The sequence below is a fragment of the Nicotiana tabacum genome, chromosome 8, assembly GCF_000715075.1.
Source record: "Nicotiana tabacum cultivar K326 chromosome 8, ASM71507v2, whole genome shotgun sequence".
Classification (NCBI taxonomy): Eukaryota; Viridiplantae; Streptophyta; class Magnoliopsida; order Solanales; family Solanaceae; genus Nicotiana; species Nicotiana tabacum.
The window spans coordinates 135,792,154-135,864,242 of record NC_134087.1 but is presented as its reverse complement, the minus strand read 5'-3'; the positions used below and the strand labels follow the sequence as shown (position 1 = coordinate 135,864,242).

The window sequence follows — 72,089 nt, the reverse complement described above, 5'->3', positions numbered from 1 at the left end:
ACCAGTGTCTCAAACCTAGTGGACAATGTATCGGCTGCTGATGCATCCACTACTTTTAGCTCGACTTATATATACATTTACAATTTTCAATGTTTGTGTGTGTGTATATATATGCCAAGCTCAAAACCTTTGCCAGAAAGATATACAATGGTACATTCTACACCTACAACCCCCACCACCATCCTAAATCCCACCAAATTTTGATTCCAAAGTGTGTATCTCTTCTTTACTTTTAAGTGACAAAGTTGGTTCGGGAAATCTTGTCGCTGAACCCATAACTCGTTTTAGTTGCAATTAAGTATTTATACATATTTAATGGATTTCCTAAGACTAGGTTCATCCAAATCGATTCCGCTATATTAACATGAGTAGGTAAGCATTACTTACCCCCAAGAGGGCTTGGAGATTTGCAGCAGGATTATTCCCAGTACTCTTCTCATAGCCCAAGAATGCAAGCACAAAGAAGCAAGTGTATGTGACACCATCAAACAGACCATAAGCCAGAACAGCTGCAAGCCCCAGCTTTGCTAACTTTGCGCTCATCTCCGCTGAGTTTTCCTGATGAACAAGCACCCAGTCAATTAACCAAATGCCAAAGTGATTTTCACCAAAATAGGAGATGGGTGTTCTTTACCTTCCATTTCTTCCAAAACCCTTTGCTCTCTTGGTTCTTATCCCACAAAAAGAAAAAAAATAAATCAGAATATTGATCAGGAACATGGGATGTCTCTCTGTGTGTGTGTGTGTGTGTGTGAGAGAGAGAGAGAGAGAGAGAGAGAGAGAGAGAGTTACATTTAATTCTTTGTTTTCTTGGAAAAAGCTATCGTCTGCAGTAGATCCCTGAGTCGGGGATGAACATTTGATTGAGTAATGCGATAAAGGGCAAGTCTTGAAATTGCTCCTTTTTCCTTCAAGTTGTTGAAGTGATGGGAGGAAATAAGTGAAATGTGCAGTGCTGCGAGGAGAAAGCAAGAAGCTAATTGGGAATGGAGGAGCACTTGCCATTCCTGGAAAGACACAAGACCACATCTCTTCGACCACACTTTGCTTAATCCCATGCTCTGTACCCTTTTTTTAGCACCCATGTTCACATTAATTTATATGGCTTAATTATGAAATGTGATAAAAAATGTAAAAAATTATATGGCTTAATTATGAAATGTGATAAAAAAAATTAAGCAAATATTTGTTAATAAATTTTCTCCGCGATAAGCCACCATATTTCCCAAAAACACTTCGTACATTGTCATGACCGGGAATTTCGCACCCTCGAAACCGTGATGGAATCTAACATTTCACTTGCTAGGCAACCCAACGTTAGATGCAGTTATTAACCATTTTTAACAATTCAAATCAAATGAAAACCAATAAGTTGAATAAACTGAAATAGAGTAATTAAACTGATAAACAGCGATATCCAACTACAAATCCCAGAACTGGTGTCACGAATACACGAGCGTCTAGAGTACTACAAATAATAGTCTAAATGAAATCATGACTGTCTGAATCGAAATAAAAAGCTAAGGTAATGTAGAAGGCGACTTCAGGACTACGAACTCTGTGCAGTTGTACCTCAAGTCTCCGTCAAGAACTGGATCCGAGTGAATCTACTGGACGCCGCTGGAACCCACTCTGAAATCTGCATAAGAAGTGCAGAGTGTAGTGTGAGTACAACCTACCACATATATTCTGTAAGTGCGGAGCCTAACCTCAACGAAGTAGTGACGAGGCTAAGGCGGGCACTTATAATAACTTGTACGCAGTATATAATAATAACAAGGAAGGAAAACAGGAATTGAAAGTAAGGCAGTTAATTTATGAAAAAGAACTCAATCCTCACAGTCAGAGAACCCAGAATAACCGATCTCATAGTTTCATGTAAAAATGCTGGAAAGCAACATAATAACATCAACGAAAACAACATACACAATTCGTTGTTGCTCGCAACCCGATCCCACTGTAAACACACAATCCTCCTGTTGCTCCCAAACGCACACGCAAGTATACGTGGTCGACAAGTAATATAGGATTGTAAGTCCAGATATCGTACCCACAGGGACTTGTGATTAACTATCAACTAAATTAAACCAAACAATTAATCTATTCAAGCAAATCCTAAAGTATGAATATTTAGCTAAAACTAATCTAAAGTAACAAACTAAGAGATTAGAGAAAACAACGACAAGTTTAAACACGAATTCAATGGGAGAGAATATTCTAGAGCTATGGGTTAGCTAACAATCTCGTTGAGTTTTTCATGTAAATCGTCTAATTAATTTATCTGGTTTATTGGTTGACAGGTTTAATATTGCTCGTAGCCTTCTCCTGAAGTACAACTCGCCTATTCAAGCTAATCTAACACCTATATTCCTATGGAATTAGAATTAACAAGAACACATTGATAATTCCTGTATAGTAACCAAGCAAGGCGATTAGGTATATTCTTATCCTAACCGCAAATCCGCCCTCCCTAAGAGTTAAGATCTTGCTCTACTCAATCTTATATGCAATCTAGAATTCCCTCTCCCGAGTTCAATCCTAGATTCGTTGATAGTATTCAATTGGTGATCAAGCAATCAAATAATTAAGCGCAAGATTGAATAAATAAACCAATATGATAAAATAATAAGAATAATTCAAGCTTCAAACTACAACGTTCATGTAGCACCCAAAACTCTAGAACTAATGAACTATGAAATTAAAGGAAGAAAAAAGAAGAAAAACTAGTTAGAAGCCTCCTCCAAGCATGATGTGTGTTCCCCCCTTGAAGTCCCCTTTAAAGTATGTTAGATATCCTCCAAATTAGGTTTAGGACTCCTTTTATACGAGTTGGGATTGTATAAGGCCGAAATAACATTGTCTCGAACGAAGTAGGAAAACCCCCGCACCCAGCGTCCAGGGCGCTGAAGGCAGTGAACGTTTTTCACAATTTCAATTCTTGTGTTGCCTGGTCTTCTTTACTTGTTTGATTTCAATTGCAAGTCTTTGTCTTCCACTTGGGGGGACAAAACTCAAAGGGTGCCCCCCCCCCCTTTTTTTATTCATTTAATTTTTTATTTATTTTTTGTATTTTATCCAATTTTACTCCAAATATCTTCATCTTTACACCAATTTATTTCTACACAGTTAAAATATAATATTAAGTATAATGTAATATAATTAATACTCAAAAGACGATTGGAAAGTACTATAATGTGAGGCAACAATGTAAGTAAATATATGCATTTTTGGTCGAACATCAACACCCCACACTCAGACTCTTGCTCGTCCTCGAGTAAGCATTAAAATCACTATCAATAAATCAAGCCTAGAAACACCACCACTTTGGTTGATACTAACAATTAGGCCCTATAGCAACTCAAACCATCAAATATACACTTCATCATCATTGTGCAAGATATACAAGTCACAAACAAACAACAAACTTCTAACCTCCTAACCTCAGAGACGGACTCTAACTTACCAAATTTAATCTCGCTTACCTACTCTATCAAAGAAGCTAATAACATCACCTATCTATCATGAAACAAGTGCCCTCACAACAAAAAATAGTCCATACACTCAAATCAAAGAATGAATATAATTTAAGGACTTAGCATCAAAGAACAACTCTCGCACTCACAAATGAATTCACATGTATGCACAAAGAACCATAGCCTTGCCCATTATGTACATCTCTACTAATGAATCATGCTCGAATAGAATCAAATAGGACTTTAACGGGTTGTAATGTTGGCTAGGGGGCGGGTAGGAGAATTATATAATAGTGACTTACACTTCCCTAAGCACTTTGCATTTTAAGACTTCATCACCCATTATTTTCATCTCTTCACTTTATTTTTCAGCCCTCTCTTCATCTATTGTTTCACAAGTATTTCCCTCATATCAAGAACATTTCAAAATTAATTTTTTTCAAAGCAATTTTTTTTCATTCACCTTTTTTCTTTTCTTTTTCATGTCACATTCTTTTCAAAAAGTCTTTTTCATCACTTTTCAACCATCATTGGTCACCATTTTTTACTTAACCATCCCATTCTTCAAATTTATCAATTAATATCACGGTCTAAGCAACAGTGCTCAAGGAAGCAAGGTGCAAAAACTAGGAATTCAACAAACGGATCAAAGCAAATATACGGCTTCCAAACAAAAGGGTACAGGCTCAAAGGGCTAACTAGTGGTACATATCTGAAAAGGCTAAAATTCACAAGACATTTCAAAGAAAGCCTATTATCATCTTCTAACCAGAGCAACACTTGTATTGCGCTTCAATAACATGCAGGGCAAGTTCTAGACTAAGATGCAAAATATGGAATATATGTAAGAAATCCTCACCACACATGGCACAAGTATCAGTCAAGATGAATCAATTTTACTCTAAGACAGACAGGATCATAGCGAACAACAAAATAAGAATAAGCTATATACAGAGTCACAACCCTGAGCTTAAGTGTCAGAAAGTCTGTTATTTTATTCATTACTCAAGTACCCTGAGGAAAGTACTACTCAAGGCCTAAATATGCTAGTATCAAACAAGTCACAAAGGTTTTTCTTCTCCATCTTTTTCTCCTAAAATAAAATAAAAATAATCTAATCCTAAAAAATAAAAATAAAAAACTTACCCGATTTAAGTTACATACCTTGGAAAAGAACCGATGCACAAAGAAAAACCAAGAGAGATTATTATCTAATTAAAACTAACTAGAAACAAAAATAGAATATATTTTTGGATTTTTTTATTTTATTGGACCTTAATCCCTCAAGAAAGCTGTCCACAAAATCCATCATTAGAAAAAGTCTCAATTTTCTGATTTTTATTTTTTTTTATTTTAATAAAAACTACTACACTAAAAATGAGTACTACAACTAAGCTAAGATAGCATAGAAAATCGCCTAGACAATCTCCTCACCCCACACTTAAAATTGTACATTGTACTCAATTCACACTGAAAATAACAATAGGGTAATAGAGACTTTCTGGTAGGCTAAAGGCCGAAAAATTAGCAGCTCACGGGATACTCAAACTTCTTCCAGGTATGATCCCTTGTGCGAGTACCTCATACTTATTTTCAACCACCTGCTTGATTTTTCACAAGACTATTGGCTTTGACTCCATGCGCCTACTCCTACAAAATACAAAAATAGCACTACAAATACTAACACAATAAAAAAAAAAGCAAGAGTAAAAAAGAAAAAGAAAATTGGGTTGCCTCCCAACAAGCGTTTGATTTAACGTCGCGACACGACGCTATCACTTGCACCACTTTTCCTTCCACTTTGAAGATATAAATTGCACCCCAATTTTGATCAATTTTTCTGTCACGTTCCTGGGGCGGTGGTATAAAAAATAAAGGAACCAAGTAAATAATATCGCATCTTGCACTTCTTGGCTTTTAAGTGAGGAATGTCGTTTTGTCTCCTTGTTGTGACAAATTTCAGAATATAAATACTTTGTTCCTCATCTATTGACTCCTCCATATGCTAGAATGGATCAATTTCCATGTCACTAGCCAAACACAATGTTGAAAAGTATTTAGAATGAGGTCCAATATGCTCCAACTCCAAAATTGCATTATTTTTGACATCCTCAATTTTGTACTCTTCGTCAACCTTGGCATCATTAATAAATATTTTGGTCTAATAATTGGTATTCTCGTTTTAGCTCCTCAATTTGGTATAGAATATCTTTTTCAGCTTCACACAACTTATCACTAAATTGTTGGGTGTTACATGCATCAACCTTGTCACACCTCCTTTTTACCTACACCCGCAAGGGCATAAGGAAGTTTTTCCAATTAAAGGACAATCGAAAACGGGATTTATTATTAAAGATTTAGAGTCTCCACTTGGGAGATTTATGGTGTCTCAAGTCACCGGTCGAATCCCGAATCGAGGAAAATATTGACTCTGTTTAACAGTCCGCGCACCAGAAATTCGAGTAAGGAATTCTGTTAACCCGAGAGAAGGTGTTAGGCATTCCCGAGTTCCGTGGTTCTAGCACGGTCGCTCAACTATCATATTCGGCTTATTTATCTGATTTTAATACATGTTGAACCTATGTGCAAATTTAAACTCTTTACCGCTTTTATTATTATTATTATTATTTTTTAACAAGAATTGCGATGTCGTAAAAATACGTCTCAAACCACGTCACATCAATGCACCCGTGGTTATCGACACATTTCGACTCCGTCGAGATTTGGATTTGGGTCACATAAATGTGCACCCAAGTTTAAGAAAGTAAATTATTAAAAGCGCGCCTAAAGTGACGAGCGCGTTATTATCTTTGGGGAGGGTCATGAAATTCACTAAACGACCATCCCGAATTCTAAATGTTTTATTTTTTAACCAATTATCGAGGGCCCCGCAATTTATGCGTTTTATCTGGCGAGGTTCGTCTCCTGTTTTATTTAAAGGTCCATCCTAAACTGACTACGATTTTCTATATATTTTGTCTCTAAAGAAAAGGGAAAAAGTCCTAATTTTATCATTAGTTCTACTACCACTACTACATTTGGGGTTGTTCAAGTCACTACCAGAAATATGATTTTTTACCAAGAATGCGAAGCGACTGATTAAACCAATTGATTCAAGTTAGCCTTACTAGATCAATATTCAAAACACTCATGATTTTGAAGCTATGATATTGAAAATGTTATTAGCAAACAAATGTCAGAAGGATGTCTTTAAATTAATGCATATATCCTAAATGACAACCAGTTTCTACTTATCACTACACGTGAAAGATGTAAATCTCACATTTTTGTCTCATGCTTCAAACTATTCTGATTTTTTTCAACATTTAAACTACATGGATAAATCATCTTATATCAAGATTGGTGATTAGCACCAATATGCAGGCTAATTAGCATAAACATACACGTCTCACTTCAGTCCACTTTATACAATCATATACAAATCAAATCTAAACTACACTAAACTATTGCGTCTACATTAATTAGGTATCAACATATAACAGTCCAAATAGGTAGAGTTCCATAAGTGCAAGGTAAACATTTCTCCTTTGCATTTCCACTTCAAATTCAGTATCAGTGCATCAGGAGAGAAACAAATACCTGGATTTGAACAATACAAGAAGAAGGAAAAGAGGTCAGCTACAGCAAACGTAACAGCAGTAACCCAGCAATAGTTCACTAGCCGCAAAATACCACAACAAATAACAGTAACAGCACAGCTATTCCTCAACCCCAGGAATGATTCAAACGACCCAAGAAAACAGCAGAAACCAAAGGATTGACCCACATCAAAACCAAAAAAAAACAACCAGAATGAACTCCAGAAATACCAACAGCAACACCAAACAAAACCAGTAGCTAATTGAACCCCAAACCCTTTAAAATCAAATCGGAAAACAACCTGAGTTTCAATGAAACAGTAACAACACTCAAAATCAATCCTCTCCCAAGCTTACTCTCAAACTCTTAAAGTTTCAAAGTATGGAAGAATTCAACTTTTAAGCTTTCAAGGAAACTGATCCTTAAACTCTCAAAAAGAAACTGAAAGGAAACTGATCTCTGTTGCTTTCCCAATCAGCCTGAATGGCTATTTTTTCTTTTTCGTTTTTCTAACCTCTCTTTCTCTAGCCTTTTTATCTTAGTGTGTTTTTTTCTCCCCCAGCTTAAGACTTTCTTCTCCCTTTTTATTCCGCTCTCCAATTTTCAATCACCCTTTCTTTTTCGGATTCTTTTTTTTTAGGCCTTAGTGGGTAGTTAATCATTCTTAAATTGGTCCTTTTAAAATAAAAAGTAGTCTTCCACTAATAGTTGTCTATTAACTATTCAATCCCACTTAGAATGTCTCTCTTTTGACTAATCCATTAGTGTATTACTCATAACCTAGTGGCCCCCTTAATCCCATTATTATTAAACTAAAGCATTAGTTTAATTTAAAGGCACATCAAGACCCTACTGGACAGACCACTCAATTAAAGCATTTTTCAAGTTTTGACACCCCAAATTACCCTTGAAACCCCATGTGATTTACTGCCTTAATCCAATCAGTTATAGTGTAGTGAACTGAACCAGTTCTCTAAAAATCAATAGCTAAACAAGACCAACAAATTAACTACTACCATTAAGACAAACTGTTACAATCAGTATTCAAAAAACAGAAGCTCTAAAACACAATGAACTTAAACTAATTAACATAGTAAGACTAAATTCAATATCAAATTCCAACTTGCATTCAAATTGGACAAAACATTATCCAAATTAGAATTAATACAAAAATGCATCAGTCCTATGCAAAATGCAGGATTATTAACAGTGCTAAAGGCCTAAGGATCAAAATATAACATATTCGGCATCAAACCATGAGAATAAACGAACTACAAATAAAACTAAATTAATCGACGATAACTAATTAATCGATTGCATATAACTATTGACAACAAACAATCAGAAATAGATAAACATGCAATTTACGGGGCATTGACAAAAACAGGGATTTATAATAAAAACTTAATTAATCGACGAAACTATTCGAATCGATTATACAGCCTATAATATATACTTAGCAACGAACAGAAGTAAATTTGATCAAATAAAAAGGTCTGAGTGAGAAGAGTAGAACAATTGACAAAAATGAAAAAATTAATATAACAACTCTAAACAAATAAACAGACATTTAAAACATCAAAAATAGAATAAAAGGAAAGAAAGAAAAATACCTTAAATGGAACAGAGAACAGACAGACTTGAATTGACTCGGACTTGAACTTTTTGAGGTCAAACGGACCTTAATCGAGTGTTCTCAACTGAGAACACTTCGACTAAGGTCAGTTAAACACCCATATTCCCTTCAATTTCGGACAGAAACTAGTTTTGGTTTTCTAGGGTTCTTACGTTTCGATTTGGGGTTCGAGTGTTTCTAGCCAGATTCGACCCAAACCAAAGGTGGTTTGGGCACGAGGGAGGTCAGGGGGTGCCAGGGTATGAATTTGGGCTTGGTTGGGGTAGGTTCGAGTTCTGCTCGAATCTTCAAATGGAGATTCGAGAAGTTCCAAGTTGATTCGAGGCAAGTGGTTCATGGATTTGGATCGGGGGTGGTTAAATGCTTAAGGGGTGTCAATTTGGTGACCGTCGGCGTTGTTGCCGCCGGGTTTCAGGCGAAGGAGTGTCATGGCGGCTAGGGTTTGGTGAAGGAGGCTTCGTCTCTGAGAGAGACGATAATGAACAGGGGTTTGGATTGGGGGGGCTAGGTACGAGATTGAACTTATATAGTGGGGGGTGGTTTGATCTTGGCCGTTCGATCAAGAGAGATCGAGGGCCCGGATCAATTCACTTAAATAAAATGGTGTCGTTTGGTCTCATTAAGAGACTGGGTCGATCCGGGTTGAAATGGACCGGGTTATGAGGGAAGGCTGGGACCATTAGATCACTGGGAACGGACGGCTCGAATCAACTCGCCTAAAACGGCATCGTTTCGAATAATGTTGGGTTGAACTGAGCCGCCTAATGGAAACAAATCAACGGCTTAGATCTGAGGCGCCGAAACGGCGTCGTTTGGACTGTCTAAGAGACCAGGCTTATTGGATTGGATCGTTTGATATGATTTGGGCCTGATTTTGCATTGAAATTGGCCCAGTTCCGATTTGGTCCAATTTTTCACTCCTTTCTTCTTCTTTTTTTTTCTTTCATTTTCTTTTAATTCCTAAAAACCAAAATTCCTAAATTAAATTGTAAAACCAAGATTATTTTAAAAAGATATTAATTAACCCTGAACAATAATTAACACACAAGATCAAATATTGATTAAAATAAAATCACACAATTAAACAATAAAAATGATAAAGCTACAAAAATTCATATTTTTGTGATTTTCATTCTTTTAAAATAGGACATGGTTTAATTAATTCAAAAATGCACAATTAAATCCTAAATATGCATGCAACATGTATTTTGGTATTTTTTTCAATTAATTAAAACAAGATAAACATTCACAGACAAAAAATAATTATCCAAAATGTTACGCAAAAATTCTCAAAATTGTACCCAAAGGCAATTTGTTTTATTTTTTGATTTCTTTTGAAGTAGTTTTCGTGAAGCAAAAATCACGTGCTCACAGCTGCCCCTCTTTGTCCGAAAATACAATGAGTTTTCGTGCAAAGATAAAGTGAGCGGATACGAGCGATTTTTGTCCGTTGGAATACTCCGTGTGAAGCATTTTTTAAAAGATTTAACTGAACTTTTGCTTCAAAGGTTTTCTACATATCCCTGGCTAAAAGGGAATCAGGTTAATGTAGTTCGGGAAGTTTTGATATCTGGGACTACCATGGGACTGCATTTTTGTTGTTACTGTTGTTGCATGCTGTTGCTACTGCTTTTTGATCTCCTTATTACACTGTGCCAAAAGAAAACAAGAAGCTAGACTTAAACTAGGAATTACAAAATCTTATCTATCTCCAACTTGTTCTTGTAGTCTTCTTTCTGATTTCTGTGATGGGATTCATGCTGGGGTATTTTGTTGTAACCCTCCGCATTACTGACCTCTGATTTGATCTTGAAATATATTCCTCTGTTCTGCAGGCGGGCTCCTGACTTTAACAACTTAAAAAGTAACGCCTACGTTCTACGGGTGGGCTCCCGAATGCAACAACCTAGAAGTAACACCTCCATTCTACGGGCGGGCTCCCGACTGCAACAACTTTTTTTTTAAAAAAAAAAAATAACGCCTCCGTTCTATGAGCGGGCTCCCGACTTCATCAACTTAAAATTAACAACCTCCATTCTACAGGCGGGCTCCTGACTTCATCAACTTAAAATTTAACAACCTCCATTCTATAGGCGGGTTCCTGACTTCTTCAACTTTTAAAATAAACAACCTCCGTTCTATAGGCGGGCTCCTGACTTCATCAACTTAAAATTATAACAACCTCTATTCTCCAGGCGGGCTCCTGACTCCAACTTAAAACATAACAACCTCCGTTCTACAGGCGGGCTCCTGATTCCTCCAACTTAAAATATAACAACCTCCGTTCTACAGGCGGGCTCCTGACTCCTTCAACTTTTAAACATAACAACCTCCGTTCTACAGGCAGGCTCCTGACTTCAACTTAAAATTTAACAACCTCCATTCTCCAGGCGGCTCCTGACTCCAACTTAAAATTTAACAACCTCCATTCTACAGGCGGACTCCTGACGTCTTCAACTTTTAAACATAACAACCTCCGTTCTACAGGCGGGCTCCTGACTTTATCAACTTAAAATTATAACAACCTCCGTTCTATAGGCGGGCTCCTGACTCCAACATAAAACATAACAATCTCCATTCTACAGGCGTGCTCCTGACTTCTTCAACTTTTAAAATAAACAACCTCCATTCTACAGGCGGGCTCCTGACTTCATCAACTTAAAATTTAACAACCTCCATTCTACAGGCGGGCTCCTGACTTCTTCGCAATTACTTCCCTCAAACTGGTGTTTTCACTACTCTGAAACCTGTCGGGGATAACACTGCTGGGGAATTATCTTCTTTCTTTAAGACTAGTTACTTTCCTCCTTTTAACAATGGTGGGGATGATACTGATTCAAAGACCACTACCCTTAAAAACTCGGGTTATCTTGCTTCTTCCAATATTGCTTTCTTTAAAACTTGTATTGCCTTCTCCCGTAAACTGTTGGGGATTCCACTTCCTTCAAAACTTGAGTTATCTTCCATCCTCCCCAAGTGGGTATCTGATTTCAAGAAAATATTTGCAATGAGAGAAAATTTTCTGCCCCAGTTTGATAATCTTCTTTGTGGCCATGTCTTCCCGCTGTCAATAACATTTCCTTTCCCCTATTTCAAATCAAAGAAAAATTTGTTAGTTTAAAACGTGGTGAGTGGTCGTGCCACTCCTACTGGGGATGGTTTTTCCCTTTTTTCTTTCCCTGCTTTGCGTTTTATTACAAAACTTGTTGGGGATGATATGCCTGCTGGGGATGGTTTTTCTTTTCTCTTCCTTCCCCGCTCTGTGTTGTCCGACCATCGCGGAACTTGGTCGATAATCTGTCGGAGTTGTTCCTGCATCTCGCAAATCTGCTGGGGATCCTCTTGGAATTTGATCCATAACTTTTCAACTTCCTAATTCTGTTTTTCTCCAACTTCCCCTGGAAATTTGGTCCCCTTGGAATCTAGACCCATTCATCATTTGGTCTTGCGACAAACTTCTTTTCGCTTTGTCGCCTTATCTTTGGCCTGTCCTATTCGCATTTTGCTTTGCACCGTTTTGGTAACTGGTAGTAAGCTCTGAAAAATCTTTCTCAAAACAAACTACTGGAGGAAAAATTCTTAAAACAAAAGAAATGAAAAGTGATGATTTCAAAAGATGGAAAAAGAAGAAGTCTTTCCGAACGAATGTTGGGGAGAAGAAAAGGTAAATGACTTATCTGAATGATATAACCGATCCCAACGATCATGTCGTGCATTCCAGATTAATCAACTTAGTCTATTTGTATCAATCAATCTTTCCGGTGGCCTCATTTCGCTGGGGGATATGCAGGCGCCCAACTCTTTTTGCCAAATCAACACTTTTGCATTGTTTGATGCCTCGACGGATCCTTTCCGCCAATCTTATCTTGTCGCCTCATAGTGCCCTTCGAGGGGTTTTCACTAATAAGACTCTCTCATTTCTCTCAACTCCCGTCGCCTTCTGGTGCCTATGAAGGTTTTCACCATAAGACTCTCTCATTTTGTTTCTCTCAGCTTTCGTCGCCTTACGGTGCCTATGAAGGTTTTCACCATAAGACTCTCTCATTTTATTTTCTCTTTCTCAGCTGAGGATTGGAGTGTTACCGATAAGACTTTATCTGCTGGGGATTCTTTTGGCTATCAATTCTTTCCAGCTTATGATCCTCTTTCTGCTGAGGATCAGAGTGTTATTCTCGACTTCCATTTGCATGACTTGGCACTTCTCGGATACTGATCGGGAGGTCTTTTTTGGACATCAATATGGGTTTTTGTGTATGGCAAAAATAAAAGGGGTATAAAAAAAGGTTCAAAATAATTTTGATGGGTAAAACATTACAACTCTTGGAATCAAACTTCCTTCCCGCAACTTCTGCCCCAGTTTCTTACTTGGGGATTTTTATTTTTATTTGTTTGTTACACTATGACCGAGCCGTGAGACGCCTACGTATCCTCTTTGAGGAATCAGGTCGAATGTAGTTCACTTAATTCCTTTGTTTTTCTTGTGACTTTCTTTTGTTTTGTTGTTATTTTTTCTTTTCTCTTTTTTTTTTATTTTTTTTCAATTTCATTATCGATTCCAAAAGAGGGGTATGAAGGAATAAATAAGGCTCAAAAGGGGAGACAAAGGTTAAAGTATTTGGATAGAAGAACAAATTGCCTCCGTCATTTCATTCTCCGATAAATGCCCAATACAAACAAACAAACAAACAAACAAACAACAATTGCAATCAAAGAAATCATACATAATGTCTCTTGACTGCATCAGAATTGATAGCCATGTCGATACATCTTCCCTCGACATCTGTCAAACATAAAGCGCCATTGGATAACACCCGGGTCACAATGAATGGCCCTTGCCAATTCGGGGCGAACTTGCCTTTGCTTCGGCCTGATGTGGAAGAATTCTTTTCAACACTTGTTCCCCAATTCAAATTTCCTGGGACGCACTTTCTTATTATATGCTCTTGCCATCCTCTTTTGATATAATTGGCCATGACATACTGTTGTCAATCTTTTCTCATCAATCAAGTTCAACTGCTCCAAACGGGTTTTGACCCACTCGTCATCATCAATCTCAGCCTCATCGACAATCCAAAGGGACGGGATTTCAACTTCCGCAGGTATTACGGCTTCAGTTCCATATACCAACAAAAAAGGAGTTGTCTCTACTAAAGTACGGACAATAGTGCGATAACCCAGCAAAGCAAATGGTAATTTTTTATGCCATTGCCTAGAACCTTCTACCATTTTCCGAAGTATCTTCTTTATGTTTTTGTTGGCTGCCTCAACTGCTCCATTCGCCTTGGGACGATATGGGGTAGAATTGCGGTGTGTAATCTTAAACTGTTGACATACCTCTCTTATCAAATTGCTTTTAAGATTAGCACCATTATCCGTGATGATCACCTTTGGGATTCCAAATCGACATATGATATTTGAGTGAACAAAATCGACCACTGCTTTCTTAGTCACAGACTTGAAAGTTTTGGCCTCAACCCATTTTGTGAAATAATCAATGGCTACCAGAATGAACCTATGCCCATTGGATACGGCCGGTTCAATTGGTCCAATGATATCCATGCCCCAAGCGACAAAGGGACATGGCACTGACATTGTGTGCAATTCCGATGGTGGAGAATGAATCAAATCTCCGTGTATCTGGCATTGATGACATTTGCGCACAAAACTAATACAATCTCGCTCCATAGTGAGCCAATAATAACCTGCTCGGAGAATTTTCTTTGCCAGCACATATCCGCTCATATGTGGTCCGCAGACTCCTGAATGCACTTTGGACATGACAACCATAGCTTGTCTAGCGTCTATGCATCTTAACAATCCAAGGTCTGGTGTTCTTTTATACAAAATTCCTCCACTCAAGAAAACTCCGCTTGCCAACCGTCGAATTGTTCTCTTTTGATCCCCCGTGGCTTGCACTGGGTATATCCCCATTCTGATGTACTCCTTGATATCATGGACCACGGTTCGCCATCAAGTGCTTCTTCAATCATGTTGCAGTAAGCATGCTGATCTCGTACTTGAATATGCAAAGGATCGACATAGGCTTTGTCCGGATGGTGCAACATTGACGCTAAGGTAGCCAAAGCATCAGCGACCTCGTTATGGACCCTAGGAATATGCCTAAACTCCACTGATCGAAACCGTTGACAAAGATCATGCAAACATTGTCAGTATGGTATGAGCTTCAAATCTCGTGTTTCCCATTCTCCTTGAATTTGGTGTACCAGAAGATCCGAGTCTCCCAAGACCAAGACTTCTTGGACATCCATGTCCGCATCTAGCCTTAAACCCAAAATGCATGCTTCGTATTCAGCCATATTGTTGGTACAATAGAAATGAAGTTGTGCCGTAACAGGATAGTGATGCCCTGTTTCAGAAATAAGCACAGCTCTTATTCCGACTCCGTTCATGTTAGCTGCCCCATCAAAGAAAAGTTTCCAACCTGGTTTTTCGGCATGTTCTAGTTCATCAATATGCATCACCTCTTCATCAGGAAAATAGGTCCTTAATGGCTCATACTCTTCATCGACCGGGTTCTCAGCCAAATGATCGGCCAATGTTTGGGCTTTCATCGCAGTCCGAGTCACATAGATTATGTCAAACTCTGTGAGCAAAATCTACCATTTTGCAAGTCTTCCTGTCGGCATAGGCTTTTGAAAGATATACTTCAATGGATCCAAGCGTCAAATGAGGTAAGTAGTGTAGGATGACAAATAATATTTCAATTTCTGTGTCACCCAAGTTAGGGCACAACATGTCCTTTCCAAGTGAGTGTACTTAACCTCCTAAGCCATGAACTTCTTTCTAAGATAGTAGATGGCCTGTTCTTTCCTGCCGGTGGCGTCATGCTGCCCCAGTACACAACCAAATGAATTTTCTAGGACAGCCAAGTAAAGAATCAAAGGTCTCCCTGGTTCTGGAGGTACCAGCACAGGCGGGTTAGATAAGTACCCCTTGATTTGGTCAAATGCTTCCTGACATTCTACCGTCCATTCTACCGCAGCATCCTTCTTCAGCAGCCGAAAAATGGGTTCACAAGTCGCTGTGAGCTGAGCGATGAACCTGCTGATATAATTCAACCTTCCCAACAGACTCATTACCTCTGTTTTGCTCTTTGGCGGTGTCAATTCTTGGATGGATTTGATCTTTGACGGGTCCAACTCAATGCCTCGCCTACTGACGATGAATCCCAATAGCTTTCCAGACGGAACACCGAATGCACATTTGGCCGGGTTGAGCTTAATATTGTACCTTAGAAGCCTTTGGAAAAACTTCCTTAGGTCTGCTACGTGATCTTCCTGATGCTTGGATTTTATGATCACATCATCCACGTACACCTCGATCTCTTTGTGTATCATGTCATGAAACATAGTAGTCATTGCTCTCATATACGTTGCCCCAACATTCTTTAAACCAAATGGCATTACCCGGTAACAATAAGTTCCCCACGGCGTAATGAAAGCCGTCTTTTCCGCATCTTCTTCATCCATCAGAATCTGATGATACCCAGCATAGCAATCCACAAAAGACCCGATCTCACGTCCGACACAATTATCGATCAAAATATGGATGTTGGGTAATGGAAAGTTATCCTTTGGACTTTCCCTGTTTAGATTGTGATAATCGACACATACCCTGATCTTACCATCTTTCTTCGGCATTAGCACCACATTAGCCAACCAATCTGGATATTGAGTGACCCGAATAACCTTTGCCTGCAGTTGCTTGGTTACTTCTTCTTAAATCTTCACACTCATGTCTGTTTTAAACTTCCTCAATTTCCGCTTGACGGGAGGGCATGCTGGGTCAGTGGGCAATTTATGAACCACTAAATCAGTGCTTAATCCCGGCATGTCATCGTACGACCATGCAAAAACGTCTTTGAATTCAATGAGTGTTTTGACTAGTTCTTCCCTGATATTTGGTTCAATGTGGATGCTTATTTTAGTTTCCCTGATATCGTTTGCATCCCCTAAATTGATGGCTTCTGTGTCATTTAAGTTGGGCTTAGGTTTCTCTTCGAACTGGCTTAATTCTCTGTTTATCTCTTCAAAGGCTTCATCCTCATCGTATTCCGATTCATCATCATAATCGACCTCTTGTACAATTAGTTCGGAATCAGATTGATTTCTTAGACTAGGTTGAAGTTCCGTTGTACATGCCATGTCATTAGAACCAGTATGAAGAGAACTGTTCATAAAGAGAAAAGAAGAAAACAGAATTAAAACAAAATAAAGAGAGAAAACTTTCACTTTATTAAACTGCGGGATAACAGAGTTTCACACTTTTTTCGAATACAAAAATAAAACAAAAACTGGATTACAACTCTGGAATAATCCGGAAAACAAGAAAGAAAAATCCAGAGCCTACTACCAAGACTCCCTCTGGGTAGGAAGAGGAGTAGCCGTCCAATTGTTAATATTGGTCATAGGCCCCACAAACTGTATATCCGCCCTACTGGACCCTTCTCCAGCTTCTATCATGTTGACGTCGGCGAACAACCTTTCAAAACCCTGATTCAAATCTCCATCTGACCCAATTAGTGGTCCGAGAACTTTGGGGACTGACAACCTTTTGATACCTGCTCTACCAAAGGATCTAGAGAGACGCGGAACCGGTTTGGGAAGAACCCAAACTCTCTTCTTCAATTTTCGAGCCCGTCTTACATCTGCTGTGGTAGGCTTGAATCCCAGCCCAAAAGTATCCAGGTTATTGTGCAAAGAAACTGGCTGGACAATACCCTGCAGATCAACCCCCAAACCTTTTCCTGGTACAAACCCATTGTTTAACATTTTCGAGGCTATCATGAAGGTCGCAACTGCGATTCTGGGAAGTGGAAGGCCCCCGCCCTCAGGAATTTTGTCCACTGAGACTGCGTCAAAAACCTGATAAACCCATGGGCCCTTGTTATCGTCGGTTTCTATGAAGGGCACAATGGCATCACTAACGGTGCATGTACCGTCATCCCCGTGTACCACAATATCTTGTCTATCCCATTCAAATTTGACCATCTGATGCAGTGTAGAAGGCACTACTTTGGCTGCGTGGATCCAGGGTCGCCCCAACGGAAGATTATACGACACTGCCACATCTATCACTTGAAATTCCATGGTGAACTCGACCGGACCAATTGTAAATTCCAGTATGATATCACCCACTGTGTCAGTACCACCCCCATCAAAACCTCGGATGCAGACATTGTTCTTGTGAATCCTATCATCATCAACTTTCAGTTTGTTCAGAGTGGCCAAAGGACATATATTGGCACTGGACCCATTATCAATCAGTACTCGAGTGACCACCGAGTCTTCGCATTTCCCAGTCAAATATAGTGCTTTATTGTGTTCTGTGCCCTCTACTGGCAACTCATCGTCAGAAAATGTCACTCGGTTTACCTCGAAGATTTTGTGCATTATTTTCTCCAAATGGTTCACTGAGAGCTTGTCTGGAACATGGGCTTCGTTCAGAATCTTCATTAATGCCCGGCAATGATCGCTTGAATGGATCAACAAGGATAGCAAGGAAATCTGGGCTGGGGTCTTCCTCAACTGCTCTACAATGGAGTAGTATTGTGCCTTCATCTTCTTCAAAAACTCCTCTGCTTCTTCCTATGTCACTGGCTTCTTTATTGTTATAGGATTGGCCCTTCTCAATTCTGCGGGAGCAAAACACCTTCCCGAATAAGTTAACCCCTGGATCTCACATACTTCTTCCACAACCTCCTTCCCCTTATGCATCACCGTCACTTGATTGTAGCTTCATGGCACAGCTTTCTCACTTGTTATCGGCAACTGCATTACTGGCCTGATAACAACTGGTTCTACGCGGGCCCCCTTCACAACTAACACTGGTGTGCTTGATACTCTCTGCAGCACTACCTTGACTGGCTTTGGCTTCTTCGCAACAACAGACGAACCTTTCCCCATTACCATAACTAGCTTGTCATCTACCCTTCCCAACTGTACCACTGCCTTTCCACTGGTTGGCTTTTCTTTTGGACTGGCACGAATCATCATTACCGTTTGTGAGGGTTTATTGAGCTCCCCTCCTTCGTGCACTAGTTCGATCATGTGGGCCTCATGGTGCGCCGGCAACGGGTTCTCATTGATGTGGGGTGCCTCTGGTGCCTGAACCTCGATCCTATTTGTGTCAATAAGATCTTGTACGGCAGTCTTCAACTTCCAACACTTTTCAGTATCATACTCGGGAGCCCCCGAACAATATTCACAGCTTACCGAGTGGTCCAAATTTTTGGGAAGGGGATTTGGAAATTTGGGCTCAACAGGACTCAATAGGCCTAATTGCCTCAATTTGTGGAACAGAGTAGTATAGGTTTCTCCCAGCGGAGTGAATGTTCTCTGCCTCTGCACCCTTTCATTCCTGAAAGCCTGATTTCCGTGGAAGCCTGGCCTTGAAGGATTCGTGTTGGCCCTTGGTGGTGGATATGTGCTTTGCGGAGGTGGGTATGTGTTTTGTGGAGGTGGATATGTATTTTGGGGAAACGGCACACGCCATTGTGGGCTAGCCGGAGGCTGGGTGTAAGTTTGGGCGTGATGGACAGAGAAATGTGGCTCTTGTGGTGGGTAGTAGGGCTGTGGAGGGTCGTATGGAGTGTGTGGGTAATTTGGGTGATGGGGTCTGGGTTGGTAGTGAGGGGAAGGACCTCTGGATCTGGACCAAGTACCTGCTTTGACTGTTGCGACCTCCTCTCTCTTCTTTTTCCCGAGCGCACCTCCCGTGCCGCTTTGGATAGCCTGAGTTGTGGCCTTGATTGCCGAATAGCTCATTATCTTGTTGGACATGAGTCCCTCTTCAATCATACCGCCCATTTTTACTACTTCGTCGAAAGATTTACCAACTGACATCACCAGGTGACAAAAGTAAGTTGGCTCCAAAGTTTGTAAGAAGTAGTCCACCATTTCACCTTCCCTCATTGGTGGATCGACTCTTGCTGCTTGCTCTCTCCAACGGAATCCGAAATTCCCTGAAGCTCTCTCCAGGCTTTTTCTCAAGTTTCAACAGTGTGAGACGGTCAGGGACGATCTCAAGGTTATACTGGAAGTGACCTGCAAATGCTTGTGTTAGATCGTCCCAGGTATACCACCTACTAGGATCCTGCCTCGTGTACCATTCCAGTGCGGACCCGTTTAAACTTTGACCAAAATAAGCTATCAGCAGCTCATCCTTTCCACCTGCCCCTCTCATCTTACTACAAAAACCTCGTAGATGTGCCATGGGATCACCATGTCCCTCATATAGATCAAACTTTGGCATCTTAAAACCTGCCGGCAATTGAACATCGGGGAAGGGACACAGATCTTTGTAGGCCACACTAACTTGGCTGCCCAATCCATACATATTCCTGAAGGATTGTTCCAGGCTTTTCACTTTGCGAAGCACTTCGTCCTACTCTGGATTCTTAGCCGGCCTCTCAGTTTCCGCCGGGAGCTGAAGGTGAGGGGTGTAAGTGTATGGCTCGGGTGCTTTGAAGGTGAGTTCGGGAGGATAGTATTGGTTGTCGTGAACCTGAAACACTGGTTCATCGGATGATTTTTGTAATGTGGAGGGTGGAGGTGCCACGAAAACAGGAACAGTTGGCGGAGGAGGGTTTTGTTTGGGTGGTGGAGCTTGGGGATTATAGGAAGTTTCCCCCTGATAGTATTGGGCAATGAGGAAGCTCGTTGATGGACCAGTGGAAGGGTGTTCCGGAGTTCGAGCCGGTGAGAGGGTAGGAGTAGGAGGAGGGATTGGTGATGTTTGTGCCCTAGCCCAGGCTAGGTACATCCCAGCTATCTCTTGTCTCAACCTGTCTACTTCCTCCTTCATCATTTGCATCTCCTTTTTTTCCTCCTCAACACTTTTGTCCGAACCAGACATGTTTTTCGGAATGGTCCCTTTAGATCTTGTGTGGTAATGGTAATCTGCCAGAACGTTCTAACGAGCTAACTGTTTCAAAATCTGGATTCAACAAACTTTGTTAGCGTTAGAGTTTAACAAATATTGCAATTGCACGTTGGGGATGCAATGTTCCTAAGAAGTTTAACCATTTCTATCATGTCTTTGTTCTGACTGCATGCGTCATTCCGGCTTCTTTTAAGTGCCTCCAAACTTTCCTTTATTTGTTTTTTTCTACTCTTCTCCCTTTCCTTTTTTAGTGGTGGTAGAATCTTATGTGGATTGCGTACGTATCATGTCCCCGTGTGAATCAGACCGTGCGTAGTTCTGACTCATAAATGTGAAAGCAAATTTTGGGAATTTTCCATTTTCCTTACTGAAACATTATAATACAAACTAAACATTTTTTGGAAAGGAGAACAAACCTGAAGTAAAACCAAGTACGGACTAAAACAAACTACTGACACATTTTGATGCAAAAGAGAACATACAAACAGACAACATACTCTAAAAACAAGAACACTGAGTTGAACTATGAATGCATTAAATCTCCAAAAGTTGGTGCCCACGAGGCATCGTTCGGCCTTGCCGCGGACTTAGGTGCGAGATCCCTTTCAAGTTGCTCCATTTCGTACATTGTCCGCTTGGCAAAAATCATTACCGCTGACAAGAAGGTAGTGCGGGTCATGTCTTCACACATTCGACATCTCCTAATGATGGCATGGGCAATAGTTCAAATCTTGTTCCTGGTTCGACCTTTTTCTATGAGCAGGCGCCTTATCTAATCACTACGGCGCCCCAAAACCTGAGAATCCTGGAGATGCTGCCTTTGTAGCTGCCGTATTTCATCTTCCATTCAAGCCAGTAAATCGTAACAGTGTCCACTTTCGATTTCATAAGCTTTAGCTTGCTTAGCTGCCTTGTCCTCAAGGGTGGTCATTTTTCTCTTTAGTTTGGCAATGGTTTTTTCATATTCCTTCTTCACCTGCTTCAAGTACTGTGTGCGCTCTTTTTTATTTTTGCCCATTGTGCCCGAAGCTGTGCTACGGCACCCTCGGATTTCTTCAGGTCATCCTGGCACTCAATGATTTCCTTCTTTAGTCCATTAATCAATCTTTCATCCAACCGACTCCTTTGCTGGTTGTCAGCATCTATCCTCATTTGTCGGATCTGAGCCTTGAGAGCCTCATTTTCTTGGGCTAATTTGTTCTTCTCTCCTTCGTCGGTAGCAATTTGCACCCTGTTCTCAAATTTCAGATCCTTAATCTGTTGTTTCAGCTTGCCTACTTCGGTCCGGTATTCGCGCTCTTTGGCCAACCAGTCCCACGGTTCTTGTGACGCCTCAACGAACTCTTGAATGTGAGGTTTTTTGGTTGGCCGTTCTGGTTCGTCTCTTATAATGCCCTTCTTTCTGTACCAGGTGAGATAAGCCGGTGAGACTTCGCCTCTGGATATGTCGCGCACTCGAGTGTTTACCATCAAATACTGGCATTCATTCCATATATAACGGACGGTTTCTTCATGAAATTGGTCGTCGGTGCTTATCTCGACTGTATAAAGACTGAGATCTTCATCTGGGTGTACCACCTGACACCTTCCTAACTGTCTCATCACCTGATAGGGCGCATAAGGTTGAATACCTTGGAGTCCCATTAAGAGGAAGTAAGGCCCTGTGGCGGGCATATACACAATTTCTTCAACAGGAAGCCAACCCAATGTCCACCCTATTTATGCTGCAGTGATGGCGCGAAGGCAAGATACCCAGTCTTCAGACCATTCTGGTAATTTGAGCCCTGAAACCCTCGTGTTATATCCTTCAATGCAGCCTTCGTTTGTATATCTATAGCTCATATACTTTGGATGATGACACAAGTGCTCGATCATCCACATCTGCAATAACAAATTGCATCCTTCAAAAAAATCTGCTCTGGCTTTACAGGCTGTGAGAGCTCGGTATATCTCGGACACTATCATAGGGGAAAATATGTTTTTGTTGTTGGTAATCAGGACCTTGACGACTCCAGCCACCTTCAAATCAATATTTCTGTCTTTCCGAGGAAACACGACAATGCCCAAGAACGCTACCATGAAGGCGAACTGCCTATGTTCATCCCATTTTGTTCGATTCCCTCTGCTGCAAACCCCGCTTTCTAGATCGTCGAACCCTCCTATATGCCCATACCTCTGGTATATGAATTGTAGAGTAGAAAAACCCCTATCCAACTCAGAGTACGGGACTCCCTTGCTTATCTTCAATAGATCCATGAACTTGTGCGAATTGATGGCTCTTGGAGCAATCAGATATTTGTGCCTTAGCCCCTCAGTAATGTCCATATAACCTGCTACCTCTTCTAAGGTTGGGGTGAGTTCAAAATTTGAGAAGTGGAATACGCTGTGGGTCGGGTCCCAAAATGTAACCAAAGCCTTTATGATGTCACATCTGGGTTGACGTTCACCAAACTGGTGAGACCTCCCAGATGTAGTTTGATCTTATCTCGCTCTGACTTTTCCAAATCTTCTCATCACAAGCGCAACTCCAAAGGGATCTTGCTCCTAACTATTACCGGCAAACTTGGACCCATGTTCATTCTGCATGTTTGTTTGGGGTGATTAAGACTCATTGGACTCAAAGAAAGAATAAACTAAAATTGACACACATTTAAATAAAACTCCGGTCTTGTCAATACGGCCTTTCAGCACTTCGAAGAAGATTTAAAGGCTGTGTTTTACCAACCGGACAAAAACCTTGAAAATGACCAACATTGGCTGTTCTCGCAAAAACAGCCTTCCAGCGTCTTTTCAGGGACATTCGGCTATTTTTACACGAATGGAATCACCCGACTTATTTATGACGAAAGATTTAAAATTTTGACATTTTTGGCTATTTTTGCAAAAAGGGAGGTTGGACCCGATGAGGGTTGCCTACGTATCTCACATCCGGTGAGAATCAAACCAGCGCAGTTCAGACAACGAAAATAACCTAATTCTGAAAACAAGACTTGTTTAAATAAATTACACTAAAAACATTTTTTTCATTTTCTCAAAATTTTGGCAGAGTTTGCTATTTGGGCACTGTTTTTTTAAATAGGTAATTATCTCTCTACACTGCTATTTTCTTTTTTTCTTTTTCCGATATTCCAGTATTTTCAGAAGCTGGTCAACATGCAAGTCTGCAGCAAATAAATGCGTAAAGCAAATAGGATGCATCAGGATGGTCTTTTTCATTTCAGGTCGCTTGTCCTAGACGGACCCAACCCCTGTGTTGACTCCCCTCAGTCAAGTGCACATGATGCAAATAAGCGTTCCTACTAGGGATCCGGCATGAAGTTTTGTTATACTAGGTTTATCCTGGGTGTTTGTTCTAGACCTGGCTTACCTGAGAGGACAACTCGAGCCGAGGATGGGAACTGTGTACCGGTAACCAAAAGATCATGCTGTTTTGCAACTCCTCCGAATCCTCGTTCTATTTTGGGATATGACACTAACAGAAAGAAGTCACGACCAGCGTGTACTCCTCAAGAGAGAGAAGAGAGGGATTTCGTAGCAGTTTATATATACAGTTCAGATAATATCAAAGCTGTAAAAACAACATTTAGCACATTAGGACAAAACATGTAATAAAATCAGATAATAAATAAAGCCAAATATAACCATTCATCTAAGCTCGAATTCTGAACCCTGAACCAGAGCTTCTGGGTTCAGTCCCCAGTAGAGTCGCCAGAGCTGTCACACCTCCTTTTTACCTACACCCGCAAGGGCATAAGGGAGTTTTTCCAATTAAAGGACAATCGAAAACGGGATTTATTATTAAAGATTTAGAGTCGCCACTTGGGAGATTTATGGTGTCCCAAGTCACCGGTTGAATCCCGAATCGAGGAAAATATTGACTCTGTTTAACAATCCGCGCACCAGAAATTCGAGTAAAGAATTCTGTTAACCCGGGAGAAGGTGTTAGGCATTCCTGAGTTCTGTGGTTCTATCACGGTCGCTCAACTGTCATATTCGGCTTATTTATCTGATTTTAATACATGTTGAACCTATGTGCAAATTTAAACTCTTTACCGCTTTTATTATTATTATTTTTAACAAGAATTGCGACGTCATAAAAATACATCTCGAACCACGTCACATCAATGCACCCGTGGTTATCGACACATTTCGACTCCGTCGAGATTTGGATTTGGGTCACATAAATGTGCACCCAAGTTTAAGAAAGTAAATTATTAAAAGCGCGTCTAAAGTGACTAGCGCGTTATTATCTTTGGGGAGGGTCGTGAAATTCACTAAACGACCCATCCCGAATTCTAAATGTTTTATTTTTTAACCAATTATCGAGGCCCCCGCAATTTATGCGTTTTATCTGGCGAGGCTCGTCTCGTGTTTTATTTAAAGGTCCATCCTAAAATGACTACGATTTTCTATATATTTTGTCCCTAAAAAAAAGGGAAAAAGTCCTAATTTTATCATTAGTTATACTACCACTACTACATTTGGGGTTGTTCAAGTCACTACTAGAAACATGATTTTTTGCCAAGAATGTAAAGTGACTGATTAAACCAATTGATTCAAGTTAGCCTTACTAGATCAATATTCAAAACACCCATGATTTTGAAGCTATGATATTGAAAATGTTATTAGCAAACAAATGTCAGAAGGATGTCTTTAAATTAATGCCTATATCCTAAATGACAACCTGTTTCTACTTATCACTACACGTGAAAGATGTAAATCTCACATTTTTGTCTCATGCTTCAAACTATTCTGATTTTTTTCAACATTTAAACTACATGGATAAATCATCTTACATCAAGATTGGTGATTAGCACCAATATGCAGGCTAATTAGCATAAACATACACGTCTCACTTCAGTCCACTTTATAAAATCATATAAAAATCAAATCTAAACTACACTAAACCATTGTGTCTACATTACTTAGGCATCAACATATAACAGTCCAAACAGGTAGAGTTCTATAAGTGCAAGGTAAACATTTCTCCTTTGCATTTCCACTTCAAATTCAGTATCAGTGCATCATGAGAGAAACAAATACCTGGATTTGAACAATACAAGAAGAAGGAAAAGAGGCCAGCTACAGCAAACGTAACAACAGTAACCCAGCAAAAGTTCACTAGCCGCAAAATACCACAACAAATAACAGTAACAGCACAGATATTCCTCAACCCCAGGAATGATTCAAACGACCCAAGAAAACAGCAGAACCAAAGGATTGACCCACAGCAAAACCAAAAAAAAACAACCAGAATGAACTCCAGAAATACCAACAGCAACACCAAACAAAACCAGTAGCTAATTGAACCCCAAACCCTTTAAAATCAAACCGGAAAACAACCTGAGTTTCAATGAAACAGTAACAACACTCAAAATCAATCATCTCCCAAGCTCACTCTCAAACTCTTAAAGTTTCAAAGTATGGAAGAATTCAGCTTTTAAGCTTTCAAGGAAACTGATCCTTAAACTCTCAAAAAGAAACTGAAAGGAAACTGATCTCTGTTGCTTTCCCAATCAGCCTGAATGGCTATTTTTTCTTTTTCATTTTTCTAACCTCTCTTTCTCTAGCCTCTTTATCTTAGTGTGTTTTTTTTTCTCCCCCAGCTTAAGACCTTCTTCTCCCTTTTTATTCCGCTCTCCAATTTTCAATCACCCTTTCTTTTTCGGATTCTTTTTTTTAGGCCTTAGTGGGCAGTTAATCATTCTTAAATTTGTCCTTTTAAAATAAAAAGTAGTCTTCAACTAATAGTTGTCTATTAACTATTCAATCCCACTTAGAATGTCTCTCTTTTGACTAATCCATTAGTGTATTACTCATTACCTAGTAGCCCCCTTAATCCCATTATTATTAAACTAAAGCATTAGTTTAATTTAAAGGCACATCAAGACCCTACTGGACAGACCACTCAATTAAAGCATTTTTCAAGTTTTGACACCCCAAATTACCCTTGAAACCCCCTGTGATTTACTGCCTTAATCCAATCAGTTACAGTGCAGTGAACTGAACCAGTTCTCTAAAAATCAATAGCTAAACAAGACCAACAAATTAACTACTACCATTAAGACAAACTATTACAATCAGTATTCAAAAAACAGAAGCCAACCTACTAAAACACAATGAAATGAAACTAATTAACATAGTAAGACTGAATTCAGTATCAAATTCCAACTTGCATTCAGATTGGACAAAATAGTATACAAATTAGAATTAATACAAAAATGCATCAGTCCTATGCAAAATGCAGGATTATTAACACTAAGGTCAGTTAAACACCCAAATTCCCTTCAATTTCGGACAGAAACCAGTTTTGGTTTTCTAGGGTTCTTACATTTCGATTTGGGGTTCGAGTGTTTCTAGCCAGATTCGACCCAAACCAAAGGTGGTTTGGGCACGAGGGAGGTCAGGGGGAGCCAGGGTATGAATTTGGGCTTGGTTGGGGTAGGTTCGAGTTCTGCTCGAATCTTCAAATGGAGATTCGAGAAGTTTCAAGTTGATTCGAGGCAAGTGGTTCATGGATTTGGATCGGGGTGGTTAAATGCTTAAGGGGTGTCAATTTGGTGACCGTCGGCGTTGTTGCCGCTGGGTTTCAGGCGAAGGAGTGCCATAGTGGCTAGGGTTTGGTGAAGGAGGCTTCATCTTTGAGAGAGACGATAATGAACAGGGGTTTGGATTGGGGGGGCTAGGTATGAGATTGCATTTATATAGTGGGGGGGTGGTTTGATCTTGGCCGTTCGATCAAGATAGATCGAGGGCCCGGATCAATTCAATTAAATAAAACGGTGTCATTTGGTCTCATTAAGAGACTGGGTCGATCCGGGTTGAAATGGACCGGGTTATGGGGGAAGGCTGGGACCATTAGATCACTGGGAACGGACGGCTCGGATCAACTTGCCTAAAACGGCATCGTTTCAAATAATGCTGGGTTGAACTGAGCCATCTAATAGAAACAAATCAACGGCTTAGATCTGAGGCACCGAAACGGCGTCGTTTGGACTGTCTGAGAGACCAGGCATATTGGATTGGATCGTTTGATATGATTTGGGCCTGATTTTGCATTGAAATTGGCCCAGTTCCGATTTGGTCCAATTTTTCACTCCTTTCTTCTTCTTTTTTTCTTTCATTTTCTTTTAATTCCTAAAAACCAAAATTCCTAAATTAAATTGTAAAACAAAGATTATTTTAAAAAGATATTAATTAACCCTTAACAATAATTAACACACAAGATCAAATATTGATTAAAATAAAATCACACAATTAAACAATAAAAATGATAAAGCTACCAAAATTCATATTTTTGTGATTTTCATTCTTTTAAAATAGGACATGGTTTAATTAATTCAAAAATGCACAATTAAATCCTAAATATGCATGCAACATGTATTTTGGTATTTTTCAATTAATTAAAACAAGATAAACATTCACAGACAAAAAATAATTATCCAAAATGTCACGCAAAAATTCTCAAAATTGTACCCAAAGGCAATTTGTTTTATTTTTCGATTTCTTTTGGAGTAGTTTTCGTGAAGCAAAAATCACATGCTCACAAACCTTTGCACTCATATCTGCATCCAAGTTCCGCACAGCCAAGCTAAACCTGTCAATTTCTTGTGCTACATCAAATCTCTCCTCAAACCAATCATTTAGCAACGTTGTTAGCAAACAATGTGTTGCGCATATTCTCTTAATCAATAATATTCATCACAAACCAACCCTTACTCCTATATTCAAATTCAGACTTCCAAGATGTCAGGTCATGACAAGCACAAAAATACGGGCCATAAAAATCTTTCGTCAACCATGCGTCTTCATAAATAACCTTATCTCTGTATGCTTCATCCCCAGATGTCATGCTAAGAGAACTAGAAACACACTAAGAGAAAAATCAATCAAATAGTTATAAAATTAAAATATTTAAAAAGAAAAAAAATAAAACTTGTAAAGATAATTGGAAAAGTCTAATTTTAGTAGAATATTTAATTTCTAAGTCCCCGGCAACGGCGTCAAAAACTTGTGGCTCCCAAACACACACGCAAGTATACATGGTCGACAAGTAATATAGGATTGTAAGTCCAGATATTGTACCCATAGGGACTTGTGATTAACTATCAACTAAATTAAACCAAACAATTAATCTATTCAAGCGAATCCTAAAGTATGAATATTTAGCTAAAACTAATATAAAGTAACAAACTAAGAGATTAGAGAGAACAACGACAAGCTTAAAGACGAATTCAATGGGAGAGAATATTCTAGAGCTATGAGTTAGCTAACAATCCCGTTGAGTTTTTCACTTAAATCGTCTAATTAATTTATCTAGTTTATTGGTTGACAGGGTTAATATTGCTCGTAGCCTTCTCCCGAAGTACAACTCGCCTATTCAAGCTAATCTAGCGCCTATATTCCTATGGAATTAGAATTAACTAGAACGCATTGATAATTCCTGTATGGTAACCAAGCAAGGCGATTAGGTATATTCCTATCCTAACCGCAAATCCGCCCTACCTAAGAGTTAAGATCTTGCTCTACTCAATCTTATATGCAATCTAAAATTCTCTCTCCCGAGTTCAATCCTAGATTCGTAGATAGTATTTAATTGGTGATCAAACAATCAAATAATTAAGCGCAAGATTGAATAAATAAACCAATATGATAAAATAATATATAAGAACGATTCAAGCTTCAAACTACAACGTTCATGTAGCACCCAAAACTCTAGAACTAATGAACTATGAAATTAAAGGAAGAAAAAAGAAGAAAAACTAGTTAGAAGCCTCCTCCAAGCGTGGTGTGTGCTCCCCACGTGAATTCCCCTTTAAAGTGTGTTAGATATCCTCCAAATTAGGTTTAGGGCCCCTTTTATACGAGTTGGGGTCGTGTAAGGCCAAAATAACCTTGTCCCGAACGAAGTAGGAAAACCCCCGCACCCAGCGTCCAGTCCAGCGCCTAGCGCTGGCCGTGGCACTGAAGGCAGTGAACGTTTTTCACAATTTCAATTCTTGCGCTGTCGGGTCGTCTTTACTTGTTTGATTTCAATTGCAAGTCTTTGTCTTCCACTTGGGGGGCCAAAACTCAAAGGGTGTCCGCCTTTTTTTATTCATTTAATTTTCTTTTTTTTTCTTCCGCATTTTATCCAATTTTGCTCCAAATGTCTTCATCTTTACACCGGTTTATTCCTACACAGTTAAAATATAATATTAAGTACAATGTAATATAATTAATACTCAAAAGACGATTGAAAAGTACTATAATGTGAGGCAACAATGAGTAAGTATATGCATTTTTGGCCGAACATCACCTCCCTTATTCCACCATAGCATCATTTATCAATATCAAGAATCACATATAAAATCCGTTGCGGCGTGCAACCCGATCCCACCATATCATCATAATCACTGTCATAATCCTCCCTTATTTTACCATGTCACAATTTATCAATATCAAGTATTACATACATAACCGTTGCGGCGCGCAACCCGATCCCACCATATCAATATCAAAATTCTCCCTTATTCCACCATATTACAACCGTTGCGGCGTGCAACCTGATCCATAAATAATTTCAATAAATGTAATCAATCAAATAGCTCAATTCACAAGAATCTCTATGATTAAAGAATATGAAAGCAAAGCAAAAAAGAACCATGTACTAATCAAAAGAAATGCTACAAATAATACAATAACAACAAGGCAAGTCGAGTACATAACAATTAAGGAGCACAAGTAAGACAATTAGCGAGACTTTCTCCGCTTTCGCGAAGAAGAAATCCTCCCTATTCCCCAATTACCCTTTGTGATCGCGAAAAAGGATACACCAAATATCAGCAATAGTGAACCAGCAATCGTTCAAGTCCAAAATGGTCTATAGCCTATCTGAAATTCAACCGAGCCCCTCGGGCTCCAAACCAAACATGCACACAAGCGTAATAACATCATACAAACTTTCTCACGCCATCAAAACACCAAAACAATACCTAGAACCATGAATCGGACATCAAAATGAATGAAATTTTCAAAGAAACTTAAGAATTTCCAAATTAACAACCGGACCTTCGAATCACGTCAAATTAACTCTGTTTTGCACCAACTTTTGCAAACAAGTCACATATAGTGAAATGAACCTATACCAAGTTCCGGAACCGAAATCCGAACCCGGTAGCAACAAAGTCCACCTACGGTCAAACTTAGAAAATTATTTAAACTTTCAAATTACTAGTTTTCAACAAATCGCGTTAAATCAAATTAGAGACTTTTAAATTCTATTCCGGGCATACGCCGAAGTCCCAAATCACGATACGGACCCACCAGGACTGTCAAAATATTAATTTAGATCAGTTTATATAAAATATTTACCGTAGTCAACTCAAATCATTTTTATGGCTAAATTTCATATTTTCTTCAGTTTTTCCCCTAAAAAGTTTCCGGGAAAAGACACAAACTGCGCATGCAAATCGAGGAAGACTAAACGAATCTATTCAAGGTCTCGGAACACAAAAATGAAGGGTAAAACTCAAAGTGACCTATCGGGTCATCACATTCTCCATCTTTAAAACAAACATTCATCCTTGAACGGACATAGAAAGGTACATGGACTAGGAAAAAGGTGTGGGTATCTACTCCGCATGTTGGACTCAAACTCCCACGTTGCTGCCTCGATCGGCTGACCTTTCCACTGCACTCAAATTGAAGGATAAATCTTAGACCATATGTTCCGAACTCGTCTTGGAATGGCCACCGACTCCTCCTCATAAGTCAAATCCTTGTCCAATTAGACTAAGCTAAAATCTAACACATGGGACGAATCACCGTGATACTTTCGGAGCATGGAGACATGGAACACCGGATGAACTACTAATAAGCTAGGTGGCAAGGAAAGGCTGTAGGCCACCTCACCCACTCTCTCAAGTATCTCAAAAGGTCTGATATACCTAGGGCTCCACTTTCACTTCTTACTAAACCTCATCAGACCCTTCATAGGTGAAACCCGAAAATATCCTCCCTCCAGCCATGAATACAACATCACAAACTCTCCGATCGGCATAACTCTTCTGCCTAGACTGAGCTGTGCAAAGTCGATCCTGAATTATCTTGAACTTTTCCAAGGCATCATGAACCAAATTGGTACCCAACAACTGAGCCTCTCCCGACTCAAACAAACCAACTTGTGAACGGCACCATCTCTCGTATAATGCCTCATAGGGAGCCATATGAATACTCGACTGGTAGGTGTTGCTGTAGGCAAACTCCGCAAGCGGCAAGAACCGAACCCAAAAACTGCTGAAATCCATAACGCAAGCGCGAAGTATATCCTTCAGTATCTGAATGGAGTGCTCGGACTGTCCGTTTGTCTAGAGGTGAAATGTTGTACTCAACTCAACCTGTGTGCCTAAATCACGCTATACAGCCCTCTAGAAGTGCGAGGTGAACTACGTACCTCGATTAGAAATGATGGACACAGGCACACCGTAAAGACAAACGATCTCGCGAATATAGATCTCAGTAACCGCTCTGAAGAATAGGTAATTGCCACTGGAATGAAATGTGCCGACTTGGTCAACCTGTCCACAATGACCCATACCGCGTCGAACTTCTTCTGAGTCCGTGGGAGCCCAATAACAAAATACATGGTAATACGCTCCCACTTCCACTCAAGAATCTTTAGCCTCTGAAGCAAACCATCAGGCCTCTGATGCTCGTACTTCACTTGTTGACAATCAGATACTGATCTACAAATGCAACTATATACTTCTTCATTCTCCTCCACTAATAATATTGCCGCAAGTCCTGATACATCTTGGCAACACTCGGATGAATGGAATACCGGGAACTATGGTCCTCCTCAAGAATCAACTCACGAAGCCCATCCACATTGGGCACACAAATCCGACCCTGCATCCGTAACACCGCATCATCTCCAATAGTAACCTACTTGGCACTATCGTGCCTCACCATGTCCTTAAGGACAAGAAAATAAGGATCGTCATACTGATGCTCTCTGATGTGCTCATAACAAAAAGACCAAGAGACCATGCAAGCTAGAACACGACTAGGCTCTGAAACATCTAACCCCACGAACTGATTGGCCAAATCCTGAACATTTGATGCTAGCGTCTCTCACCAACTGGAATATACGCAAGGCTACCCATACTTGCATCATTTCTACTCAAGGCATCGACCACCACATTGACCTTCCTGAGATGATACAAAATGGTGATATCATAGTCTTTCAACAGCTCCAACCACCTCCATTGCCTCAAGTTGAGATCCTTCTGCTTGAACAAATACTGTAGATTTCGATGATCTATGAACATCTCACACGACACGTCGTAGAGATAGTGATTCCAAATCTTTAGTGCATGAACAATGGCTACCAACTGTAGGTCATGAACATGATAATTCTTCTCATGAACTTTCAATTATCGTGACGCGTATGCAATCACCCTGTCATCCTGCATCAATACTGCACTGAACCTAATACGTGATGCATCACAATACACCGTGTAGGATCCTGAGCCTATGGGCAACACCAGCACTGGCACCGTAGTCAAAACAGTCTTGAGCTTCTGAAAGCTCAATTCACACTCATCTATCTACCTGAATGGAGCAGCCTTCTGGGTCAATCTAGTCAATGGGGCTGCTATAGATGAAAACCCCTCCACGAACCGGCGATAATAACCCGCCAAACCTAGGAACCTCCGAATATATGTAGCTAAAGTAGGTCTAGGCCAGTTCTGAACTGCCTCAATCTTCTTAGGATCCATTTTTATGACCTTGGTCGATATAACATGCCCTAAAAAGGAGACCGAGTCTAACCAAAACTCACACTTTGAAAACTTGGCATATCACGAACTATCTCTCAGAGTCTAAAGTACAATCCGAAGATGTTGCTCATCCTCTTCTCGGCTGTGGGAGTATATCAAGATATCATTAATGAATACGATCACAAAAAATCCAAATAGGGCCACAGTTCATCAAATCCATACATGTTGCTGGGGCATTTGTCAACCCAAATGACATCATTAGGAACTCATAATGCCCATAACAAGTCCGAAGAGTCATCTTAGGGACATCCGATGCCCTAATCTTCAACTGATGGTAGCCAGACCTCAAATCAATCTTTGAAAACACGTTGGCACCTTGAAGCTAATCAAATAGGTCATCAATCATCGGCAATGGATACTTGTTCTTGGTAGTGACTTTGTTCAATTGTCGATAGTCTATACACATCCTCATCGAGCCATCTTTCTTCTTCACGAACAACACAGGCGCACCCTAAGGCGAGACACTAGGTCTAATAAATCCTTTATCAAGAAAATATTGCAATTGCTCCTTCAATTCCTTCAACTCCGGCGGGGCCATACGGTATAGTGGAATAGAAATGGGCTGAGTGCCCGGAGCCAAATCAATACAGAAATCTCTATTGGGTGGCATCCCCGGGAGATCTGCAGAAAACACCTCTGGAAACTCACGCACAACAGGTACCGAATCCATGGAAGGAACCTCCGCACTAGAATCGTGAATGTAGGCCAAATAAGCTAGAAATCCCTTCTCAACCATACACCGAGCCTTCACATAAGAAATAACCTTGCTGGTAGAATGTCCAGGAGCCCCTCTCCACTCTAATCGAGGCAATTCCGGCATGGCTAAGGTCATTGTCTATGTGTGACAATCCAATATAGCATGATAAGGTGACAACCAATCCATGCCCAAAATAACATCAAAGTCTACCATATCAAGAAGTAAGAGATTTACACCAGTCTCAAGACTCCCAATAGTAATCATACACGAGTGATAAACATGGTCTACAATAATAGAATCTCCCACAAGTGTAGACACATACACAGGAGCGCTCAAAGAATTACAAGGCACAACTAGATATGAAGCAAAATAGGATGACACGTAGGAATAAATAGACCTAGATCAAATAGAACTGAAGCATCTCTATGGCAAACTGGAACAATACTTGTGATGACGGCGTCAGATGACTCGGCCTCAGGTCTAGCAGGGAATGCATAAGATCGGGCTAGGCCACACCACTCTAACCTCCGTCTCTCGGACGACCTCTAACTAGATGGCATCCACCTCTAACGGCCTGACCTCCACATTTGGCTGTCTAACCCCTACCTCTAGTTGGCTGCGCGGGCGGTGAAGAAAACGGTGCCAGAACTATAGCACGAGAACTCTGTTGTGGCATGATGCTCAACAATCTCGAACAGAACCTCCTGATGTGACCAGTACCCCCGCATTCAAAGCACCCATCCTACTGTTGTGGCTGCTAAAGTTGAGATTGACCCGAACGGGCAGGATAACCAAGGTGGTAGCTCTGGATCGGAGGCACACTAATAGGAGTTGATGGTGCATTGTAGGTTGGCTGCCCAGAATGAGATACATAAGGACCAAGACTCCTCGAAGAACTGTGAGATGCCTGAAGCGTTGACTGAAAAGGCTTGGGAGGATGGCCTCTACCAAAAGTACCCCTGCCTCCAGATGAGGCACCACTTAAACTACTGGAATGACGATGCCTCTTATTAGACACCGGCCCCGTCTCCTAACCACGACCCATTTTGATCTGTCTAGCTATATCTACGACCCTCTAGAAAGAAATATAATCTCCAATATCCTTTACCATCTGTAGCCTGATACTGAAAGTGAGCCCATCAATGAATGTCCCAACTTTCTCCCTCTTAGTAGGGAGTAAAACAATGGCATGGAGAGCTAGGTCCACAAATCAAGTCTCATACTGGGTAATAGTCATACTACACTGTTGAAGACACTCAAACTACCTGCGGTAATCCTCTCTTAGAGTGAAAGGAATGAGCTTCTCTAGAAATAGCTGTGAAAACTGATCCTAGTAAGTGGAGGTGCACCAACTGGTCTGGTCAACACATAATCCAACCATCATCTCTTGGCAGAACCGGTGATTTGGAACACTGCAAAATCAACCCTATTGGTCTGAACTATACCCATGTTGTGCAACACCTCGTGGAAATGGTCCAAGTAATCCTGTGGGTCCTCAAAAGATGCACTAAAATGAATAGGAAAGAGCTTGGTAAACTCATCCAACCTCAACAAGGCCTCAGAAGGCATAGCGGGTCTATCACTAGCCTGTGCCGCAACAACCAGCTGACCACCCCAACTGGCTGGGTTGCTGAAGTCTGATATAGGGGAGTCGCCTGCTCCTAGGTGTGAGTAGAGGGAGTCTGTGCTCTTCCCCCAGCCCGAGAGACGGCTGGTGCCACCGGAAATGCACTAATCTAGGCCACACTCTCCATAAGACCAACCAAGCGGACTAGAGCGTACTGAAGCACTAGAATGGCTATGAACTCCTTTGGGGCGTGAGCTTGTCTGGTGGGTAAGGTATGAGCTGGAACCTCATCATCGTGATCAATCTGAGGCTCCACTAGGGGTGATGCTGCTCAAGCTCTAGGTTGAGCTTTACCTCTGCCTCGGCCTTGGCCTCTGGCTCGACCTCGGTCTCGGCCTCAGCCCCTGTTAGTAGCTGCCATATGGGGCTCCGGCTCCTATCCGGTTGCAGATGTTGTGCGTGTTCTCTCCATCTCCGAGAGAATAAGAACAAAATGGTTCAGTCAGTAATGACAGAATAAAACCGCACGATAGAGAAGGGAAAAAGTGAAATTTTTCCTAAACTCCATAGCCTCTGAAAGGTAAGTACAGATGTCTCTGTACCGATCCTCTAGACTCTACTAAGCTTGCTTATGACTCGCGAGACCTAGGCAACCTAGTTCTCTGATACCAACTTGTCACGACCCGGAATTTCCCACCCTCGGGATCGTGATGACGCCTAACATTTCACTTGATCGGTAAGACAACATTAGATGTAGTTATTACTAATTTTTAACAATTCAAATCAAATGAAAACCAATAAGCTGAATAAACTGAAATAGAGTAATTAAACTAATAAACAGCGATATCCAACTACAAATCCTAGAACTGGTGTCACGAATACACGAGCATCTAGAGTACTACAAATAATAGTCTAAATGAAAGCATGGTTATCTGAATCGAAATAAAAAGCTAAGGTAATGTAAAAGGGGACTTCAGGGTTGCGAACGTTGTGCAACTGTACCTCAAGTCTCAGTCAAGAACTGGATCTGAGTGAATCTACTGGACGCCGTTGGGACCCACTCCGAAATATGTATAAGAAGTGCAGAGTATAGTATAAGTTACCGATCCCATATACTCTGTAAGTGCTGAGCCTAACCTAGACGAAGTAGTGAAGAGGCTAAGGGAGGCCACCTACAATAACTTATACGCAGTATAATAACAAGGAAAGAAAACAGGAATTGAAAGTAAGACAGTTAATTTATGAAAAAGAACTCAATCCTCACAGTCGGAGAACCCAGAATAACCAATCTCATAATTTCATGTAAAAATGCTGGAAAGCAACACAATAACATCAACGAAAACAACATACACAGTCTGTTGCAGCGCGCAATCCGATCCCACCATACACAGACAATCCTCCCTTATTCCATCATAGCATCATTTATCAATATCAAGAATCACATATAAAATCCATTGCGGCACGCAACTCGATCCTATCATATCATCATAACCAATGTCATAATCCTTCCTTATTTCACCATGTCACAATTAATCAATATCAAATATTATGTACTCAACCGTTGCGACGCACAACCCGATCCCACCATATCAATATCAAAATCCTCCCTCATTCACCATATCACAACCGTTGCGGTGTGCAATTCGATCCATAAATAATCAATAAATGTAATCAATCAAATAGCTCAATTCACAAGATTATCTATGATTAAAGAATATGAAAGCAAAGCAATAAAAGAACCATGTACTAATCAAAGGAGTGCTACAAATAATACAATAGTAACAAAACAAGTCAAGTACGTGGCAATTAAGGAGCACAAGTAAGACAATTAAGGCAAGTAGCAATAATCACGGAGTCATGGAAAGGACGAACATTTCAATACAAGAATAATTAATGACAAGTAACAAATTACCGCATGGGAAAACAATTAAAGCATGTAACAATTAAGGCATGGAGTGAGATCATTCATAAAAAATGAGAAAGACATGGAAACAATTAATTTAACGGCATATATACACTCGTCACCTTGCATATACGTTGTTTCACATGTAATTCACATAACATATAGTTCAAGGGTTCCTAATTTCCTCAAATCAAGGTTAGACCCAACACTTACCTTGCTCCGCAACAAAATCAGAGCTCAATCGGGACCTTTCCTCTAAAATTTGCCTCCAAACCAATTGAATCTAACCAAAATTGACTTAATATCATCAAACAATGCTAGGGAAATCAATTACAATAGGTAAAGCAAAGATCTTTACACTTTTTCCAAATAGCCAACAAAAGTCAACCCTAGGCTCGCTTGGTCAAAACCCGAGATTCGAACTAAAATCCAATTACCCATTTACCCCCAAGACCGATTATGTGATTAGTTTCAAAATCCGACCTCAATTTGAGGTCTAAATCTCAATTTTACAAAAATCTCCAATTCTACTCAAATCCCTAATTTCTACCATGAAAGAGCATAGATTAAAGGTTAGAAATCAATGGGTATTGATGGTAATGGAAGAAAATGAGTTAAAATATACTAACCTATGAAGTGGGGATGAAACTTCTCTTCAAAATCGCCTCTAGACCGAGCTCTAATGTGAAGATGGTGAAAAATGAAAAAAAATCCCTTCTTTGGGATATTTTAAATCATTGGTGTCAGGTTTTCATCGCGTTTGTGAAGGACCTGACGCGATCGCGAAGCACTGCAGCCTATGTGGCCTTCACGTTCGCTAGATGCTCCTCGCGTTCGCGATGGCTCTTCCTCCCTGGCCATCGCGTTCGTAATCCTTTAATCGTGTTCGCGTAGAACACGTAGCTACTCCCCTCCTAGGCCCCTTACTCATCGCGTTCGCGAGCGAAGAGCGGCGTTCGCGAGAGGGTTAAATACCCTCCCCCCCCCTCCCCCGGCTCGTCCTCGTGTTCGCAAAGAAGAAATCCTCCCCAATCTCAAGTTACCCTTCACGATTGCAAAGAAGGATGCACCAGATATCAACAACAGTGAAAACCAGCAATCCTTCAAGTCCAAAATGGTCCGTAGCCTATTCGAAACTTACTCGAGGCCCTCGGGCTCCAAACCAAACATGCATACAAGTATAATAACATCATACGAACTTGCTCGCGCGATCAAAACACCAAAATAACACCTAGAACCATGAGTCGGACATCAAAATGAATGAAAATTTCAAAGACACTTAAGAACTTCCAAATTTACAACCGGACGTCCGAATCACGTCAAATCAACTCCGTTTTGCATCAAATTTTGCAGACAAGTCATAAATAGTAAAATGAACCTATACCAAGTTCTCAAATCGAAATCGAAATCCAGTAGCAATAAAGTCAACCTACGATCAAACTTAGGAATTCTTTAAACCTTCAAATTTCTAATTTTTTAACAAATCATGTTAAATCAAGTTAGGGACTTTCAAATTCGATTCCGCGCATACACCCAAGTCCAAAATCACGATACGGGCCCATAAGGACCGTCAAAATACTCATTCGGGTCCGTTTACACAAAATATTGGCCGTAGTCAACTCAAATCATTTTTAAGGCTAAATTTCTCATTTTCTTCAATTTTTCACATAAAAATTTTTCGGAAAAAAAACACGAAATGAAGGCTAAGCTCAAAGTGACCTATCGGGTCATCACATACATAGTCCAAAGTCCAAAAAGAATAATGTGGAGTATTTATGTTTGGTGACTTCTTTCTTTTTGTTTTATAGTATTAGAATCACAAAAAATATTTTTTTTATCCGCTATTAATAATTTAATCTTAATATTTAAAAATTATAGTGAGAATGCATAACACTTAACTATTAGCAAATAATGAATGGTATACGAAAAACATGTTTCTTGTATTTACTAGTTTGGTATAAACTCAGTTAGTCTTTTACTTAAAACCTACCATTCTTTTTTAGGAAAAGAAAATTTTTGCAACACTATACTTCGCAAGTTGCTGTTTAAATTACTTTTGTTACCATCCTTTCGCTTTCCCTACGCTCGATTGGTAATTTGTCCTTGTAGTTTAGCTCGTCGAGCTAATTTTATGCGAGGTATAATACATAAACAAGCCCCCAAACTTGGCCTCAGCCGGCAAGTACGCTCTCCCATTTTAGGTGTGCACAAGTAGGCACTTCAGCTTGTCTTTACTTTGTCAGTTGAATACTCCAATTTACAAAATGATCATCTAGATAACTCCAAAATTTATGTGTCATGTCAGTATTTGTGTTTATGTGTTCAACTTTGTACAAGTTGAGGAGCCTACTTGTGCAAACCTAATATTGGAAGGCATACTTATCAGCTGAGGCCGGGCCTATTGAGTCTCGGGATTCTGGAAAGAAAAACATATTATTTTTGCTTATGTTACACTGAGGATCTCTAAGATGTTCCAATTCCAAAAAGGACGCTAATCATTTGGTGAATATCAGATAATCAATTCAATGTGAAACCATTACAAGACAAATAACTATCACATTTCATGTATAACAACGCTTCATTTTCCAGACAATGTTTGCCAAAATCCATCAGAGCCTTACAGCTTTAACCAGATACAAAAAATTATCCCAACTGGACATAAAATATTTGTGAAACAACTCTTCCCCTTGCCATCTGGAAAAAGAGGTTACAAATACAGAATTACAACTATAATCATATCAACCCAATTTCAGCTGAGCAAGTCAGCTTTCTGTGTATCTCAAACGCTGCAATTCCTCACCTTGCTGCACAACTAAAAATCCATTTCCTTGACATCTCATAGATAAATATCTTACTACTTTGTTATCATCTCCTAGGTAAAACGTACCTTCAGCTTCGTAGGAAATTTTCATTCCGAGTATATATTTACCTAAGTGAGTTGTTGCCTGATAGCATCTTCATGACTAGCGTTAGGAAAAAGATTGTCTTAATCCTTGAAGCATGAGAAGTTAAGCAACCAGCTCTAGAAATTAGTTGCCTCCTCTGCATCTACAGGTTCCTTAAATTTTGCCTTCTCACTAAGTTCTTGAAATGCATTTACAAGATTTTGAAGTCTTGCAACAAACTCAATTAACAAGGAAGTAAAAGTCGCCAACGACAATGCACTTGCACTTTCATATGTACGTACTTCACGTTCATTTATAATCACATCTCCAAGAATTGAAAGCCGTGAAGGCCACACCATCTGATTGAACACATTCCCAGAGGAACATAATTGTGAAGCAGAAATATTCATACTTGCATTTGGATTGTGAGTATCCAGGTATTTCAATGTATGAGCAGACCTTAAATTGAGAGTTGCTTCACTAAGAGAGTTAACCGCCAAACGTTTAGGTTCGTTGTCCTTCAGTTCCTGAAGATGTTCAGGATCTTCAAACTGCTTAGGTCGATTTGCATTTTCCCAGTTCTCCACATGAACCAAAATATAAGATTTTTGGTCAATCAACAGTTGTAGATCCTCAGCAGCCTCATGAACTTCTTCAAGAAGGTCCCCGGGGCTAAGTTTCTCCATCTTTTCTACTTTGTCACCGAGATGTCGTATCACTTTAGCTCCTTCAATCCCAACTCTCTGGATCTCCTTGCAAAAGACCTGCCTCAATTCAGACGCTGCCTACAATAAGGAAAAATTGCGGAAATTAATATGGAACCATGAAGCCTAAAGTCTTAATCATGGGCCTCAAAGAGTAGGAACAGAGGAAGTGCAAACACGAAAAAAACAACTAAAACTCAGATGTACCGTCATATTGGATATGTAGCAACTTTGATGAACATGAGAAAGCTGGCCTCTTTTTTTGCATTTACTTTATTCAGAATAATATATATTGAGATAGATAAAAATATAAAAAACATATGTTTTCTGTCCAGTTGAAAATACATGAATCCAATCTCAATGTATACTTGCTTTCATATCTTTGGCCAATAAATTATTTGTGGTTGTCTAACAATGCAAAACTTGGAAGCTTCCTTATGACATATCATGACAGTAGCATTTTTAAGTACCAAAAGTACTTGTACTGAAGCTGTCATATGGAGTTTTTGTTTATAATACTTCTTTAGAAACCACCACAAAAACAAATGCACTCTAAAAATGAAAAATGTTTTATACAGCAACAGATTAAATCATCTCAACATCTTTAGGATAACTTGTTTCCAAAAAGAAGAATCAAATAAACATTGGAAAATGGCACAGTTATTGCCTACATGCAAAGATTTTGATGGACAATTTTTTAAATTGGTAGGTTGAACTTATAATAAGTTATTTTACATATATGAAGGATTTATACTAAGTAACTATCTCCATCAAACACAGGTAAGTCAAGTAAAAAACTGGACAGTGCAGGTCCAATTGGCAGTAAAAAGGACAACGCTATAGTACAAAAATGTATGGTCGATCTATGACTATAAAAATTTAAATCTGAAAACACTGGATACTTTAGAAGTGCACAATCAAATTCAGGTTTCAAGGGTGACTTCTCACCCCAAAATAAGTTAGTTAACATATGAGAATTTCAACAAAGATGAGTTGCAAAAGCCCATTTCATTTTTGGCCCATAGATGAGTTGCAAAAGCCCGATATGGAGATCCCTGAATCAAGCCAAGTATCACACCTCTTTCTACCCATCCTATATATTGTCCCCTTTGTTCCATGTTGAAATAGAACCTTAATTTATTACTTATTTTTTAATTAGATTTTAGATTGTTAGATTTGTTAGTGATTAGATATTAGTATTAGACGAGATTTTACGAAACAATTATTTTTGATTTCTTTATAGGATAAAATTCTCTATTCATAATTCCTAAGCTGCTTCATAGCTAAAGGAATGCATATCAATATGCAGGTTGTAATTTATATCCAATTCGGTAAATCATATCCAATTACTTCAATAAGATCTTTACTTCATTTCTTGGAGAAGGTAAGACAGTAGTTATAAGGAATCACCTAGTTCCAACAAGTCCATGATTTTAAAAGCATCTGCAGTAAAATAGGAAGAGTTTGATGCAGGAGTTTGAAGATTGAAGCTTTACCTGTATTTCCGAAAGAATACAGCTATGCATAGCCATGACCATGAAAGCGCAATGCCTCAATGCACCACTGACTTTAACATATTCAGCCCACGGATAATTGAACATCCTGTAACGGCCATGAGGGGGTTCCCACACAGCAAAACCTAGCTGCACCAGGAATATTAAAAGTTAGTAATAAGAGAAAATTGCGCAATATCTATATGTCCCAAATGAATGTCCACTTCAACACCCCCAACCATCCCAAAATAATTCAAAAGAACCATTATGATTTCTATATTCACCATAAAGTATCTATGAAGAATAGAGTACCAGAGAATCCTCTTGGCTTGTGGACTCCATAGCGGCCCTGTATCCACTATACACAGGATCATCAGAGGCCTGGTAAAGAAGAATTTTTGACGGTATCCTATCATATTCAAGACATTGCAGATAGCTATTGACACAACCTAACAAGACGTGTCACTGGATTTAGTTCAGCATAGCCTGGAAAGAGCATGTTCCACGACAAATTGAAGATAAGAATAGAGGAAATCCTCACCTTCCAAAGAAGTAGCAACGCCCTTAAAATTCTTTACCACCAATTTGTGCAAATCTTCACCAGCCCAAATGGGGAAGAGGCCAACGTTTATAAGTAAACAGACGCCAGCACCAACCCCAATTAGCAACAATCGGGAAACAGCTGCTTGAAAAAAATGTGAAGTTCCCGATACCAGCACAATACAATATGTCAACAAGAACACTCGAAATCCATATTCATATTGCTTCATTGCAGGATACAATTTCAAATAAGTTGCACAAAATCCTGAATCAAAAGAGAAAATAATAAGATTAGAGCTGCACACAAGTCAGATGCCCAGCCATGCATGTTTCACCAAGCATAACAGGAGAAAAGAGATGTTACTTTACAGAGGAAGTGAAAGGCAAAAGAATATAATATCAGATACGCATTAGTCTCAAACTTATGCAGTAATTCTTTTAATTGATTTTGTCCATGTAGCAACCAGGTAAAACCCTTCCTTCAATTTTACAGTTTATGCTGCTTCTTCTTTTCTGTTTTGATTAGTATTGTCCACATAATGCTTATGCATTAGAAAAGATATAGATGGTAATTCTTGTTGGTGCTTCTGGTACGTTATGTAGTCTTAATAAAAGAGGTTATAGAAGATTGTATCTGAATCTAGACTTCTCTACTTCCTTTTCCTTTCTAGTCTACTCTCAACGTTTTGACTCCCAGCAGCAAGAAGTTCCTCTATTTACTTCTACTCGTGCTGTTTTTTCCTCCTAATAACCAACATTTCCACAATCCTTCTAGCCTAAGTACTATTTTACACTTTTAGGAGAAAAGCCCTTTAAAATTAAGAATCTAAATAAAACCTTTTCAGATTTGTACAATACTAGATTTTAAAAAGGAAGAGTTTCACAAAAAGCCGTTGTTTCCCTTTCTTCTTCCTCTTTTTTTCGTTTTAGGGGATTTGTTAACTTTTTCTATACCCTATCCATCAACCCCTCCCTCCTCGCCAGGCGAAAAATGGTTTTTTCCCAATTTTTGCCCCCTCGGTGACTCCATCTACCAGCCTAATCAGAAACACTATTAAGAGAGAGTGTGAATTAAGTAATCATTTACTCGGAATTACAGAATTGATCAAAGGGGGTTTCAAAGGAAACAGGTGTCGGAGCTCATCTTTTCGTCTAACCCAAATACAAGACAGCTATCAGTACATTTTGACATCTAAAAAGGGCAGCCCAGTGCACGCTATGCGCGGGGTTCGGGAAAGGACCAGAAGGGTTTATTATATGCAGTCTTACCGTGCATTTCTGCAAGACGTTTCCACGATTCGAACCCGTGACCTATTCTCTTAAATTGCTATTGAATAGTTTGACATTTCAACTGCTAAGTTACTCCTTAAACTAGTCTTGCAAGTAAGGGGAAGCAGATAAAATGGGATGAAAGAAGTTCATGCTCATTCACAAATGAAACTGTACCCAATGTCCACATCATGAATAAGGCAATAGTAAGATTTGAAGGATATTCTTGATGTAAAATATTAGAATTCAAACCAGACCTGCAATAAAAATGCTGATGACAATCACAACCTCTTGCCATTTTCCAGCCATAACAGATAATTCGGCAATGCCCAAAGCTAGCCCTGCAGCAGACAATGTCCCCAAAGCCCTGTTGAATCCTTTGTTAAGTGTCGCACCTAGCATTTGTATATATCAATTAGATTGTGGATATCAGGCAGGAATATCCACCAAAAGAAATGGATAACTGTTACTTGTCAAAATGGATAAATGTAAGAGAACAATGAACAGTTAAAGGGCCACATCAATTTTGTCTCAATCCCAAAACACTTGGAATTATCTGTGTGACTCCATATGTATTCCACTCTATCGGGACCAATTTCATTCCAACACTAAATAATTCGAATACGACAACATATAACATGCCTATGCTAAATCGGCATAAATCCCCTTAACCATTCTGTTCTACTCATGCTCATTTCACACCAATAACTAAATAATTGAACACAACCATATTTAACATATTTATCTCGACCTCAATCAACTACATCTCAATCCGAAGTTGTTAGGGTTGGCCATATGAATCATCATCTAATCATTTAGTTCTATTTGTGCTCATTTCAGTCCAATATTAAATTACTTGAACACGACGGCATTTAACATACCTATGCTGAATTCAATCAACTACGCCTTAATACCAAACTAACTAGGATCGACTGTAAGATTTCTCTTAAGCATTCAGCAATATGCACTATTCAAGCCCATTCCATTCAAATAATAATTTGAATATTCACAAAATTTTAACATACCTATGCTGAACTCGAATACAACAACAACGGTGAGGATGGCCCAAATGGAGTATGTACCAATATAGGATAGAGGTTCTTTAAAGAAAATGAGAACCGAAACGAGGGAAAGTGCTGAACCCATCTTAGCAGCGAAAATGACTTTCCTTGGATCCTTACGACCCATCTCAATTGCCTTGAATGAACCTTGTTTAACATTACTGCAAAATTCATTAATTCGATTGCTTAATCGACGCCAAAATCCTTCATTTTCAATGTAAAATGAAGCATCCAATCCATACTCTGAACCATTGTGCAGCAATCTCGCTTTGCTCGTTTCATTAAAGTTTTGGCTCAATGATCTGATAATATCCACATTGGCCCCCGCCATTTTCACCCGTATAATTGCTGTTATTTCTGATCAATTTTCATAAAAGCAGCAAAATTTGATGGAAACTTTGCATGATTCTTTTTTTCTGAAGTATAGATAGATAGAAGAGAGTATGATCTTGTATGAGATTGAAACTATTAAAAGTTATAAAAAGAAGAGCAACCGTTGGTCATGATAATAGTAAAACATTTTTATAAATCCGTCAGTTGGATCGGAGAAAAAGAAATAGAAAAAGAAGAACCGTCAGTCAGAATAAATCAATCATAAGAAGGTTGTTCGCTTTCACAAAGAGCTGTGTAACATGTTATTTATACTCTTTTATCTTTTTAAGTTTTAGGTATACTAAAAATAAATTTTTCATTTTTACTTGTCATTTTACGTATATCAAGAAAAAAATAAAAAAAAATTCATGTTATACCCACATTATTTATTACTCATTTCAAATCATTTTCTCAAATCCAATAAAATATGCATCAATTAATATGACTATCATGATAAATTATGCACTTTATTTATTATTTCTTAAGTGGCGTAAAAAGTCAAAACATAACAATTAAAAGTGAACGGAAGAGTATTAATTATAACACAAATATAATAGTATAAGCTTTTTCCAATTGTGCTTTAAGGATTTTTTCGAACAACAAAAAGAAATTGCATTTTGATGCCCAAAATTAACTTGCACTTGAGATACTTGATAAAGAGCGAAAAGATACGGGTTCCACAGAATTGCAATTTTTTATACGCCATAAAAGAAAAAGGAAAAGAACTGTATACACGCCAAATAAGCTAATACTCATATATTCTAAGACAAAATAGAACTTTTTCTTATTTTGTATTATTTTCTTGGAAAATACTTTATATAGTTGTATCTTACTATGATTAAAGAAATATTTTGAGTACAATTTATATGTTTTGTTCTACGAAGATTTTACCGGAACCGAAAAAACCCCAAATAACCCGAAAACCGGAGAAACCGAGAGCGAAAAACCCAAATTTTATTAGTTTGGTTTGGTTTTTAGATTTAATAACCCAACACAATTGATTTAGTTTGATAATTGTAAAATCCGAACCAACCCGACCTATGTACACCCCTACTATTTTCTTTTGCTAAAGAATCAAATGCTGCTTATAAGTGATGAGCAGAACGGAGAACAGTTCACAGCAAAGAGCAAAGAGGAAAGTTTGCAGGAATGGTGAAAAATATTTGGAGTTTTTGTGAAGAAGGAGGCGCCTGAAGTTGTAAAAGTTAGGGTATAAGTTAAAATTTTTTAAAATTATGGGTATAAATTAAATGGGCGCCCCGTATAATTTTTATGTTCATATTAGATCAAAAGCTACGGCTCTAAACACAATGTTCTCTCCTGGCAGAAACGAAAGAACAGCAAATTATATAAAAAAATTACTTTTTTTGAATAAAAAAGTCTGTATATACGAGATTTGATACATGGTTCAAACAGTTTGTAAGTGTATATATATATATATATATATATATATATATATATATATAAATCAAAAATGATTTCGAAAGCGAATGTAAAATTGATAAAAAGGCCTTTTTTATCTTACGATTCATCAAAATCCAGAAAACAATCAAAAAAATTCGAAAAAAAACTTTTTTGATTGGATGGGAATGAATGAAAAAATATTAAATCGTCCCATATTGAATCTGGAATGTTGGTTCTTCCCAGAATTTGTACCACTTTATAATGTATATAAATTAAAAACCAACTTTTGGGTGCAAATCTTTTCTTTCACTCACGAAACTTCAAATTATTTTCCAAGTAAAATGCATATCCAAAAACAACTTTAACTTCCAAATATTATTTTTCAGCACAACTTCAAAAATTTATTTTTTTAATGTTTTAACCAAATATATATGGACTAAACATCGCACCACAACTACGCCTTTCTAAATTACACAAGTAACTTTGACCATCAATCAAGATTTTACCATTGTTATTACTAGCTTGGCACTTTTAAAAGTTGGTGTAATGGTCTTGACTCTTGAACATCGTCTCTTGTACCTTCCAGTCTTTCTTCATTCTAGTAATCGGTCTTTACACATTCACAGAATAATCACATATCTTTCAATCCTGAGGATATTATTCAGCTGAATATAACCATCAACACAAACCACCTACTGCCACTCCTCCCACTCACCATTAAATAAACCCAGTGGGGGTAGGGGTAACTCTTCCTTGCACTCCAAATTAGGTCAGCACCAAGAAAATAATTTTAAACATTCTTAAAATCTCATCAACAAAGTAACAAGTGTTGAAATTGATACACTCAGCTGACATTGATACACAAACCACCTACTGCCACTCCTCCCACTCACCATTAAATAAACCCAGTGGGGGTAGGGGTAACTCTTCCTTGCACTCCAAATTAGGTCAGCACCAAGAAAATAATTTTAAACATTCTTAAAATCTCATCAACAAAGTAACCAGTGTTGAAATTGATACTCAGCTGACATTGAATGCTATAGCTAAAAAGTTCAAAGCAAATGCAAGGATTAACTAAATAGGACTCAAAAAGATGGGACAAGTAAATCAACCAAGATAAACCTCACTACTTCTTTTCCTCCTTCTCAGCCTCTGCAGCCCTCTTCATCCTTGCACCAATGTGACGCTCGTTCGTCCGCTCCACACGTAGCTTGCCATAGGCATTGAACGACTTCATCTCTTCAGTAACCTTGACAAGATCAACTGATGGCTTCTCACGTGCAATAGGCATGTAAGCACCATGGACTTGTGTTGCCGTAGCCAATTCCTCGGGGGCAGAATCACCAGCCTGAAGGGAGTTGCATCAATTAGGAAACAAACAAAGAAAAAGCACCTCTTAGAAGAAGCCATACACACATTTATGTTTCCAGTTACCAGAAACTACGCATCTTACCTTGACCTTGCGAGCACGTCTTGGGAAGACGACTAATTTGGCCTTGTAGGTCTTTAACCTTTGAACATTAGTTTGAAGCCCCTCAAGTGACCGATTCCTGCGACGATGATCGACAGCAATACCAATTGTTGGAGCCAGTTTCTTAGGGATACCTGCAGCCTAGAAGCAATTCATATAACAATCAGACAAACATGGATTGAATTAATCAGCAAAGTTAAATCATTCTGTATTATGTTCTCAATTGTCAGTGTAACCCCCAAATAACATTAGAATGACAATAATAATAATCAGCACTGAAAAAACTTGCCAGCTGCTTCACCAATAATTAAGTTTTCATTTGCTTTTTAAAATGCACTGTAAATGAGCTCACAAAGAAGAAAGTATGCAAATCCTAAAATCCTGACACCACCAAAGGGGCTAAAATTCTAATTAATAGCAAGTGATTAACATACCCCTCTTAAACTTAAATGTAATTAAAATTCTAATTTTAATAGTGGGTGGACATAAATTGATCCCCCAATCCAAACCCAAAATATATAGATTCCGTCCCAGGCAAATTGCTTTCTTATTCGAGCATGATTAAAGCTATTAATGGAACAACTGACACAGATGCAATTGGATTTGCATCAATTATAGATGTATAGCTTTAAGACGCTGCAGTCAGATAGTAATGAGTAAAATCAGTACTCAGAATCTGCACAAGAATAGGCTCATCTCCCAGTTAATTTTAAGGAAGACGAAGCCATAAAAAGTCGATTAACAAACCTTGAGCTCCTCAAGGGAGAATCCTCTACCAGACCTAACTTTCATGTTGTATTTGAGTGTCTGACCATGGACAATAGGGCGAAGAGTTCCAGCAGTTGGTCTGGGGAAAATCTTCACAGCCTTCTTTTGCCTTGCTGCAATTGGAAGATGGTCAGCAAACTATTTGAGTTAAAACAATATTAGTATAATTTATCAAATAAGTACCAATTCTTCTCCTGGTCTTGCGTGCTGGCTGATTGAACCAGGTCTTCACATAGTTCTGCCAGTGCTTCTTGAAGTGTCCATTCGGAATAACATTGTTATGCTTCATGACTTAAACTACATTGCCCAACACAAGGTATATAACGTGCGTATTCAAAAGAACAGAAAAATCTTAGAGAGGATACAAAAAATCAGTCAAACATTTACATCAAAATGTATATCTTAAAGAGAAAATTAGAGATCATTAAAAAATTGCATATGCAAAAGCACAATATAGCAGAACCTAAGTTAGCAAATGATTGAAACCGATACAGAGTTTAAGGTTTAGATCTAAACATAGGGGTTGAGACTTACCACGACAACGACGACGAGGTCACCGAGCAGAACGAGTGGAGCTTCGCTACCAGCTGCTAGCTTTGAAGATTAGTGATACTCCGGCACTTTATACGAAGGACGAAACCTTCAAAACCCTAGTGTTTTGGACGGGTTGTGTTTCATTGGGCTGAAGCTGGAATTGTCATCTCTGGGCCCAATTAGTACTGGATAGTGGGTATGTAGGAAAATTGTTACGCAAATATTCGTCTGATTCACTGTTTACTTTTTCTAACCAGTATACATAGATTATACATATATAATATTTGAACTATACATATATTATATATCCGCCGGCTATTTTTAGTTTAAAAAATTAGGTGAAAGGCTATTTGGGTTAATTCCTCGAGAAAAATAATCACTTGGGTCGGCGGCTATTTAGGTTAATTCTTCCCGTTCAAATGTGTGGATGCTACTAGGATAAGTGCACAAATAGGCGATTTATCATTTAACAAAAAATTACATAAATATGACACTTTTTTGAGCGTCCTTTAATTATTTTTTTACCCCTGCTTACTCCATGTGCAGAATCTCAAGATCAAAAGTTAAAAGTGTTTTCTATGAGGCAAGCGAAGGGTTTTCTCTGAGGCAATACTTGTTAAACTTAAAATTCTGCCCATGGGCTAGTGCGTACAATAATTCAAGACCATCCATCTTGAGGGCTATTTAGCCGATATTTATTAATCTTTGCAAGTTTAGTCACTTTGAAAAAAAACATCCGACATGTGCAACCGTGGTTGCAAAAATTCGTATTCGAAATTTTATCTGATGTTTGGCATATTAATTGTGCAAGTAAATTTCTGCCATATGCGCATAAAATTTGGCTTTGACAAGCCAAACTTCAAACATATGCACATGAAGTATGATTTACTGAGGCCAATTTTTTGACTTTCACGCCTGAATTTGGCATGCCAAGGCGAAAAGTCTGATAATCACACTCGAATTTTGGCCTTCATTATCGGTTTTTCTGAAGTTTATTAAACTACCAATTTTTCTACAACACTCACTTGATTTATTTTCATATTCAAAACTCAAGAGCCACTTATTTTTTAAAAATTCAACATACAAAATTTAAAATTCAAGCAGTTTTATCTGAAGTTACTTACACCATCTTCCAATTATATTTTTTGGAAATGCTTGCGATAGGTTAAATAGGAGCATCCACATAGGCTGCCACATTAATCTTTGAACAACTAACCTAAATAGTAGTCCACTCAATTATTTAAATTAAAACTAGCCAAAAAATATATAATATATGTATAATACATGTATAATCATGTATAAATAATGTATACCAGTCAGAAAAAGTAAACAGTAAAATCGATCGGCTATTTGTGTAAAGATCCCTTAAGCTTTTACGATGGTAGTAGTGTGAACTATTTGTTTGGGCCTTGATCCACTGTAAAGACAAAGAAAAGGGTCAAATGTCCCAATTCCAAGGCAAATCACAATGTTAGGGGTGTTCACAGTTAGAATTGATTAAATTTTTACTTAGAACTGGCTGGTTTGCTAAAGGGAAAATTTCATTCTTATACACTATATGAAACTTTATTATAAAAAATGTCTCTGCTTTCAATATTATCCGACCTTGACACGTTTTTCCTACAGAATCTATACAAATCATTTAAAAAGGAATCCTTTATGCTATAACATTCCTTTTTTAGGAGAGAGAATTTGGGATAGTAAAGGATTCTACCGAGATTTTTTGAAAAGTATTAGTCGCCATTTATTAAGCCTGAAATTATTTCTTTTCTCTCACAATTTCGATACTCTGTTTTTCGAATACTCTGTTTTTCACTGTATATTCTGGTTTCACAAGCAAAATCGAATCAATTATCTACAATTATACTGAGTCATACCCAATAATGTCGAAAATAACTATTATGCTTCAGCTAAATGGTAATTGTATAGCTTTGGGAGATACAGGGATTTTCATATCGATGGGATTGTAATCAGCGAAAATGCAACTTATAACCAATTGATTTCTACAATTACAGAGCATCAAATAATTGATACATCAGAAAAATAATCGAAATCAAATACATTGCCAATGAAAATTATCCGCCAATAGAAATTAGGAACGATATGGGAGTTCAATATATGGAGACGAAAAAGGAAAACATGAGCTTAGGAATGTATCAGCTATGTATAACAGTGCGGGATTTTAATTTGGTATGTAGTATGTCTATTTCGAACGCAATTGCAGGTTTGATCTCTTATACCAGTGGTGAAATTTGTTTATATCTCTTGTGTTCTATAATTTTTCTACAATATTTCGACAAAACAACTACATAACATGTGTATATCAAAATAAGTATTGAATTTCATTTGTTCTACAATATTTCTAAATAAAAACTACATAACATGTGTATATCAATTGTTATGAATATGTAAGTCTTGAATTTCATTGTTCTACAATTATACTACAAAATATCTATAATTATATGTCATAATTGTATTTAGCTTTAATTGATTGCAGGTTCATCTGGAACACTGAAGTTGATTGATATGCCAACATCTCCGACGATAGTGGAATATGAAAGTATAACCATACAGAAAATACACCAACTGTTATTGAAGTAGGTCAAGTATACAAAGACAAGCAAACAATTGCTAGTGCAATGAAGTACTATTCTGTCATGAACAAATTCCAATTTAGGGTGAAAAGGTCTAGTTAGAAGGTAAGAACAGTTCAATGGTCAAATATCATGTCTTTGTTTAATTTGTAGTTATTTATATTTTTTTGTTCTTCTGCATTTGTAATATCTTTGTATACAAATTGTAGATAATTTGTAGTTTTTTTGTATATAAATTGTTAAATATAAGATTTTCATGATTAAACAACTTATTTTTTGTGTATGTATATTTTTCATACCATTGTTTAAATTATTTTTATTCTGTAGCTACTGCCTGGTATGTGTTGGGGAAGATTGTACATGGCACTTCAAGTCCACCAGCATAAATGATTCAGCAATGTTCAAGATTAGGAAACTCAACAGCTTGCACACATGCTCTTTGATGGACAATACCTACATACAATGCAAATCTACTTCTATGGTAGTGGGTAGCATGGTTATACCAAAATATGTTGATCCTAAGACAGTTTACACAACAAAAAACATACAAATTGATATGTTGCCTGTACACGGCGTGAACTTAACATACATGCAAGCTTGGATATCAAAGGAAAAGGCTTTGGAATTTTTGAGAGATCATCCTGTTGACTCCTACAGTCGATTGCCTAGTTATTTGTATATTCTGGAGAAGACTTATCCGGGGTCGGTAGTTAAATTGAAGAAGACCGACGATGACTGTTTCTTATATGCATTTGTTGTGATTAGCACGTCAATCAATGGTTGGAAATATTGTAGGCCAGTTATAGTAGTTGATGGGACCTTCTTGAAGTCAGCATACATGGGAATAATGCTAACAGCTAGCATAATGGATGCAGCAGGTATTGTAGATTTATTGTGGATATATTGTAGAAAATTTGTTGTTTGTATGTATTTTTATTTAGCTACAGTTTTATGATGGAAATTGAATTCCTTTTTGCCACATATGATAGGTAGCATATTATCACTGCCATATGTTGTTGTTGATTCAGAAAATGAGGCATCATGGAAGTGGTTTTTGAGCAATTTAAACATGCATATGGTGAAAGACCAAATATGTGTGTTGTTTCTGATCGGAATGAGAGTATCTTGAAGGCAACATCTATTGTTTATACCGGCATGCCACATTATTCTTGCATGTGGCATATTTGGACAAATATAAGGTCAAAGTTAAAGAAAGGTCATCTAAAGTTAAGCGAATTGTACTTTGCCATGACATGATCATACATGCTTGATGAATTTAATGAAAGAATGTCAAAGATTGAAGAGATCGACACACGTGTTAAAGCATACTTATACGATATTGGCTATCACAGATGGTCTCGAGTACATGCTACGGTAAACAGAACTTGGACTATGACATCAAACATTGGAGAGTCATTGAATGTGGTAACAAAAGATGCAAGAAAGCTGCCGATAGTAGAACTATTAGAGCATATGAGGACTCTCTTGAACATTGGACTAATGAAAACTTATTGAAAGCAAATGGTACATTCACATACCTTGGGTTTAAATCCAACAAAGAGTTGGAGGACAACAGAACATTATCGCAGAAGCTTAAAGTAAGCTATATCCAATAACATCTTATCAATTATTGCATCAAACTAAAATATTAATAGATATTGTAGATAAATTGTTCGATAATTGTAGTTATTTTGTATATGTTGCTGATAATTTGCTGTGTGTTTGTAATGTAATTATAGGTGAGAGCTTCAACAGATTACATCCATACAGTGCTAGATGATGTGAGGCGCTATATTGTTTGTCTTGAAAACAAGAGATGTAGTTGTGGACAATTCCAGCTTGATGAACTTGCTTGTACACATATTTTGGTTGTTTTAAGGCATATGGATGAGTCTTATGAAAAATATTGTTCTCCTTATTACACGAGGGAGAGCCTCTTGCATATTTATGAAATACCAGTAGACTCGCTGCCTGATGAAAGCAAATGAAATGTGCCACAATATATCTCTGAAGAAGTTGTAAATCCACCTACCAAAAAAAGACAGTCAAGAAGATCTCAAAATAAAATACAAAACACATGATGAAGTAAATACAAAGAAGTACAAGGTTTCATGTGGCAACTGTGGAATAGAAGGGTATAACAAAAGATCTTGGAAGAATGCTCCCAAAAAGAAATAAAATTTGATATAGTCAACATATGTTTTGATAAATATTGTTGAGGTGTTTAGGAGAATTATAGTTGAGGTGTAATTGTGTTGATAAATTGAGTAAAGACTGTTTCCTATAATGAAATATTTTCAACTCTTAATGCAGTTGGTTTGAATTTGTTTTGTTTAATTACTGAGTGTATTAAGTTCAGAACTTCATAACTTGATTGGATTATGAATGATTTATATCTATAGTACACAACTACTTAATTATCTATATCACAAGTTATTAGTGAACAATGATTCTTGTAAGTTATCTACAAAAATTTTACAAAATAACTACATAGTCTGACGTTGACAGAATAACTACATAATAATTAAATTCAAAAGGAGTTATATGCAAACATTAATGAGATCAAGTACTAATAACTTTCAACTAATCAAGATAAAAACAACATAATGTTTCCTATTGTTAGCACTAGTATCCTGGATAAAATAACAAAACATAGAGTAAAATAATTGTAGCACAAATCTGCTATAATTAAACTTCAACAAACTTGTTCATAAGTAACAATTTGTCTACAACCTTTCTACAAAATCATCTGTAACTAAACAATTTAACTACATTTCTCTTACAGAAAATGACAACTAATTCTTCTTCTTTCGGACTTGTGTTCTCTCGTTCACAACTGGTAAAAATAAATAATGAAACAAGGGGTAACAATAAAAAATAAAAGTAGTAGAATAAAATACTAACAATTTTGAACCAAAAAGATCTCCATAGTGTTTTCGATTTAAAGTAGTAATTTCCTGAACAAAAATAACAAACCCAAAGGTAAAACAATTGTAGCACAAATCTGCTACAAATATGTTTCAACTAACTTGTTCTAAGTTAATAATTTGTCTACAACTTACTATAAACCCACTACACCTACACATTTTAACTACAATTTGTCTACAGAATAGGGAAACTAATTCTTCTTCTTCTTCCGGAGTTCTGTTCTCTCATTTGCAGCTGGTGGACCTTTTTTTCTTGCTAATCTGCCAGTCATCTCACTCTCACTAATTGCACCAATCTCTCACTTTTTCCTAACATAATCCTAAAGTAGAGCTCCATAGCGTCTACGATGTTGATCAGTATTAGAAAGGTCTTTCTTTGAAATCGATAGCTCTTCAATGCTTACATATTCAGAAAATACAGTAACATATACACCACAGTCACTACAAACAGAAATTAGGGGAAAAGATTTAGCATTCATCTATTGAATAAATTTTTTTTTTTTAATAAATAGAAGAAAAAGCAATTTTTTCATACAGTGGACCCTCTTTTTTCTGGGGTATCTCACCGACCAACCACTGAATGTCAAGAGAGTCAGTAACACCTTTTTCAGTGTATGCCTTTGTGTTCTTGTAGTTGATGTCTGGACGCTTGCCATAGAACCGGCGCATGACAAGTATAGGGGGATTATTGTTGCAAATTTGTTGACAACAGATTCAACAATGATGTAATTGTGTGAAGAGACCATAGAATCATAAACATATAGAACCCTTTCGGTAATGTCAAAAATAGCCAACAACCAATAATTTTTTTTTACAATATTTATGGGCATAATCACAAAATTAACTTGATCCCATGCAACATTTGCAAGTAGCTTGTATCCTACAATATCCTCCAATAATAGAATACCCCAGCTAATTATTTTATTCTGCCAGGGTATGTGTTTACCGTATTGTTGAGGACTTATCCGGAATGTGCTAAAGTATAAAATCACTCCTTTTTATCAACTTTCTCCACTCCAAGATTATACCACGGCTTAAGCTGGTTATCTTTTGTAGAATAAGACGCCTTCCTCCTATTTAAACACATAGCAATTACAATAAATATGTAGATTGAAGTGGATATCCAAAATATGAATGCACTTAGAAATATGAACAAATTGTATAAACTAACCTCTTTGGAGCTGTATTGGTACCAAGGTATAACCAGTTGTTGAGTTCGTCCAATAACTCAGGATCAACATTTTGACCGATAATCCTAGTAAACGGATGCTTGATTTGAAAAATTGGAGGTCCAACAGAAGTGCTGCCATCAGAACTGTAAAAAGGGAGAAAGGGTGATCGGGCATGCTTTCCAAGATGCCTTGTTCTTCCTTGATGCACAGGGGTTGTTCATCTTGGTTAAGCTCGCCGAACTTAACAATCTAGGAGAAGACTCTAGCAACTCAAAATCATCAAGTGTTACTTTCCTTTTATCATATTTGGAGTCGTCCAAATCACCTACATTAATGTACTCGGTTGGTTCACCTCCTTCTTCACAACAATCATCTCCTTCTTTTATAACATTCTCTTCTTCAATGGGAGATTGAATTTTTTTTCTCTTTTCCTCATTCTTCTGTTCTCCTAGAATGCTTATTGTATCTTTATGTATTGGATATTCCACAGGCATAACTTCCTTCACTGTTACAGTAAGTATTTTTAAATTAATCATTTTGTAGAAAATTTATACTAAACACTAATATTTCAGAATACAAATTGTAGTTTAAATGTAGTAATTTTGTTGAAATGATGTCATGCGTATAATAACAGCTAAGTTTAGAATGTTCCTGTGATGATAACATGTACTAACTCATACCTGCATTCTCTTCATCAATTGCCCCTTCAAAATGAGAATATAAAGTATGAGTGTCAAATGAGCTTATTGGGTCAATTTTGAGTGGGTCAATTTTGAGTGGGTCAAAATGGGTTAAGTCAATAATTAGGCGGGTCGATTGACCCGCCCAAAAGTTACTTGGGCTAAGATGGGTTGGGTCAAGATGGGTTAAAATTCGGGTCATAACCCAACCCGCTCAACTCTTATTAAACTTTAATTAATATGTGTTATTTTCTTATAAATTATATAATTACTAAATAAGGCTTTTTTGCTTTTGTTATGGTCATATTTAAAATATTAAACAAAAAATAAAATTATTTCTAAGATATTTTGACAAACTTACTCATAGATCAAGGGCTAAAAATTAGCCCAACTTTAAAAAAGTTGAAATGGGTTGGGTCAAGATGGGCTAAGTTCAATAAATGGGCGGGTTAATAACCAACCCAACCTTGGGCGGGTCATTTGGGCTTGGGCCAAATTTGACAGCCCTAATATAAAGCAACACGTACAGGAACATTCTCATTAATTTCCATGTCATTCACTTGTCCTGTATCTAAAAAACTCGTTTGAATCATAATATACATTAGTTGATACAATTGTAGGCAATATGTAGGTATATTGTAGACATCTACATATATATGTAAATCTGTGTAGATATACTGTAGGCATAATGAGATATGTCTAGACATATTGTAGATATAATGTAGATATATTGTATATAATGTAGATATGTTGTACATACTTTTTTTTACTGCTGCTGGCATGTACTGGTTTATCACTACTGCACGGAAAATGTTGATTGTTCTTTCTTTTGATTGCTCAGCAATTTTTGTAGAACTCCCAGCAAACTGCATGCTTTAAATTTGTTAGGATATATACTTTATGGACAATAATATAAATTTAGAGTGATATAAATTGTTCTGTTAAATGAATATATTTCAAATATTACCTTGTCATCAATGTTATCCTTTTGATTGTTTATCTCCTGCAAAGCAGCCTTGATTGAGTCATTGAGTAGCAGTCAAAAGCTACCTAGTTCTTCAAAAACATCTATCTTTAAAGATTCAAGATCTAAAGCAACCTACATACTAAAATATAGAGAGTTAACGAAAACATTGGCTTAACAGAAATTAAAGAAACCATCCAAGATTATGTATATATGTTACCTTGTCAACATCTTTTCTTAAATTTTTAATTTCTTTCAGAATATCTATCTTGTCTTCTATTCCAATTGACTTCGTGTGTCCCGATGGAGATGCATCATCTTTCGGAGCCTCGGACTTGGTTTCAACTTCTTCAAGTATGTATTCAACTTTATCAGACAAAGACATTCTAGAAAGCTCTTCTAGTGCTTCAATTATGTTGGTGAACTGACTGAAAAAAGAAAATTAGTTTGACTTAGACATAATATATATAAATGTTGTAGATAATTTGTATTAAATTGTCTGCTCATAAATAAAAACCATTTACCTTGATCCATGCTGGTTTGATCATTCTATCTTCAATTGCAAATAACCATATCTTATCCTTACTAGCTGACCAGCTAAGTATGTGATGGATAGAATTAGCAACCCTTGTAGCTATATCAGTGTTGACGGTAGAGCAACATTCATACAACCATATTTGCATAACTAGTGCAAATCCTCGAATGAGATAAGAATGAATAGAAGGATTGAGCTTGTGTCTAACAGACTGAAGCAACTGTTTGTAAGAATCAATACCCCATGCGTAGTTCGCAAATGTCTCGTGTCCACCAAATAAAACCTAAAATGGTCTACCAACCCTCCATTGTCTTTGTCTGAAGGACAGAGGAAGAATTCTGTGAGATATAAAATACAGAACTTGACTGCATCATCGTCGTTCAACCAACTTTTGGTGGTTACAATTTGTTTTAAGTATGACTTCTCAACTTTTTCCTTGTTTGGAAAATAGCTTCTCATTATTTTACTGTCATATGTAAGTGTGAAACCAAAGTCTGTCACTTCCGTAAAATATTTTAGACCAGTTACTAATGCAAACTTTCTCAAGCCAAAATTCAACCTCTGACCCTTTATCTCTGCTGAAAAATAGTCAGAACCAGATGCATTCAATTCATACTTTATTAGAAGATGAATTGCTTGATTTTGCATATATATTCCGGGAAATGAAAGCAAATAACCAAAACAAGTCTTCTAAAAAAGTTTTAAACCATTTGCAGACAATAAATCTTTGATTTGGCCAGGAATACTGGGGTCGGATAATGTCTGAAACCTAACGACCCCATAATCAACATTATGAGGTGCAAAAAAAGGTTCATTCTGCATCAAAAGGAAAAATTTCTTAGTAAAACAAGGCTCAAACCTAAAAAGCAAACTATCTACATTTAATACAATATTCCTATACAATTACATAACAGAGTCAAAAACAGATAACAACATAAATATAATTTTATTACCAAATTTCTACAATCTTTAAACAGAGTCAGAACAAAGCAAACATTTATATAAAAATGTATCTACAATCATAAATTATAAATCTATAATAAATCTACACAATGTAGACAAAATTTCTACAAACTACAAAATCAAACATTATATAGGTTGATAAGAATGAGAACAATTTTTTTAACTTTTACCAAAATTTATTTTTGAAACTAATAAATTCTTACCTTCACCAATGACTGTTGGAACAGTTTTAATAGATTTTTGAACTTTCTTCTTTTTTTAAGCTTTTACGTTAGGAGACACTCTAACTTTTTGCAACTTTAATGGCAGCTTTTTCTTCGATGATGATGATCTCTTTTCCTTTCCTTTTCGCAAATTTGACAGGTATCGAAGATTCACCAGCATCAATATCATGCTTTTGCTTTGTTTGAGTTTCTGCCCTAGCTTCACGAGGGGAAAGCTTGGGCTTGTTCGCTTCTTTTGCATGAGCTGATTTTGAAGCCTTTTTGGGTGAATTTGCTGAGAAAACACCCAAATCAAATGAAGGAATATATGCTCCTTTGTCTTTTGTAGGACTGTTCTTTGAAGATATCTTCTTCTTCATTGAAAATCAAGCTAATCAAAGACTTTAATGGAGGTAGGAATTTTGAATAAAAGTCTAATTTCGTCTGATTTTTGAAGAAGAGATGAAATAGGCGTTAATGGAGGATTTCTGGGATTTATAAAGAGAAAATCGTGGGTGAGTGCAGGATACGTCGGTGAAGGGGTGGGATGTAGAGAGAGAAACGTTGGGGGGGGAGTGGAAATATATGTTAGAGTGATTTTAGTACACTAATTATTATCATTAATTCCCTTAAAATGTACATAAATGATAATTGGGTATATAAAATGTAATTATAGTAAAACTTGAGTAGGGAGGATAATATAGTTTCATATAGTGTATAAAAATGTAAAAATTCTTTTGCTAAATATATAAATCAAATGAAACAAATAAAATCTACTTTTTGGTTTGATTTTTTTTAGTCACACTAAATTCAAATTCATAGAGATAGAGAGAAAACTCTCCATATGCAATAATCTATGTTTAGTAAAAATCAAATAAATTGATAGATGTTTGATGCATTGAAACATCTATACTGTGAGGCTTTTTTTTAGTGAGATATGAAAATTTCGAATTGAAAAATCCAGAAACAATGAGTACCCCTGCACGTCCTGTCGAGTGCCAAATCTACCTCTACAGACTTAATATTGGCAGTCACTTAAAAGTAAATGCAAACCCTTATTTGAAAATCAGTGTAGTGATGTTCGATTAAAGAGTTACAAAGACCAGCATAATTGCCAAAGACCCTATTGATCATGTAACGAATTAAAGGACCAATGAGATAAATAGTGTGGAATAATAATACAATAAAGACGATGAAATTCCAATTCAGGGGCACTGGGGCAGAGCTAGGGCGGCGCAATGGTTCGTCTGAATTCCCTTTGCTACAAAATTAAAATATATATAAAAAGTCAAAAATATTTTTTATGCATATATAATACAATAGATGTTGAATTCATTTGACACAACTCAAAAGCTCTTAGCGTATTTACTTTTTGTATTTTAAACAATACTACTCATAGATCAAAGTATGGGTCTTTAATGTAGAGACAATGTTATGTTTGATTTAAACATAATTAGGCCTTTATTGGGCGATTGAATGACCTATTAGTTTTGGACTTTTGGAGCATAATATAGACAATCGATTAGCTATTATGTACACATAAAAGAAAGACTATGACATAGCTAGCTGACTTATGATCACATGAAATGTCGAGTTGCATATGGTCAGAATCGATCTTTGGATAACTTGAATAGTTGCTCAAAGTATCGTAATGGACTGCTAAAACATGCAAAGTGTAGTTGAAGACTATGCATATTAATTTAGTGCAGATTACTTTAATGCAGATGTAAGCGAGAGAGGCGTGACAGTTACTTTAGTCATGACACCTCTTAATGATATCTGATTTACTGCAGTAATTGATCGTGCCATTGGTTCTGGACTCCTCATTCGGGTACTTGAACTCCAGTTTCCAGCCAAGGAAGCGGGATTGCCAGAGGGATGTGAAAGCGCCGATGTTCTGCCTGCTCTAGCCTTTCAAAGAAATCTCTTTGCTGCAATTGATATACTACAAGACCAAGCTGAAAAATTGCTTGAAGAGATAAAGCCTAAGCCAAGTTGCATTATTTGTGATACGCATATTGCTTGGATAGCTGAGACAGCTGATAAGTTTCAGATTCCAAGAATCATTTTTGATGGAATGAGTTGCTTCACTCAATTATGTATGCATAATTTGTACATCATGAAGGATCAAAACAAAATTCCTGAATCATGGGTTTTTGTCATACCTGATTTGCCATATAGAATTGAAGTAACTAAAGCTTAGCTGCCTGGAGCATTCAATCCAGGAACACTTTGCATACAAGATATTCGTAACAAGATACGAACAACTGAGGAAAGAGCTTATGGGGTTGTGATCAATACTTTCGAGGAGTTGGAACAAAGGTATGTTGATAAAATCCGAAGGCTTAAAGATGGTAGAGTTTGGTGTATTGGACCTTTGTCTCTTTGTAATAATGACAATCTAGACAAATCTCAGAGAGGGAATAAGGCCTCATTTCACAAAGAGGACAGTTTGATAAAATGGCTTGATTCTTGGACGCCAGAGTCTGTTGTGTATGCGTGTCTTGGAAGCTGTTAGCGGAAACGTAAAAGAAAGAACACAAGATTTACCGTGGTTCAGATCAAAATAATCCTACGTCCACCAGAGAACAGTTGCCTTTTTAATATTAACAAAGGAAGAGGAGAGTTCCCAATTACACTTAAGAGAATTTCTCTCTTAACTCTCTACTCACTACAATGTGTTGTATTAATTTTGGGATGGTTTCTACAAATGAAGGAGTGCATCTATTTATAGAGGTAAAGACCTCCTCTTGATGTCATTGGTGACATCAAACTACCTCCTCTTGATGTCATGGGTGACATCAAAGGAGGAAGCTTCCTCCTAGCATCTACACCAACTCTTCCAATTGGCATGCCATTGTTGACTAAACATAAACCAACACCTTCAATCTCCACCTTGGTTTGCGTTTCGAGCGTGCGTATGAACAACTCTGACCAAAACTTCTAAGCTTACTAGGCAACCCCGTTGTAAGAAACAAAAAGAATCAAACCATTGTTGAACATACCACCTTCACCTAACAACTGTTCTCTTCGGAGTTACATCAGTTGATGCACACCCCCGCCAAGTCCTTGCAGTGTGCAAACTTAGCGAGTGAGACTATCTTGGTCAACATATCTGCAGCATTATCGTCTGTGATAACCTTCACGACCTTGATAGTTCCCTCTTCAACAACATCTCGAATAAAATGAAATCTGACATCAATGCGTTTAGTGCGCTCATGAAATCTTTGATTTTTCATTAGATGAATAGCACTCTGACTATCACATCTAAGAGTTGATTCCAGCTGAACCAAACTCAATTCCGCTACTAAACCTTTCAACCAGATAGCTTCCTTCACCGCCTCCGCTGCTGCCATGTATTCTGCTTCTGTCGTAGACAAAACGGCAATCGACTGTAGTGTCGACTTCCAACTAACGACATTGCCAAGGAGGGTAAAGATGTATCCCGTTGTGGACCTTCTTCTGTCAAGATCTCCTGCATAGTCAGAATCTACATAACCGAGAATTAAAATACCTCCACCACTTTTTTGAAAGGTCAGACCAACACCAGAAGCTCATTTGAGATATCTCAATATCCACTTGACAACTTCCCAATGCCTCTTTCCTGGGCTGGACATATATCTACTTACCACACTTACAGATTGAGCAATATCTGGACGTATGCATACCATAGCATACATAATGCTACCAACTGCACTGGCATAAGGAATCTTTGACATATGCTCCACCTCATCCTCAGACTGAGGCATTTGTAACTCTGAAAGTTTAAAATGAGGAGCTAATGGTGTACTTACAGGCTTGCACATATGCATATTGAATCTCTTGAGAACCCTTTCAATATACCTCTTCTGAGAAAGATGTACAACACCGTCTTCTCTTGAAATCTCCATACCAAGGATTTTCTTTGCAACTCCTAAATCCTTCATGTCAAATTCCTTACTCAACAGTTTCTTCAAAGCATTTATCTCTGTAATGTTGTTAGTAGCAATAAGCATATCTTCAACATACAACAGTAAATAAATCATTGAGTTACCAGACATCTTCTTGTGATACACACAGCTATCAAATGCACTCCTTGAGAATTCATGTGTAGTCATGAATGCATCAAACCTCTTGTACCACTGTCTAGGGGATTGCTTCAAACCATACAAAGACTTCTTTAGTTGGCATACGTGATCTTCTTTTCCCTCAACTAGGAAACCTTTAGGCTGATCCATATAGATTGTCTCTTCTAGATCATCGTGTAAGAAAGCAGTTTTGACATCAAGCTGTTGAAGCTCCAAGTCAAATTGGGCAACCAATGCTAGTAGCACGCGAATTGAGCTATGCTTTACGACTGGAGAGAAAATCTCATTGTAGTCAATTCCCTCCTTCTGATTGAATCCTTTTGCAATCAATCTCGCCTTGAACCTAGCATCTTCCACTTCAGGAATTCCCTCTTTCTTTTGGTAGACCCACTTGCATCCAACTGTCCTCTTCCCTTTTTGTCTTTTCACTAAGACCCATGTCTGATTCTTGTGAAGAGACTTCATCTCTTCAGTCATGGCTAACCGCCATTGAACATCATCCTTGCAAGAAGTTTCTTCAATATACAAGGAGGGCTCCAGATCCTTAATCTCTTCTTGTGCAGCTACAAACGCATATGCAATCAAGTTTTCTTAATCTATAAGGCGTTCTAGTTCTCGTGTATGCCTCTTCTCCCTCCCCTTTGCAATTGTTTATGGTTCATTGACAGCAAGTTCTTCAAGGTCTACATCTTCTGACTCATCTTTAACCTGAGTCTCTTGATCCTTTTCCTTGGCAAGCTCCACCGGAAGCTCCACCTGCTCGTCGTTCTTGTTTCCTAAAAACTCCACAAAAACTTTACGGGGATCAAGTATAGAGGATTCATCAAAGGTGTATCTCTACTAACTATAAATTTGAGTAAAGACAAACACCAAAGTTTGTACCCTTTTACTCCATCCACATACCCTACGAATATGGCCTTCTTAGCCCTTGGTTCAAGCTTTCCTTCATTAACGTGATAATAAGCTGGACACCCAAATACTCGTAAGTATGAATAGTTAGAGGGTTCACCTGACCATACCTCATTCGGAGTCTTAAAGTCAATTGCCGATGCTGGAGATCGATTTACAATATGAGCAGAAGCGTGAACTGCTTCAGCCTAAAATACTTTGGACATTTGGGCTTGTAGGAGCATACAACGAGCCTTTTCAAGAAGAGTTCTGTTCATTCTCTCGGCAACTCCATTCTGATGTGGGGTATGCCTAACAGTTCTATGTCTTGAGATCCCATGAACCTTGCAGAATTCATTAAACTCTTCATTGCAAAACTCCAAGCCATTGTCTGTGCGAAGATACTTGATTTTCCGCTCCATTTAGTTTTCAACCAAAATCTTCCACTCTTTAAATGCTTCAAAAGCATCACTTTTTGCCTTCAAAAAACGCACCCAAACCTTTCGTGAGAAATCATCAATAAAAGTGAGAAGATACCTCTTTTTGCCCTTCGATGGAAGTTTAGAGGGACCCCATAAATCTGAATGGATGTAGTCTAGCACTCCTCTTGTCTTGTGTTTGCCAGTGCTGAAGCTGACCTTCTTTTGCTTCCCTAGAATGCAGTGCTCACAGAAGTCAAGTGTGCTGATCTTCTCACCTTCCAAAAGGTTACAATTGCTCAACATCTCCAGTCCACGTGCGCTCATATGACCCAGTCTCATGTGCCATAGTCTTGCCTTGTCATCATGAGATAACTGCACTGTAGATGCATTTGCAGAGCCAACAATGGTGCTTCCGGCCAATGTGTAAAGGCCATTCTCCAGCTTGCCTTTCAGCATGACTAAAGAACCTTTAGTCACCTTTATAGTTCCCGCTTCGCTCATGTACCTGTAACCTTGTTCATCCAGAGTACTCAGGGAGATCAAATTCTTCTTCAGATCAGGAATATGACGGACTTGTGTAATAGTCCTCACAACTCCATCATGGCAGCGAACCCGAACTGAGCCAATGCCAACTATTGCACAAGTTGCATTATTGCCCATTACTACGGTTCCTCCACTTTTCTCATAGCTGCTAAACCTGTTCAACTGTGGATGCACTCGCTTTTTCCTTGGACTTTGACATTGGGCAATCTCGTTCAAAGTGCCCCTTCTTGCCACAACCCCAACACTCTGTATTCTTCTTGTTCACACGAGACTTTGATATGTGCTTTGATTTGCTCTTTCCCTGTTGGCTAGTCCGGCCTCTCACAAAGAGCCCACTTGCCTGGTCATCTCTATCTCCTTCAATGTGCCTCCGCACATCACTAGAGTTAAGTGCCTGCCGCACTTGCTCAAGCTTGATAGGCTCCTTGCTATACATCATTGAATTCTCAATATCACGATATCCTGAAGTCAATGAAAATAGCAAAGCACATGCAAGCGTCTCCTCCTCCTTTTTAATTCCTGCAATCTGTAAGTCCATGATAAGTTTATTGAATGCATCTAAATGATCTTGTAACGAAGTACCTGACCCCATCTTAAATGTGTGAAGACGCCGTTGTAACAACATCCTTGTTGTCACTGATCGGTCTTGGTATAGCCCTTCTAGCTTTTCCCATAACTGTTTGGCCGTCTCTTCGGTACCCGTACTCACTTCACAAAGCACGTTAGGTGCAAGGGATAGTTGGATTGCACTCAATGCATCCCCTTCAATCTTCTCCTTGTCGGGAGTTGATATATCCTTAGGATACTTTCCGTCAATAGCATGGATTGAACCTTCCCTCCGCAGTAACGTCATCATCTGGATCTTCCAGATATTGAAGTTGTTGCGTCCACTGAATCTATCAATTTCAAACTTCATGGAACTCATCTTTGCTTGTTCTTCCTCCTTGGATCGTTAAAGAATTTGTTGCTCTGATACCAATTGTTAGTGGAAACGTAAAAGAAAGAACACAAGATTTAACGTGGTTCGGATCAAAATAATCCTACGTCCACCAGAGAACAGTTGCCTTTTTAATATTAACAAAGAAAGGGGAGAGTTCCCAATTACACTTAAGAGAATTTCTCTCTTAACTCTCTACTCACTACAATGTGTTGTATTATTTTTGGGATGGTTTCTACAAATGAAGGAGTGCATCTATTTATAGAGGTAAAGACCTCCTCTTGATGTCATTGGTGACATAAAACTACCTCCTCTTGATGTCATGGGTGACATCAAAGGAGGAAGCTTCCTCCTAGCATCCACACCAACTCTTTCCACCAACTCTTTCCACCAACTCTTCCAATTGGCATGTTATTGTTGACTAAACATAAACCAACACCTTCAGAGAGGGAATTGGACCTCCAATACATTGTTGGTGTATTGGACCTTTGTCTCTTTGTAATAATGACAATCTAGACAAATCTCAGAGAGGGAATAAGGCCTCATTTCACAAAGAGGACAGTTTGATAAAATGGCTTGATTCTTGGCCGCCAGAGTCTGTTGTGTATGCGTGTCTTGGAAGCCTCGGTCGTATTACAGTTGTACAATTTGTGGAGCTAGCTTTAGGCCTGGAAGCCTCAGGTTATCCATTCATTTTAGTCATAAAAGCAGGAGAAGGACAAGAACCAATAGATGACTGGATATCCAAAAATGGATTTGAAAAAAGAACAAAAGAAAGAGGGCTTTTGATCCAAGGCTGGGCACCACAAGTATTGATTCTATCACACCCTTCAATTGGTGGATTCTTGACTCATTGTTGTTGGAATTCGACCCTTGAGGGGATTGCTGCTGGTGTACCAGTGATCACTTGGCCTTTATTTTCCGAGCAGTTTCTGAATGAGAGATACTTAGTACATGTCTTGAAGATGGGTGTGAGTGTTGGATCTCAAGGAGTTATGCATCTGGGAGAGGAAGAGAATCCTGAAGTCCAAGTAAACAAAGAAGAAGTGACTAAAGCTATCAAAAAAGTGACGGCCAAAGAGAAAGAAATAAATGATTGGAGAAAAAGAGCCAAAGAACTGCAGAAAAGGCAGTAGAAAGTGATGGATCTTCTCATCTCAGTTTAACACTTCTAATCAATGAAATACAAGAATTCCAACTCAACAAATCATAAAATGAAAATGCACAAGTACGGAATGTACTTTAGAAAATGCCAGGAGCATTACCTTTTTAGTGTTTGGCTTTTAATATCAATTAAGGTACATTAATAAATAGGAAACAAGTGTAGTCGTAGAATTAAGACTTTAGCCCAGACACTGCAATTTATGACACCAAAAAGTTGATATGAATTGGAAAGGTATTGATGAAAATATCTACATCTCTTTTTTCTAGCTCAGTATGAAGGATATAAAGGTACTTGGCAGATATATATAGCCATAGGAGGAAAATATATAAATTTGAAGTCTTATTTTATAAGCTAATAGTGTATAATTCGAACCAAAAACGGATTCCCTACTGCCAAACCAAACGCCAACATCTGATTTTAGACTGGTAGCCACTTAAAAGTGAAGGCAGAAGAATTAAGAACAGTAGTTAATCTTCGATTTAAGAATCATGGATGCTGCTTAATCGTCAAAGGCCATGTTGATCAAAGGACTAATGTAGTACTAGCTATTTATGCACATTGGTCCTTTGTTACATGATCAAGATGACCTTTGACGATTAAGAAGAACGGACACTTAATTTATCAGACAGTTGATTAATGAAAGTCTAAATTGATACAATCCATTTGTTATTCTCTTCCACGCTATTTCAAAACAAAGCAAAACGAAAGAAAGATAAAACAAAGAAGATGAACAACTTAGGGAGGTTGATGTATCTTATGAAATTCATTTTCCAAAATGAGACAGTAAATTCATGTTCTGATCTATAGCATTAGAATAGACAATCCCACAATTAATTAATGCTACATCCCGTATGTATTAGTTCTTATATTTTGCATAGAATACCATCTTTTCTATGAATGCACCTTCAGCACTTCTATAACATTTTAACCCCATATTGCATATTCTCAAACTAACCCCGCATGGTGTAACGACCCGACCGGTCGTTTAAAGCATTTGCACTTTGCTCTCCAATTTTCAGGCATGATTAACCCCGTATGATGTATTATGACTTACGTAAATCGCCGGTTTTGGTTTTCAGGTTAATCGGAGCAGTTATGGAAGAACGATTCTCAGCTTGAAGTTTTAAATTTGAAAGGTTTGACCAAGTTTTGACTTTTTAGTATTCGATCTCGGATTTGGATTTTTATAATTTGGTTAGCTCCGTTAGGTGATTTTGGACTTGGAGGCGCGTCCGGAATGTGATTTGGAGGTTTGTGGAAGAATTAGGCTTGAATTGGCGAAATTGAAATTTGGCATTTCTCAGTCGGCAGTGAAAATTTTGATATCGAGGTCGGAATGGAATTCTGGAAGTTGGAGTAGGTTTGTAGTATCATTTGTGAAGTGTGTGCAAAATTTCAAGTCATTCGGACGAGGTTTGATAGGTTTCAGCGTTGTTTGTGGAATTTTGAAATTTAGATGTTCTTAAGCTTGAACCGAGGTTGATTTGGTGTTTTGATATTGTTTTGAGTGATTCGAAGTCTCTACTAAGTTTGAATGATATTATGGGATGTGTTGTCATTTTTGGGTTGAGGTCCCGAGGGCCTCGGGTGTGTTTCGGATGTTCAACGGGTCATTTTTGGACTTAAGGAGTTTGCTGGTTGCTGGTGTTTTGTAGCTAGTGTGTTCTTCATCGCGATCGCGAGAGGAGGTTCGTAATCACGTAGGGCAAATGGGAATCCACCTGGGTTAACTCTTCGCGATCACAGAGAATGGGACACGATCGCGTAGGTCAGTCAGGTTGCGCAACGCGAACGCGTGGGTCAGGCCGCATTCGCGTAGAAGAAATAAGGAGGCAGAGGAAAGCTGACATTACCCTTCGCGTTCGCGTGGGGTCAATCGCGATCGCGTAAGTCAGAGGAGCCACTGCATTGCATTCACGTGTGGAGTAACACGGTCGCGTAGAATAATATGTTGAGGTAGCAAAGTTGTTCTTCGTGATCGCGAGGGTGTTTCCGCGATCGCGATTAAGGAAATGCCTGGGCAGAATGTTAAGTTTAAAAACGAGGGTTTGAGTTTATAATTCCAAAATTCAAAAGAGAGCTCGGGAGAAGGCGATTTTAGAGAGGATTTTCAGAGGAGTGATTGGGGTAAGTGTTCTTCACTCAAATTTGGTTAAATTCCATGATTGTGTCTTGATTTTTATCATTTAATTTGGGAATTTGGGGTGACAATTGGGAAAAATGGAAGAAAATTTGGAGAGTTGCTTTTGGGGATTTGAATGGCCATTTGATGTCAGATTTTGATGAATTTGATATGGGTGGACTCGTGAGTGAATGAGCTTTCCAGGTTTATAATTTTTATTAGATTCCGAGACGTGGGTCCCGGGGCCGAGTTTGAGCCAAATTTGGAATTTTTTGTCTAATTTGATAAATTTCATATGGAATTCAATGCTTTAGCGTATATTGATGATAATATACTGATTTTGGTTAGATTCGGAGCATATGGAGGCCGAGTCGAGAGGCAAAGACATCGCATGTTAGAGTTTTGACCGGTTTGAGGTAAGTAATGACTGCAAATCTTGTCCTGAGGGTATGAAGCCCCAGATTTCACATCGTTTCACTACTTTGAGGTGACACACACACTAGATGACGAGCGTGAGGGCATGCACCGTTGGGGATTATGACTTGGTCCGTCCCGTACGACTATTAAGTCACATATTTGATTGAAAACTACTTGATACTATTGTGCTTTGGAAAGTATTACTATGTTTTGGGCTAGATGCCATATTTGGGCCTCGTGCCAAACTGTTTGGACCCTTAAGGGCTTTATACTACTATTTTCTCACTGTTTTGATTTAATAACTGTACTCAGTCATGCTATATTTTACTGATTTTATAACTCAATCTTATTTACTCTGATTTGACGCATAAAATGATATTTTGGGCTGAGCACCCTGTTTTACTGTTAGACCGAGTGGCTTGAGAGATTTCTGGCTGAGTGAGGCTGAGGGCCTGTGTTGTGAGGATATTTATGGGATCGGACTGCACGGCGCAACATGTTGTTACTGGCTTGTTATGTGAGGCCGATGGCCTGATTGATTATGCCACGAGATGGCTTGTTATAGCGCTTGAGCTGTAGGAGCCCCTCCGGAGTCTGAACACCCCCAGTGAGCGCGGATACCCTAAGTGAGTGATATGATGTTGCCCGAGGGGCTGATCTTGATACATGGTGTGCCCAAGGGGCTGATTACGAGTGATTGTGAGGTAGCCCGATGGGCTGGTTCTGATTGATGTTATGCTCGAGGGGCGATTTATGATACATGTCATGCCGAGGGGCTATTTACGACTTTCATCATTTTTATTTTAAACTTCATTGAATCTCTATTGAAACTGTTAGAAAGACATTTTTCAAAGGATTTTTACTGAAATTGAATTTTAACAAGATGACTTGATTTATATATTGTTTTGGAAATATCCTGTACTTATTGTGCTGTTATGACGTGGATTATGTGTTTTCTTACTGCTCAGTCTTTATTTACTTTTATTACTTACTCAGTTGGCGTACTCACATTACTCCATGCACCTTGTGTGCAGATTCAGGTATTTTTGAACCCGTTAGCGGGTGTTGATTACTTAGTGGCAGGTCCATCGGAGTTAGCAAGGTAGCTGCCTGGCGTTCGCAACCTTGCTCTTCTCCCTCTCATCTTCCTTAGACTATTTTAGTATTTTCCAGACTATGGTAGTCTTTGTTGTATTCAGACCTTAGTAGATGCTCATGACTTGTGACACACCGATATCAGGCTTGTGTTTTCTTTCCGCACTTGTTATTTAGACTCATGTTATGAGATTTTATTTAAATTAATAGCTTAAAACATCCTTATTTTGAAATATTGGTTTGACTTGGGATTGTGTCGGCTGGCCTAGTTTCATGATAGGCGTCATCACGGC

General features: G+C 38.3%; 4 protein-coding genes and 1 pseudogene across 4 annotated transcripts in view; 2 read left to right on the top strand and 3 right to left on the bottom strand.

The window, feature by feature from the left end:
• Positions 1-1,078, bottom strand: part of LOC107813410 (uncharacterized) — a 1,897-nt gene extending 819 nt beyond the window's left edge. The window contains exons 1-3 of the mRNA XM_016638681.2: positions 793-1,078; positions 635-670; positions 388-558 (exon numbers count right to left, since the gene is read on the bottom strand). Of these exons, the coding sequence (XP_016494167.1) occupies positions 388-558; positions 635-670; positions 793-1,029 (444 nt within the window). The 5' untranslated portion in view covers positions 1,030-1,078. The remainder of the gene's footprint in view (positions 1-387; positions 559-634; positions 671-792) is intronic.
• Positions 1,079-40,129: 39,051 nt separating this feature from the next.
• LOC107766513 (aluminum-activated malate transporter 4-like) lies at positions 40,130-46,162 on the bottom strand. The gene is made up of 6 exons (XM_016585310.2): positions 45,518-46,162; positions 44,750-44,887; positions 43,225-43,488; positions 42,996-43,132; positions 42,687-42,833; positions 40,130-41,271 (listed from the first exon to the last, which is right to left on the bottom strand). The coding sequence occupies exons 1-6, from the start codon at positions 45,882-45,884 to the stop codon at positions 40,624-40,626; spliced, it is 1,701 nt and encodes a 566-aa protein (XP_016440796.1). The 5' UTR covers positions 45,885-46,162; the 3' UTR covers positions 40,130-40,623.
• A 2,130-nt stretch (positions 46,163-48,292) lies between these two features.
• Positions 48,293-50,242, bottom strand: LOC107766512 (large ribosomal subunit protein eL13z). Its single transcript, XM_016585309.2, has 5 exons — positions 50,103-50,242; positions 49,752-49,865; positions 49,548-49,681; positions 48,783-48,941; positions 48,293-48,677 (listed from the first exon to the last, which is right to left on the bottom strand). Exons 2-5 carry the CDS (start codon positions 49,855-49,857, stop codon positions 48,456-48,458), a joined length of 621 nt encoding a protein of 206 aa, XP_016440795.1. The 5' UTR covers positions 49,858-49,865; positions 50,103-50,242; the 3' UTR covers positions 48,293-48,455.
• Positions 50,243-51,985: 1,743 nt separating this feature from the next.
• LOC142163332 (uncharacterized) lies at positions 51,986-54,684 on the top strand. The gene is made up of 6 exons (XM_075220602.1): positions 51,986-52,019; positions 52,600-52,699; positions 53,024-53,574; positions 53,686-53,774; positions 54,049-54,294; positions 54,436-54,684. Exons 1-6 carry the CDS (start codon positions 51,986-51,988, stop codon positions 54,682-54,684), a joined length of 1,269 nt encoding a protein of 422 aa, XP_075076703.1.
• Positions 54,685-61,721: 7,037 nt separating this feature from the next.
• On the top strand, positions 61,722-68,416 carry LOC107766515 (UDP-glycosyltransferase 73C4-like; annotated as a pseudogene).
• Positions 68,417-72,089: the final 3,673 nt, after the last annotated feature.

What these genes read in the sequence shown, in the direction of transcription:
- LOC107766512 (XM_016585309.2), bottom strand. Translation starts at nt 49,857, where the DNA reads ATGAAGCATAACAATGTTATTCCGAATGGACACTTCAAGAAGCACTGG. An exon ending in CAAGACCAGGAGAAGAATTG is followed by an intron (nt 49,682 to 49,751) that starts GTACTTATTTGA and finishes TTCCAATTGCAG; the next exon opens with CAAGGCAAAAGAAGGCTGTG. An exon ending in TCTCCCTTGAGGAGCTCAAG is followed by an intron (nt 48,942 to 49,547) that starts GTTTGTTAATCG and finishes AATTGCTTCTAG; the next exon opens with GCTGCAGGTATCCCTAAGAA.
- LOC107766513 (XM_016585310.2), bottom strand. Translation starts at nt 45,884, where the DNA reads ATGGCGGGGGCCAATGTGGATATTATCAGATCATTGAGCCAAAACTTT. An exon ending in CGTTGCTACTTCTTTGGAAG is followed by an intron (nt 43,133 to 43,224) that starts GTGAGGATTTCC and finishes ACGTCTTGTTAG; the next exon opens with GTTGTGTCAATAGCTATCTG. An exon ending in GTATTCTTTCGGAAATACAG is followed by an intron (nt 41,272 to 42,686) that starts GTAAAGCTTCAA and finishes TCCTTATTGTAG; the next exon opens with GCAGCGTCTGAATTGAGGCA.
- LOC142163332 (XM_075220602.1), top strand. Translation starts at nt 51,986, where the DNA reads ATGTCGAAAATAACTATTATGCTTCAGCTAAATG. An exon ending in ATACACCAACTGTTATTGAA is followed by an intron (nt 52,700 to 53,023) that starts GTAGGTCAAGTA and finishes TTTATTCTGTAG; the next exon opens with CTACTGCCTGGTATGTGTTG. An exon ending in TAGCATAATGGATGCAGCAG is followed by an intron (nt 53,575 to 53,685) that starts GTATTGTAGATT and finishes CACATATGATAG; the next exon opens with GTAGCATATTATCACTGCCA.